Source organism: Hordeum vulgare, chromosome 4H (assembly GCF_904849725.1).
Source record: "Hordeum vulgare subsp. vulgare chromosome 4H, MorexV3_pseudomolecules_assembly, whole genome shotgun sequence".
Lineage (NCBI taxonomy): Eukaryota > Viridiplantae > Streptophyta > Magnoliopsida > Poales > Poaceae > Hordeum > Hordeum vulgare.
In genome coordinates this window covers 25,743,593-25,815,681 of record NC_058521.1, presented here as the reverse complement: position 1 = coordinate 25,815,681, position 72,089 = coordinate 25,743,593, and the positions used below count along the sequence as shown (strand labels likewise).

Genomic DNA, 72,089 nt, shown 5'->3' with positions numbered 1-72,089 from the left:
GGTGAAGTGTTATGTAGTCGACGTTCACATAACACCACTAGAGGAAAAACAACATACATCATATCAAAATACCGAACGAACATCAAACTCACATGACTATTATCAGCATGACTTATCCCATGTCCTCAGGAACAAAAGTAACTACTCACAAAGCATAATCATAATCATGATCAGAGGTGTAATGAATAGCATCAAGGATCTGAACATAAACTCTTCCACCAAGTAATCCAACTAGCATCAACTACAAAGAGTAATCAACACTACTAGTAACCTTACAAGTACCAATCGGAGTCGTGAGACGAAGATTGGTTACAAGAGATGAACTAGGGATTGGAGAGGAGATGGTGCTGATGAAGATGCCTCCCCAACGACGAGAGGAGTGTTGGTGATGACGATGGCGACAATTTCCCCCTCCAGGAGGGAAGTTTCCCGGGCAGGATCGTCCTGCCGGAGCTCTAGATTGGATCTGCTCAATTTCCGCCTCGTGGCGGCGGCGAAACCACGAAAAACCTCCCTATTGATTTTTTCTGGAACGAAACCATTCATATAGCAAAAGAGGGGGGCTAGTGGGCCGTCAGGGAGCCCACAAGCTTGCCCTCCGCCACCAGGGGGTGGCGGTGGCAGGGCTTGTGGCGCCCTGGTAGCCCCCCTTCGGTACTTCTTTCGCCCAGTATTTTTTATATAATCCCAAAAAATTCCACGTAACTTTTCAGGGCATTTGGAGATGTGCAGAATAGTGGACTAAGATTTGCTCCTTTTCCAGTCCAGAATTCCAGCTGCCTGAATTCTCCCTCTTCAAATAAACCTTGCGAAATAAGAGAGAAAAGGCATAAATATGGTACCACAAGGTAATATAACAGCCCATAAAGCAATAAATATCAACATGAAAGCTTGATGCAAAATGGACGTATCAACTCCCCAAGCTTAGACCTCGCTTGTCCTCAAGCGAAAACCAAGTTCCATAAACATGTGGAAGGTGTCGATAAAACATAATACGGACATGAAGGCATCATGATCACACATAGAACAACAATACATCATAAAGATCCTTATGGGAAAGTAACAATTCCTTCACAAAGCAAAGCATGAAGCAAAAACCTTACCGAGAAGTAACCAACAACAGTCCAAAGTCATTGAAGCAATTGCAATTTATCACAACATCAGAAAGAGTCAAATAAGAGCTTGTAAGGCAAACCCACATACTCAATCATCTCTTTTGTTTTCCACAATTGTTACAACTCACGTGGTACTCATGGTGTCAAAGTTTCAGCTCGACACAGAGGAAGATAGGGGCTTATAGTTTTGCCTCCCGACGATTTACCTCAAGGGTAAAGTCAACAATAATAAAGCAGAAGTACTCAACTCCAAGTTGATATATGAATATAGATCTTTCCCAAGCATGTGACGGTAGCCAAGACAAAGGCAAAATAGGGGATTGGTAAAGATCACCATGACTCTTACAAGGGCAAAAAGTAAAGGTACAAGATAGGCCCTTCGCAGAGGGAAGCAGAGGTTGTCATGCGCTTTTGAGGTTTGAATGCGTGTCCTCTTAGTGCGGAGGAACGTCACTTTATATTGCCTCCTGTGATAAAGAACTTTATTATGTAGTCTATCGCTTTTTTGTCTTCCGCATCACAAGTTCGTACAAAGCTTATTTTCCACACACTAATAGATCATACATATTAGAGAGCAATTTTTATTGCTTGCACTGATGACAACTTACTTGAAGGATCTTATTCAATCCATAGGCAGGTATGGTGGACTCTCATGGCAAAACTGGGTTGAAGGTTTATGGATGCACAAGTAGTATCTCTACTTGGTGCGGGAGTTTTGGCTAACATGAGGTGGAAGCAATCGTCACATGCTAAGGGATCTCTAATCATATAACATTGTTTGGAACCAAGCAAATACAATTCATTATGTTGTATTCCTTGTCCAACATCTACTCCTAAGCATGTAATAGTTTGGTGAGTGCTCACAATTGTAAAAAGTGTAAAATATGATATATTTATATGTGAACCTCTCTTTCCTTATTACTTCTTATTAATTGCAACAATGACTGAGGTCTATGTTGATTTATTCTCAACAAGTTTCAATCATCATACGTGTCATATGTGAAGTTATCACTTTCCATAAGATCGTCTCATGATCCTTCATGCTATTTTTATTTTCATACTTTTGATCATGGCACAAAACAAAACCCTTGACTAAAATACTCTTTATTATATAGCTCTCAAGCTCGAATACATCAGGGGAGAGACAAAGCAAAAGACTCAAACTAAACACTAAAGACTTATTCCTCTAAGAAAAGAAATAAAAACTGAAAATGAAAGAACTAAAACAAAGGTAAAAGCAAAAGATATAAAGGTGATACGATACCAGGGCAACTCCCCCAAGCTTGGCAGAAGCCAAGGGGATTGCCCATACCAATGCTTAGTTGTCTTCCTTTGGTGGTGATGGTGGTGGAGTTGTTGCCTTTGATTCCAAGAGAGCTATCAGTCTTTGATTTATACCTTTGAGGTCTGTGACATGGTTTTCCAACAAAACAACTTCACAAGAAAGGGAAATATTGCGAGCACGAGTTGTTTTGCAAAACCTCAAGAGTTCAATCAAGGATGGAGACTCCACGTGGAGGAAGGGTTGGAGAAAATCTACTCCTTCTACGTCTTCAATGTTGAACATAGGTTGAACTTCCTCCCTAGCTTGGTTTTTCTCCTTAGCTTGGTCCCTGGCTTCCGTGACTTCTACTCTTTTCAGATCAGCATCTACTTCCTCATGAACTTGGTGAAGATCATTCTCCCCAATAGATTCCTGAGACATCTTTGCTCTAAATCTGCGGCAGACAACAAGCTCGAAACGAAAACAGAGGAAAATTGCGCGATACAGAGATCAAAACCTTCGGGCGAATATATATATATTGATTTTTCCTGGACCAGAAGGAGTGCTCCGCAAGAAAACGGAGTCCGGGAGGCACACGAGGTGCCCACAAGCCCCCCCTCCGCCACCACGGGGTAGGTGGCGGTATCCAAGCTTGTGGCCGCCTCGTGCGCTCTCCGGACTGCTTTTTATTTTTCCAATTTTCCAAAAATTCCAAAACGGAGGAAATTTCCTATTGGAAAAGCATCGGAGTCCAATTTCATACCGAAGCAGATACCTCTTCGTTTTTAGGGTCTAAACAGTCTGATAAACATCCCTTATGTACTCCTGTGGAGTTATGACATTGATGATATTGGTCTCAACATTTATGGGAGTACCAGAGATGTAATGCTTGATTCTTTGCCCATTTACCACTCTAGGAAAATTTCCTTCCGTGTTATTGATTTTGATGGCACCGAAACGATATACTTCCTCGATAACATAAGGACCTTCCCATTTAGAGAGAAGCTTGCCTGCGAAGAATCTCAAACGAGAATTGTATAACAGGACATAATCACCTACATTGAACTCTCGTTTCTGTATTCGTTTATCGTGCCATCTCTTAACCTTTTCCTTGAACAACTTGGCATTCTCATATGTCTGGGCCCTCCATTCATCTAATGAGCTGATATCAAACAACCGCTTCTCACCGGGAAGTTTGAAATCGAAGTTGAGCTCTTTGATTGCCCAATAAGCTTTGTGTTCCAGCTCAAGAGGTAAATGACAAGCCTTACCGTAAACAATTTTATACGGTGACATGCCCATGGGATTATTATAAGCAGTCCTATAAGCCCATACTGCATCGTCAAGTTTGCTAGACCAATTCTTTCGAGATCTATTGACGGTCTTTTGTAGGATCAATTTGATCTCCCTATTACTCAACTCCACTTGACCACTAAACCGAGGATGATAAGGAGATGCAAATCTATGGTTGACATCATACTTAGCGAGCATCTTGCGGAAAACACCATGAATGAAGTGTGAACCGCCATCAGTCATCAAATATCTAAGGACTCCAAATCTTGGGAAAATGACTTCTTTAAGCATCTTAATGGAGGTGTGGTGATCACATTTTTAGTGGGGATAACTTCTACCCACTTAGTGACGTAATCCACAGCAACTAAGATGTGAGTGTATGATACATCTCAAATGTATCTATAATTTTTGATGTTTTCATGCTGTTATATTGTCATCTTTGGATGTTTTATGTACCTTTTATATCTTTTTTTGGGACTAACTTATTAATTCAGTGCCAAGTGCCAGTTCCTGTTTTTTCTGTGTTTTTGACTCTTTTCAGATCTGATTTTGGAACGGAGTCCAAACGGAATAAAAACCCCGAAATGATTTTTTCCCGAATGGAAGAATATCAGGGGGCCTCTGGGCCAAGCCAGGTGGGCTCTAGGGAGCCCACAAGCTCCCACTCCGCCACCAGGGTGAGTTGGCGGTGTCAGGGTTTGTGGCCTCTTTAGCCGCCCCCTGACCTAGATCCTTGGCCTATATATTCCCAAAAAATCAGCAAAAAATCAGGGGAGCCTCGAAAATACTTTTCCGCCGCCGCAAGCTTCCGTTTCCGCGGGATCTCATCTGGAGACCCTTCCCGGCACCCTGCCGGAGGGGACTTTGGAGTTGGAGGGCTTCTTCATCATCATCATCGCCCCTCCAATGACTCGTGAGTAGTTCACTTCAGACCTACGGGGCCGTTGTTAGTAGCTAGATGGCTTCTTCTCTCTCTTGGATCTTCAATACAAAGTTCTCCATGATCTTCATGGAGATCTATCCGATGTAATCTTGTTTGGTGGTGTGTTTGTCGAGATCCGATGAATTGTGGATTTGTGATCAGATTATCTATGATATATATTTGAGTCTTTGCTGATTTCTTATATGCATGATTTGATATCCTTGTAAGTCTCTCCGAGTCTTGGGTTTTGTTTGGCCAACTAGATCTATGATTCTTGCAATGGGAGAAGTGCTTGGTTTTGGGTTCTACCATGTGGTGACCTTTCCCAGTGACAGTAGGGGCAGCAAGGCACACATTAAGTAGTTTCCATCAAGGGTAACAAGATGGGCTCTGTCGTTGATATGAGATTGTCCGTCTACATCATGTCATCTTTCTTAAGGCGTTACTCTGTTCTTTTGGACTTAATACACTAGATGCATGCTGGATAGCGGTCGACGTGTGGAGTAATAGTAGTAGATGCAGAAAGTATCGGTCTACTTGTTTTGGACGTGATGCCTATAGATATAATCATTGCCGTAGATATCATCACGACTTTGCGCGGTTCTATCAATTGCTCGACAGTAATTTATTCACCCACCGTCTACTTGCTTTCATGAGAGAAGCCACTAGTAAACACTACGGCCCCCGGGTCTATTCACATCCATCGTTTACACCTCCGCTTTTACTTTGCTTTGTTACTTTGTTGCTTTCAGTTCTCACTTGGCAAACAATCTATAAGGGATTGTCAACCCCTTCATAGCGTTGGGAGCAAGCTTTTGTGTTTGTGCAGGATCTTGTGATACTCCTCCACTGGATTGATACCTTGGTTCTCAAACTGAGGGAAATACTTACCACCGCTGTGCTACATCACCCTTTCCGCTTCGAGGGAACACCAACGCAAGTCTCCAAGGCCACGGGGGAAATCCTTTGCATATTTTCCTAGGAAGTCCCTTAAGGCGTAGCAGTAGCAGAAGGATTCCTGGTGCCGTTGCTGAGGAGTATCAAGCAACACTCCTATTTCTGGCGCCGTTGGAAGGTCTTTTGTTGCAGTAGCAGAAGTATTTCTGACGCCGTTGCTGGGGAGGAGAGATCAAGATCTATCCAAGTAGGTCTCACAAACTCATCTCCTGCATTTACTTTTGTTGCCAGTTGCCTCTCGTTTTTCTCTCCCCCACTTCACATTTGTCGTTTTCTTTTGCCTTTCTCCTTCGCCGTTTTCTTTTGCCTTTGTCGTTTTCCTTTGCTGGTTTTCTTGCTTGCTTGTCTGCTTGTTTGTTTGTTGAAGTCATCATGGCTGAAAACACCAAACTTTGCGACTTCTCGAGCACTAATAATAATGATTTTATTAGTACTCCGATTTTATTAGTGCGGAATCGTATGAAATCAACGCAGCTTTGCTGAATCTTGTTATGAAAGAGCAATTCTCTGGCCTTCCTAGTGAAGATGCCGCATCCCATCTCAATACCTTCATTGAGCTTTGTGATATGCAAAAGAAAAGAGATGTGGATAATGATGTGATTAAGTTGAAACTTTTTCCTTTCTTGTTGCGAGATCGCGCAAAAACTTGGTTTCTTCTTTGCCTAAAAATAGTATCGATTCTTGGGATAAGTGCAAAGATGCTTACATATCCAAGTATTTTCCGCCGGCTAAGATCATCTCCTTACGTAACGATATCATGAATTTCAAGCAACTTGATCATGAACACATTTCACAATCTTGGGAGAGGATGAAGCTTATGATTAGAAATTGTCCCGCTCATGGCTTGAGTTTGTGGATGATTATACAAATCCTTTACGCTGGCTTGAATTTCGCTTCTCACAATATCTTGGACTCCGCCTCGGGTGGAACGTTCATGGAAATCACGTTAGGAGACGCTACAAAACTCCTAGACAATATCATGACCAACTACTCTCAGTGGCACACTGAAAGGTCGCCTGCTAGCAAAAAGGTGCACGCTATAGAAGAGATTAACTCGCTTAGTGCTAAGATGGACGAGTTGATGAATTTGGTTGCTAGTAGAAACGCTACCATAGATACTAATGACATGCCACTATCTTCTTTGATCGAGAGTAGCAACGCTAGTTTGGACGTGAATTTTGTTGGTAGGAACAATTTTGGCAACAACAATGCTTTTAGAGGAAACTATGTTCCTAGGCCTTTTCCTAGTAACTCCTCTAACAATTATGGCAATTCCTACAGCAACACTTCTGGAAATCACAACAAATTACCCTCTGATTTAGAGAGTAATATCAAAGATTTCATCAACTCTCAAAAGATTTTCAATGCGTCCATAGAGGAAAAACTACTCAAAATAGACGATTTGGCTAAGAGCGTTGATAGGATGTCTTGTGATATTGATGCTTTGAAAGTTAGATGCGCTCCTCCCAAGGTCAACTTGGATGAAACTTTGAAAGCTATGCGTGTCTCCATGAATGAGAGCAAAGAATGAACCGCCCAAATTTGCGCTAGGCATGAATGGTTTAAAAGGGTGCGTTCTAGTGATGCAAATCACGAAGATCTTAAAGTGCTTGGTGTGTCTCCTCTTGAATCTTTGTTTTTGCGTGTCAAACCTATTTATGGAGGGGCTGGATATGAATCCACTTTGGTTGAAAAACGCCCCAATGATTCGGAGCCCACCTATCTTGATGATAAAGGTGTGGAGAGTGGAGTAGAAGAAGTCAAAATTTTGGGTAGTAATGAAACTCCCACTTTGGATTTCAAGGAATTCAATTATGATAATTGCTCCTTGTTTGAATGCATTTCTTTGATGCAATCCATTGCAAACTCTCCACATGCTTATAGCCAAAGCAAAGCCTTTACCGCGCATATCGTAGATGCTATGATGAAATCTCTTCAAGAGAAGCTCGAACTAGAAGTCTCTATACCTAGAAAACTTCATGATGAGTGGGAACCTACTATCAAAATCAAGATAAAAAACTATGAGTGCAATGCTTTGTGTGATTTGGGTGCTAGTGTTTCCGTGATTCCGAAGTCCTTATGTGATATTCTTGGTTTTCATGAGATTGGAGAGTGTTCTCTTAATTTGCATCTTGCAGATTCTACTGTCAAGAAACCCATGGGATGGATCGATGATGTTCTTATTGTTGCAAATAAGAACTATGTACCTGTGGATTTTATTGTACTTGACATAGATTGCAATCCTTCATGTCCCATTATTCTTGGTAGACCTTTCCTAAGAACTATTGGTGCTATCATCGATATGAAGGAAGGGAATATTAGATTTCAATTTCCTTTAAAGAAGGGCATGGAGCACTTTCCTAGAAAGAAAATAAGATAGCCTTACGAATCTATGATGAGGGCGACCTATGGTTTGAGCACCAAAGATGACTATACGTGATTTCATCACCTTTCGCCTAGCTAAGGGCATTAAACAAAAGCGCTTGTTGGGAGGCAACCCAACGAATTTATACTTTTTCTTTCTGTTTTGTGTTTTCCACACTTTCACAATTCTTTTATGATTGTGTTTTTTGTGTTTATTTTTGCGTTTGTGCCAAGCAAAACCGTTATGATTAGTCTTGGGGATGATCGTTTGGTCATGCTGGAAAAGATAGAAACTTTCTGCTCACGAAAAGAATTTTCATTTTTTTATGTAAGAGCTTTTGAGTTTATTCTTTTTGATGATGATTTCTACGCAAATTCTACAGACATTCGTAATTGTTCAGAATTTTTGGAGTACAAGAAGTATAAGAAATATACAGATTGCTACAGACTGGTCTGCTGTTAACAGATTCTGTTTTTGTTGCGTTGGTTGCTTATTTTGATGAAACTATGGATAGTATCGGGGGGTATTAGCCATGGAAGATTGAAAATACAGTAACTAAGAATAAGCACAAGTACAATTTAAGTTTTATACAGTACCTAAGGAAGTGGTGGTTTGCTTTCTCATACTAATGTTATCATGAGTTTCTGTTTAAGTTTCGTGTTGTGAAGTTTTCAAGTTTTGGGTGAAGTTCTTGTTGGAATTATGCCCTAGAGGCAATAATAAATATAGTTATTATTATAATTCCTGTATCAAGATAATCGTTTATTATCCATGCTATAATTGTATTGAATGAAGGCTCATTTACATGTGTGGATACATAGACAAAACACCGTCCCTAGCAAGCCTCTAGTTGGCTAGCCAGTTGATCAAAGATAGTCAGTGTCTTCTGATTATGAACAAGGTGTTGTTGCTTGATAACTGGATCACGTCATTAGGAGAATCACGTGATGGACTAGACCCAAACTAATAGACGTAGCATGTTGATCGTGTCATTTTGTTGCTACTGTTTTCTGCGTGTCAAGTATTTATTCCTATGACCATGAGATCATATAACTCACTGACACCGGAGGAATACTTTGTGTGTATCAAACGTCGCAACGTAACTGGGTGACTATAAAGATGCTCTACAGGTGTCTCCGAAGGTGTTAGTTGAGTTAGTATGGATCAAGACTGGGATTTGTCACTCCGTGTGACGGAGAGGTATCTCGGGGCCCACTCGGTAATACAACATCACACACAAGCCTTGCAAGCAATGTGACTTAGTGTAAGTTGCGGGATCTTGTATTACGGAATGAGTAAAGAGACTTTCCGGTAAACGAGATTGAAATAGGTATGCGGATACTGACGATCAAATCACGGACAAGTAACATACCGAAGGACAAAGGGAATGACATACGGGATTATATGAATCCTTGGCACTGAGGTTCAAACGATAAGATCTTCGTAGAATATGTAGGATCCAATATGGGCATCCAGGTCCCGCTATTGGATATTGACCGAGGAGTCTCTCGGGTCATGTCTACATAGTTCTCGAACCCGCAGGGTCTGCACACTTAAGGTTCGACGTTGTTTTATGCGTATTTGAGTTATATGGTTGGTTACCGAATGTTGTTCGGAGTCCCGGATGAGATCACGGACGTCACGAGGGTTTCCGGAATGGTCCGGAAATGAAGATTGATATATAGGATGACCTCATTTGATTACCGGAAGGTTTTCGGAGTTACCGGGAATGTACCGGGAATGACGAATGGGTTCCGGGAGTTCACCGGGGGGGCAACCCACCCCGGGAAGCCCATAGGCCTTGAGGGTGGCGCACCAGCCCTTGGTGGGCTGGTGGGACAGACCAAAAGGGCTCTATGCGCCAAGAAGAGAAAATCAAGAGAAAATAAAAAAAAAGAGGAGGTGGGAAGGAAGGGAAGGACTCCCTCCCACCAAACCAAGTCCAACTCGGTTTGGGGGGGGGGGAGTCTTCCCCCCTTGGCTCGTCCGACCCCCTTGGGGCTCCTTGAGCCCCAAGGCAAGGTCCCCTCCCTCCCACCTATATATACGGAGGTTTTAGGGCTGATTTGAGACGACTTTTCCACGGCAGCCCGACCACATACCTCCACGTTTTTTCCTCTAGATCGCGTTTCTACGGAGCTCGGGCGGAGCCCTGCTGAGACAAGGTCATCACCAACCTCCGGAGCGCCGTCACGCTGCCGGAGAACTCTTCTACCTCTCCGTCTCTCTTGCTGGATCAAGAAGGCCGAGATCATCGTCGAGCTGTACGTGTGCTGAACGTGGAGGTGCAGTCCGTTCGGTACTAGATCGTGGGACTGATCGCGGGATTGTTCGCGGGGCGGATCGAGGGACGTGAGGACGTTCCACTACATCAACCGCGTTCACTAACGCTTCTGCTGTACGATCTACAAGGGTACGTAGATCACTCATCCCCTCTCGTAGATGGACATCACCATGATAGGTCTTCGTGCGCGTAGGAAATTTTTTGTTTCCCATGCGACGTTCCCCAACAGTGGCATCATGAGCTAGGTTCATGCGTAGATGTCTTCTCGAGTAGAACACAAAAGTTTTTGTGGGCGGTGATGTGAGTTTTGCTGCCCTCCTTAGTCTTTTCTTGATTCCGCGGTATTGTTCGATTGAAGCGGCTTGGACCGACATTACTCGTACGCTTACGAGAGACTGGTTTCATCGTTACGAGTAACCCCGTTGCTCAAAGATGACTGGCAAGTGTCGGTTTCTCCAACTTTAGTTGAATCGGATTTGACCGAGGAGGTCCTTGGATGAGGTTAAATAGCAACTCATATATCTCCGTTGTGGTGTTTGCGTAAGTAAGATGCGATCCTACTAGATACCCTTGGTCACCACGTAAAACATGCACCAACAAAATTAGAGGACGTCTAACTTGTTTTTGCAGGGTATGCTTGTGATGTGATATGGCCAACGTTGTGATGTGATATATTGGATGTATGAGATGATCATGTTGTAATAGAAAATATCGACTTGCACGTCGATGGTACGGCAACTGGCACGAGCCATAGGGTTGTCTTTATACTAACGTTTGTGCTTGCAGATGCGTTTACTATTTTGCTAGGATGTAGCTTTAGTAGTAATAGCATGAGTAGCACGACAACCCCGATGGCAACACGTTGATGGATGATCATGGTGTGGCGCCGGTGACAAGAAGATCGTGCCGGTGCTTTGTTGATGGAGATCAAGAAGCACGTGATGATGGCCATATCATGTCACTTATGAATTGCATGTGATGTTAATCCTTTTATGCACCTTATTTTGCTTAGAACGACGGTAGCATTATGAGGTGATCTCTCACTAAAATTTCAAGACGAAATTGTGTTCTCCCTGACTGTGCACCGTTGCTACAGTTCGTCGTTTCGAGACACCACGTGATGATCGGGTGTGATAGAATCAACGTTCACATACAACGGGTGCAAAACAGTTGCGCACGCGGAACACTCGGGTTAAGCTTGACGAGCCTAGCTGTTGGGGAACGTCGCATGGGAAACAAAAAATTTCCTACGCGCACGAAGACCTATCATGGTGATGTCCATCTACGAGAGGGGATGAGTGATCTACGTACCCTTGTAGATCGTACAGCAGAAGCGTTAGAGAACGCGGTTGATGTAGTGGAACGTCCTCACGTCCCTCGATCCGCCCCGCGAACAATCCCGCGATCAGTCCCACGATCTAGTACCGAACGGACGGCACCTCCGCGTTCAGCACACGTACAGCTCGACGATGATCTCGGCCTTCTTGATCCAGCAAGAGAGACGGAGAGGTAGAAGAGTTCTCCGGCAGCGTAACGGCGCTCCGGAGGTTGGTGATGATCTCGTCTCAGCAGGGCTCCGCCCGAGCTCCGCAGAAACGCGATCTAGAGGAAAAACTATGGAGGTATGTGGTCGGGCTGCCGTGGCAAAAGTTGTCTCAAATCAGCCCTAATACCTTAGTATATATAGGAGGGAGGGGGAGGGAAGAGGCAGCCTCAAACCCTCAAGGTTTGGCCGAAATTGGAGGTGGAGGAGTCCTACTCCAATCCTACTTGGAGTAGGATTCCACCTTCCCACTTGGAAACTCTTTCCACCTTGTGTTTTTTCCTTCTCAAACCTTATGGGCCTTAGTGGGAACTTATTCCAGCCCACTAGGGGCTGGTTTATCTCTTCCCATAGCCCATGAGACCCCTTGGGGCGTGACACCCCTCCCGATGGTCCCCGGCACCCCTCCCGGCACTCCCGGTACACTACCGATGAGCCCGAAACTTTTCCGGTAATGCACGAAAACCTTCCGGTAACCAAATGGGGTCATCCTATATATCAATCTTCGTTTCCGGACCATTCCGGAAACCCTCGTGACGTCCGTGATCTCATCCGGAACTCCGAACAACATTCGGTAACCAACCATATAACTCAAATACGCATAAAACAACGTCGAACCTTAAGTGTGCAGACCCTGCGGGTTCGAGAACTATGTAGACATGACCCGAGAGACTCCTCGGTCAATATCCAATAGCGGGACCTGGATGCCCATATTGGATCCTACATATTCTACGAAGATCTTATCGTTTGAACCTCAGTGCCAAGGATTCGTATAATCCCGTATGTCATTCCCTTTGTCCTTCGGTATGTTACTTGCCCGAGATTCGATCGTCAGTATCCGCATACCTATTTCAATCTCGTTTACCGGCAAGTCTCTTTACTCGTTCCGTAATACAAGATCCCGCAACTTACACTAAGTTACATTGCTTGCAAGGCTTGTGTGTGATGTTGTATTACCGAGTGGGCCCCGAGATATCTCTCCGTCACACGGAGTGACAAATCCCAGTCTTGATCCATACTAACTCAACGAACACCTTCGGAGATACCTGTAGAGCATCTTTATAGTCACCCAGTTACGTTGCGACGTTTGATACACACAAAGTATTCCTCCGGTGTTAGTAAGTTATATGATCTCATGGTCATAGGAATAAATACTTGACACGCAGAAAACAGTAGCAACAAAATGACACGATCAACATGCTACGTCTATTAGTTTGGGTCTAGTCCATCACATGATTCTCCTAATGATGTGATCCCGTTATCAAGTGACAACACTTGCCTATGGCCAGGAAACCTTGACCATCTTTGATCAACGAGCTAGTCAACTAGAGGCTTACTAGGGACAGTGTTTTGTCTATGTATCCACACAAGTATTGTGTTTCCAATCAATACAATTATAGCATGGATAATAAACGATTATCATGAACAAAGAAATATAATAATAACTAATTTATTATTGCCTCTAGGGCATATTTCCAACAGTCTCCCACTTGCACTAGAGTCAATAATCTAGTTCACATCACCATGTGATTCCAATGAATCCAACACCCATATAGTTATGGGGTCTGATCACGTCTTGCTCGTGAGAGAGGTTTTAGTCAACGGTTCTGAAACTTTCAGATCCGTGCGTCCTTTACAAATATTTATGTCATCTTATAGATGCTGCTACTACGTGCTATTCGGAAAAGCTCCAAATATCTACTCTACTATACGAATCCGTTTCACTACTCATAGTTATTCGGATTAGTGTCAAAGCTTGCATCGACGTAACCTTTTACGACAAACTCTTTAACCACCTCCATAATCGAGAAAAATCCCTTAGTCCATTAGTTACTAAGGATAAATTTTGACCGCTGCTAGTGATTCAATCATGGATCACTCTCTGTACCTCTCAACATATTTTGAGTCAAGGCACATATCAGGTGCGGTACACAGCATGGCATACTTTAGATTCTACGGCTAAGGCATAGAAGACGACCTTCATCTATTCTCTTTATTCTGCCGTGGTCGGGTTTTGAGTCTTACTCAAATTCACACCTTACAACGCAACCAAGAACTCCTTCTTTGCTGATCTATTTTGAACTCCTTCAAAAACTTGTCAAGGCATGCATCTTGTTGAAACTTCCATTAAGCGCTTTCGATCTATCTCCATAGATCTTTGATGCTCAACGTTCAAGTAGCTCAATCCAGGTATTCCTTTGAAAACTCCTTTCAAACAACCTTGTATGCTTTACAGAAATTCTACATTACTTCTGATCCACAATATGTCAACCACATATACTTATCAGAAATTCTATAGTGCTCCCACTCACTTCTTTGGAAATACAAGTTTCTCATAAACCTTGTACAAACCCAAAATCTTTGATCATCTCATCAAAGTGCTTATTCCAACTCCGAGATGCTTGCACCAGTCCATTGAAGGATCGCTGGAGTTTGCATACTTGTTAGTATCCTTAGGATCGACAAAACCTCATGGTTGTATCTCATACAATGTTTGCTCAAGGAAACCGTCGAGGAAACAATGTTTTGACATCCTACGTGCAATATTTCATAAATAATGCAGCAACTACTAACATAATTCCAACAGACCTTTAGCATCGCTACGAGTGAGAAAGTATCATCATAGTCAACTGTTTGATCTTGTCGAAAACATCTTTGCGACAAGTCGAGCTTTTCTTAATAGTGACTTATCACCATCATTGTCTGTCTTCTTTTAAAGATCCATTTTTACTCAATAGTCCTATGACCATCAAGTAGTTCTACCAAAGTCTACACTTTGTTTTCACACATGGATCCTCTCTCGGATTTCATGGCTTGCAGCCATTTGTCGGAATCTGGGCCCACCATCGCTTTCTCCATAACTCGTAGGTTCACTGTTTCTCAACAACATGACCTCCAAGACAGGGTTACCGTACTACTCTGCAGCAGTACGCGACCTTGTCGACCTACGAGGCTTGTAGTAACTTGATCCGATGCTTGATGATCACCATCATCAGCTTCCACTTCAATTGGTGTAGGTGCCACAGGAACAACTTCCTGCGCCCTGCTACACACTGGTTGAAGTGATGGTTCAATAACCTCATCAAGTTCTACTACCCTCCCACTCAATTCTTTCGAGAGAAACCTTTCCTCGAGAAAGGATCCGTTTCTATAAACAAACACTTTGCTTTCGGATCTGAGATAGGAGATGTACCCAACTGTTTTGGATATCCTATGAAGATGCATTTATCCGCTTTGGGTTCGAGCTTATCAGACTGAAACTTTTTCACATAAGTGTCGAAGCCCCAAACTTTCAAGAAACGACAGTTTAGATTTCTCCAAACCTCAGTCTATACTGTGTCATCTCAACGGAAATACGCGGTGCCCTATTTAAAGTGAGTGCGGTTGTCTCTAATGCATAACCCATAAACGATAGTGGTAATTCGATAAGAGACATCATAGTATGCATCATACCAAATAGTGCGTGGCTATGATGTTCAGACACATCATCACACTATGATGTTCTAGGTGGCATGAACTGCGAAACAACTTCCACATTGTCTTAACTGCGTACCAAAACTCGTAACTCAGATATTCATTTCTATGATCATATCGTAGACAGTTTATCCTCTTGTTACGACGAACTTCACTCTGAAACAGAATTGAACCTTTCAATATTTCAGACTCGTGATTCATTAAGTAAATACTCTAGTATCTACTCAAATCGTCAGTGAAGTAAGAACATAATGATATCCACTGCGTGCCTCAGCACCCATTGGACTGCATACATCAAAATGTATCACTTCCAATAAGTTACTATCTTATTTCATCTCAATGAAAACAAGGCCTTGCTCACGTGGTATGATTTGCATGTCACTAGTGATTCGAAATCAGGTGAGTACAAAGATCCATCAGCATGGAGCCTCTTCATGCAATTTATACTGACATGACTCAAGCGGCAGTTCCACAAGTAAGTGGTACTATCATTATTAACTCGTATCTTTTGGCACCAATGTGTAACACTACAATCGAGATTCAACAAACCATTGAAGGTGATCATTCAAGCAAATAGAGTAACCATTATTCTCTTTGAATGAATAATCGTATTGCAATGAACACGATCCAATCATGTTCACGCTTAACGCAAACACCAAATAACAATTATTTAGGTTCAACACCAATCCCGATGGTAGAGGGAGCGTGCGACGTTTGATTATATCAACCTTGGAAACACTTCCAACACGTATCGTCACCTCGCCTTTAGCTAGTCCCCGTTTATGCCGTAGCTTTCATTTCGCGTTACTAATCACTTAGCAACCGAACCGGTATCCAATACCCTCGTGCTACTAGGAGTACTAGTAAAGTACACATCAACATTATGTATATCAAATATACTTCTCTCGACTTTTGCCAGCCTTCTTATCCACCAAGTATCTAGAGTTGCTCCGCCTCAGTGACTGTTCCCCTTATTACAGAAGCACTTAGTCTCGGGTTTTGGGTTTAATCTTGGGTCTCTTCATTAGTGCAGCAACTGTTTTGCTGTTTCACGAAGTATCCCTTCTAGCCCTTGCCTTTCTTGAAACTTAGTGGTTTTACTAACCATCAACTATTGATGCTCCTTCTTGATTTCTACTTTCGCAGTGTCAAACATCGCGAATCACTCAAAAGATCATAGTATCTATCCTTGATATGTTATAGTTCATCACGAAGCTCTCATAGCTTGGTGGCAGTGACTTTGGAGAACCATCACTATCTCATCTGGAAGATTAACTCCCACTTGATTCAAGCGATTGTCGTACTCAGACAATCTGAGCACATGCTCAACGATTGAGCTTTTCTCCTTTACTTTGTGGACAAAGAATCTTGTTTGGAGGTCTCGTACCTCTTAACAAGGGCACAAGCATGAAATCACAATTTCATCTCTTCGGAACATCACTTATGTTCCGTGACGTTTTACAACGTTTTCGGCGCCTTGCTTCTAAGCCATCAAGTATCTTGCACTGAACTATCGTGTAGTCATCAGTAACGTGTATGTCGGATGTTCATAGCATCCACAGACGACGCTCGAGGTGCAGCACACCGAGTGGTGCATTAAGGACATAAGCCTTCTGCGTAGCAACGAGGACAATCCACGGTTTTACAGACTCAGTCTGCAAAGGTTGCTACTATCAATTTTCAACTAAATTTTCTCTAGGAACATATAAAAACAATAGAGCTATAGCGCAAGCTACATCGTAATTCGCAAAGACCATTAGACTATGTTCATGATAATTAGTTCAATTAATCATATTACTTAAGAACTCCCACTCAAAAAGTACATCTCTCTAGTCATTTGAGTGGTACATGATCCAAATTCGCTATCTCAAGTCCGATCATCACGTGAGTCGAGAATAGTTTCAGTGGTAAGCATCCCTATGCTAATCATATCAACTATACGATTCATGCTCGACCTTTCGGTCTCATGTGTTCCGAGGCCATGTCTGCACATGCTAGGCTCGTCAAGCTTAACCCGAGTGTTCCGCGTGTGCAACTGTTTTGCACCCGTTGTATGTGAACGTTGAGTCTATCACACCCGATCATCACGTGGTGTCTCGAAACGAAGAACTGTCGCAACGGTGCACAGTCGGGGAGAACACAATTTCGTCTTGAAATTTTAGTGAGAGATCACCTCATAATGCTACCGTCGTTCTAAGCAAAATAAGGTGCGTAAAAGGATTAACATCACATGCAATTCATAAGTGACATGATATGGCCATCATCACGTGCTTCTTGATCTCCATCACCAAAGCACCGGCACGATCTTCTTGTCACCGGCGCCACACCATGATCATCCATCAACGTGTTGCCATCGGGGTTGTCGTGCTACTTATGCTATTACTACTAAAGCTACATCCTAGCAAAATAGTAAACGCATCTGCAAGCACATATGTTAGTATAAAGACAACCCTATGGCTCCTGCCGGTTGCCGTACCATCGACGTGCAAGTCGATATTTCTATTACAACATGATCATCTCATACATCCAATATATCACATCACATCATTGGCCATATCACATCACAATCATACCCTGCAAAAACAAGTTAGACGTCCTCTAATTTTGTTGTTGCATGTTTTACGTGGTGACCAAGGGTATCTAGTAGGATCGCATCTTACTTACGCAAACACCACAACGGAGATATATGAATTGCTATTTAACCTCATCCAAGGACCTCCTCGGTCAAATCCGATTCAACTAAAGTTGGAGAAACCGTCACTTGCCAGTCATCTTTGAGCAAAGGGGGTTACTCGTAACGATGAAACCAGTCTCTCGTAAGCGTACGAGTAATGTCGGTCCAAGCCGCTTCAATCCAACAATACCGCGGAATCAAGAAAAGACTAAGGAGGGCAGCAAAACGCACATCACCGCCCACAAAACCTTTTGTGTTCTACTCGAGAAGACATCTACGCATGAACCTAGCTCATGATGCCACTGTTGGGGAACGTCGCATGGGAAACAAAAATTTTCCTACGCGCACGAAGACCTATCATGGTGATGTCCATCTACGAGAGGGGATGAGTGATCTACGTACCCTTGTAGATCGTACAGCAGAAGCGTTAGAGAACGCGGTTGATGTAGTGGAACGTCCTCACGTCCCTCGATCCGCCCCGCGAACAATCCCGCGATCAGTCCCACGATCTAGTACCGAACGGACGGCACCTCCGCGTTCAGCACACGTACAGCTCGACGATGATCTCGGCCTTCTTGATCCAGCAAGAGAGACGGAGAGGTAGAAGAGTTCTCCGGCAGCGTAACGGCGCTCCGGAGGTTGGTGATGATCTCGTCTCAGCAGGGCTCCGCCCGAGCTCCGCAGAAACGCGATCTAGAGGAAAAACTATGGAGGTATGTGGTCGGGCTGCCGTGGCAAAAGTTGTCTCAAATCAGCCCTAATACCTTAGTATATATAGGAGGGAGGGGGAGGGAAGAGGCAGCCTCAAACCCTCAAGGTTTGGCCGAAATTGGAGGTGGAGGAGTCCTACTCCAATCCTACTTGGAGTAGGATTCCACCTTCCCACTTGGAAACTCTTTCCACCTTGTGTTTTTTCCTTCTCAAACCTTATGGGCCTTAGTGGGAACTTATTCCAGCCCACTAGGGGCTGGTTTATCTCTTCCCATAGCCCATGAGACCCCTTGGGGCGTGACACCCCTCCCGATGGTCCCCGGCACCCCTCCCGGCACTCCCGGTACACTACCGATGAGCCCGAAACTTTTCCGGTAATGCACGAAAACCTTCCGGTAACCAAATGGGGTCATCCTATATATCAATCTTCGTTTCCGGACCATTCCGGAAACCCTCGTGACGTCCGTGATCTCATCCGGAACTCCGAACAACATTCGGTAACCAACCATATAACTCAAATACGCATAAAACAACGTCGAACCTTAAGTGTGCAGACCCTGCGGGTTCGAGAACTATGTAGACATGACCCGAGAGACTCCTCGGTCAATATCCAATAGCGGGACCTGGATGCCCATATTGGATCCTACATATTCTACGAAGATCTTATCGTTTGAACCTCAGTGCCAAGGATTCGTATAATCCCGTATGTCATTCCCTTTGTCCTTCGGTATGTTACTTGCCCGAGATTCGATCGTCAGTATCCGCATACCTATTTCAATCTCGTTTACCGGCAAGTCTCTTTACTCGTTCCGTAATACAAGATCCCGCAACTTACACTAAGTTACATTGCTTGCAAGGCTTGTGTGTGATGTTGTATTACCGAGTGGGCCCCGAGATACCTCTCCGTCACACGGAGTGACAAATCCCAGTCTTGATCCATACTAACTCAACGAACACCTTCGGAGATACCTGTAGAGCATCTTTATAGTCACCCAGTTACGTTGCGACGTTTGATACACACAAAGTATTCCTCCGGTGTTAGTAAGTTATATGATCTCATGGTCATAGGAATAAATACTTGACACGCAGAAAACAGTAGCAACAAAATGACACGATCAACATGCTACGTCTATTAGTTTGGGTCTAGTCCATCACATGATTCTCCTAATGATGTGATCCCGTTATCAAGTGACAACACTTGCCTATGGCCAGGAAACCTTGACCATCTTTGATCAACGAGCTAGTCAACTAGAGGCTTACTAGGGACAGTGTTTTGTCTATGTATCCACACAAGTATTGTGTTTCCAATCAATACAATTATAGCATGGATAATAAACGATTATCATGAACAAAGAAATATAATAATAACTAATTTATTATTGCCTCTAGGGCATATTTCCAACACTAGCATGTGCAGACATGGCCTCGGAACACATGAGACCGAAAGGTCGATCATGAATCATATAGATGATATGATTAGCATAGGGATGCTTACCACTGAAACTATACTCAACTCACGTGATGATCGGACTTGAGATAGTGTAGGTGGATCATGAACCACTCAAATGACTAGAGAGATGTACTTTTTGAGTGGGAGTTTAGCAAATAATTTGATTAAGTTGAACTCTAATTATCTTGAACATAGTCTAAGTCCACTTTGAATATATTTGTGTTGTAGATCATGGCTCACACGACAGTCATCCTGAATTTTAATACGTTCCTAGAGAAAGCTGAGTTGAAAGATGATGGAAGCAACTTTGTAGACTGGGCTCGTAATCTTAAGCTAATCTTACAAGCTGGGAAGAAGGACTATGTCCTTAATGCTGCGCTAGGAGATGAACCACCCGCTACGGCTGATCAGGATGTTAAGAACCCTTGGTTAGCACGTAAGGAGGACTACTCAATAGTTCAATGTGCAGTCTTGTATGGCTTAGAACCGGGACTTCAACGTTGCTTTGAGCGTCATGGAGCATTTGAGATGTTCCAGGAGTTGAAGTTTATCTTTCAGAAGAACGCCCGGATCGAGAGGTATGAGACCTCCAATAAATTCTATGCTTGCAAGATGGAGGAAAACTCGTCTGCCAGTGAACATGTGCTCAAAATGTCTGGGTACTCAAACCGTCTAGCTGAGCTGGGGATTGAACTCCCGCAAGAGGCTATCACTGACAGAATCCTTCAATCACTGCTGCCAAGCTATAAAGGCTTTGTGTTGAACTACAACATGCAAGGGATGAACAAGTCACCCGGCGAGTTGTTTGCGATGTTGAAAGTCGCAGAGTCTGAACTCCGTAAAGAGCATCAAGTGTTGATGGTGAATAAGACCACTAGTTTCAAGAGAAACGGCAAAGGCAAGAAGGGTAATTCGAAGAAGAGCGGCAAGCCTGTTGCCAATCCGCCGAAGAAACCCAAAGCTGGACCTAAGCCTGAAACGGAGTGTTACTGTTGCAAGGGTATGGGTCACTGGAAGCGCAATTGCCCCAAGTATCTGGCAGATAAGAAGGCGGCCAAAGAAAAATCAGGTATATTTGATATACATGTTATTGATGTGTACTTAACCGGCTCTCGTAGTAGTGCCTGGGTATTCGATACCGGTTCTGTTGCTCATATTTGCAACTCGAAACAGGAACTGCGGAATATACGAAGGCTGGCGAAAGATGAAGTGACGATGCGCGTAGGAAATGGTTCCAAGGTTGATGCAATCGCCGTCGGCACAGTGTCACTTCAGTTACCGTCAGGATTAGTGATGAACTTAAATCATTGTTATTTAGTGCCTGCGTTGAGCATGAACATTATATCTGGATCTTGTTTATTGCGAGACGGTTACTCTTTTAAGTCAGAGAATAATGGTTGTTCTATTTCTATGAGTAACATCTTTTATGGTCATGCACCGAATGTGAGAGGATTGTTCATATTGAATCTTGATAGCGATACGCATATACATAACATTGAGACCAAAAGAGTTAGAGTTAACAATGATAGCACCATATTTTTGTGGCACTGCCGTTTAGGTCATATTGGTGTAAAGCGCATGAAGAAACTCCATGCTGATGGACTTTTGGAGTCACTTGACTTTGATTCACTTGACACGTGCGAACCATGCCTCATGGGCAAGATGACTAAGACTCCGTTCTCCGGAACAATGGAGCGTGCAAGTGACTTGTTGGAAATCATACATACCGATGTGTGTGGTCCGATGAGCGTGTAGGCACGCGGCGGATATCGTTATTTTCTCACCTTCACTGACGATTTAAGTAGATATGGTTATGTCTACTTGACGAAGCACAAGTCTGAAACATTTGAAAAGTTCAAGCAATTTCAGAGTGAAGTGGAAAATCATCGTAACAAGAAGATCAAGTTCCTACAGTCTGATCGTGGGGGTGAATATCTGAGTTTCGAGTTTGGTACTCACTTAAGACAATGTGGAATTGTTTCACAGTTAACACCGCCTGGAACACCACAGCGTAATGGTGTGTCCGAACGTCGTAATCGTACTCTATTAGAGATGGTGCGATCTATGATGTCTCTTACTGATTTGCCGTTATCATTTTGGGGTTATGCATTAGAAACAGCTGCATTCACTTTAAATAGGGCACCATCAAAATCCGTTGAGACGACACCATACAAACTGTGGTATGGCAAAAGGCCAAAGTTGTCGTTTCTTAAAGTTTGGGGATGTGATGCTTATGTCAAAAAGCTTCAGCCTGAAAAGCTGGAACCCAAAGCGGAAAAGTGCGTCTTCATAGGTTACCCAAAAGAGACAGTTGGGTACACCTTCTATCTCAAATCCGAGGGCAAAGTGTTTGTTGCTAAAAACGGAGCTTTTCTCGAGAAGGAGTTTCTCTCGAGAGAATTGAGTGGGAGGAAGATAGAACTTGATGAGGTTGTCGAACCTCTCATCCCTCTGGATGGTGGCGCAGGGCAAGGGGAAACCTCTGTCGTTGCAACACCGGTTGAGGAGGAAGTTAATGATGATGATCATGAAACTCCAGTTCAAGTTTCTGTCGAACCACGCAGGTCGACGAGATCACGTGCTGCTCCAGAGTGGGACGGTAATCCCGTCTTATCAATCATGTTGTTAGACAACAACGAACCTACAAATTATGAAGAAGCAATGGTGGGCCCAGATTCCAACAAATGGCTAGAAGCCATGAAATCCGAGATAGGATCCATGTATGAGAACAAAGTGTGGACTTTGGAGGTACTACCTGAGGGTCGCAAGGCTATTCAGAACAAATGGATCTTTAAGAGGAAGACGGACGCTGACGGCAATGTGACCGTTTATAAAGCTCGACTTGTGGCAAAGGGTTTTTCACAAGTTCAAGGAATTGACTACGATGAGACATTCTCACCCGTAGCGATGCTTAAGTCCGTCAGAATCATGTTAGCAATAGCTGCATTTTTCGATTATGAAATCTGGCAGATGGATGTCAAAATGGCGTTCCTTAATGGTTTCCTTAAGGAAGAGTTGTATATGATACAACCCGAAGGTTTTGTCGATCCTAAGAATGCTAACAAGGTGTGCAAGCTCCAGCGATCCATTTATGGACTGGTGCAAGCATCTCGGAGTTGGAACAAACGCTTTGATGAGGTGATCAAAGCATTTGGGTTTATACAAGTGGTTGGAGAATCTTGTATTTACAAGAAAGTGAGTGGGAGCTCTGTGGCGTTTCTAATATTATATGTGGATGACATATTACTGATTGGAAACAACGTAGAGTTTTTGGAGAGCATAAAAGGTTACTTGAATAAAAGTTTCTCTATGAAGGACCTAGGAGAAGCTTCTTACATTCTAGGCATTAAGATCTATAGGGATAGATCAAAACGTCTGATAGGACTTTCACAAAGCACATACCTTGATAAAGTTTTGAAGAGGTTCAAAATGGAACAGTCCAAGAAAGGGTTCTTGCCAGTTCTACAAGGTACGAGATTGAGTAAGACTCAGTGCCCAGCAATTGATGAAGATAGAGAGCATATGCGCTCCGTCCCCTATGCTTCAGCCATAGGTTCTATCATGTATGCAATGCTGTGCACTAGACCGGATGTTAGCCTGGCCATAAGTATGGTAGGTAGGTTCCAGAGTAATCCAGGAGTGGATCACTGGACAGCGGTCAAGAATATCCTGAAGTACCTGAAAAGGACTAAGGAGATGTTTCTCGTGTATGGAGGTGACGAAGAGCTCGCCGTAAAAGGTTACGTCGATGCAAGCTTTGACACAGATCCGGACGACTCTAAGTCGCAAACCAGATACATATTTATTCTTAATGGGGGTGCGGTAAGTTGGTGCAGTTCCAAGCAAAGCGTCGTAGCAGATTCTACATGTGAAGCGGAGTACATGGCTGCCTCGGAGGCAGCTAAGTAGGGTGTCTGGATGAAGCAGTTCATGACGGATCTGGAGTGGTGCCAAGCGCACTGAATCCAATAACCTTGTTCTGTGATAACACGGGTGCCATTGCCTTAGCAAAGGAACCACGGTTTCACAAGAAGACCAGACACATCAAACGACGCTTCAACCTCATCCGCGACTACGTCGAGGGAGAGGACGTAAATATATGCAAGGTGCACACGGATCTGAATGTAGCAGACCCGCTGACTAAACCTCTTCCACGGCCATAGCATGATCAACACCAGAACTGTATGGGTGTTAGATTTATTACAATGTAATTCACATGATGATGTGAGGGCTAGATTATTGACTCTAGTGCAAGTGGGAGACTGTTGGAATTATGCCCTAGAGGCAATAATAAATATAGTTATTATTATAATTCATGTATCAATATAATCGTTTATTATCCATGCTATAATTGTATTGAATGAAGACTCATTTACATGTGTGGATACATAGACAAAACACCGTCCCTAGCAAGCCTCTAGTTGGCTAGCCAGTTGATCAAAGATAGTCAGTGTCTTCTGATTATGAACAAGGTGTTGTTGCTTGATAACTGGATCACGTCATTAGGAGAATCACGTGATGGACTAGACCCAAACTAATAGACCTAGCATGTTGATCGTGTCATTTTGTTGCTACTGTTTTCTGCGTGTCAAGTATTTATTCCTATGACCATGAGATCATATAACTCACTGACACCGGAGGAATACTTTGTGTGTATCAAACGTCGCAACGTAACTGGGTGACTATAAAGATGCTCTACAGGTGTCTCCGAAGGTGTTAGTTGAGTTAGTATGGATCAAGACTAGGATTTGTCACTCCGTGTGACGGAGAGGTATCTCGGGGCCCACTCGGTAATACAACATCACACACAAGCCTTGCAACCAATGTGACTTAGTGTAACATACCGAAGGACAAAGGGAATGACATACGGGATTATATGAATCCTTGGCACTGAGGTTCAAACGATAAGATCTTCGTAGAATATGTAGGATCCAATATGGGCATCCAGGTCCCGCTATTGGATATTGACCGAGGAGTCTCTCGGGTCATGTCTACATAGTTCTCGAACCCGCAGGGTCTGCACACTTAAGGTTCGACGTTGTTTTATGCGTATTTGAGTTATATGGTTGGTTACCGAATGTTGTTCGGAGTCCCGGATGAGATCACGGACGTCACGAGGGTTTCCAGAATGGTCCGGAAACGAAGATTGATATATAGGATGACCTCATTTGATTACCGGAAGGTTTTCGGAGTTACCGGGAATGTACCGGGAATGACGAATGGGTTCCGGGAGTTCACCGGGGGGGCAACCCACCCCGGGGAAGCCCATAGGCCTTGAGGGTGGCGCACCAGCCCTTAGTGGGCTGGTGGGACAGCCCAAAAGGGCTCTATGCGCCAAGAAGAGAAAATCAAGAGAAAAGAAAAAAAGGAGGAGGTGGGAAGGAAGGGAAGGACTCCCTCCCACCAAACCAAGTCCAACTCGGTTTGGGGGGGGGAGTCTTCCCCCCTTGGCTCGGCCGACCCCCTTGGGGCTCCTTGAGCGCCAAGGCAAGGTCCCCTCCCTCCCACCTATATATACGGAGGTTTTAGGGCTGATTTGAGACGACTTTTCCACGGCAGCCCGACCACATACCTCCACGGTTTTTCCTCTAGATCGCGTTTCTGCGGACCTCGGGCGGAGCCCTGCTGAGACAAGGTCATCACCAACCTCCGGAGCACCGTCACGCTGCCGGAGAACTCTTCTACCTCTCCATCTCTCTTGCTGGATCAAGAAGGCCGAGATCATCGTCGAGCTGTACGTGTGCTGAACGCGGAGGTGCCGTCCGTTCGGTACTAGATCGTGGGACTGATCGCGGGATTGTTCGCGGGGCGGATCGAGGGACGTGAGGACGTTCCACTACATCAACCACGTTCACTAACGCTTCTGCTGTACGATCTACAAGGGTACGTACATCACTCATCCCCTCTCGTAGATGGACATCACCATGATAGGTCTTCGTGCGCGTAGGAAGATTTTTGTTTCCCATGCGACGTTCCCCAACAGTTCTTATGGACAAAAAGATAAAGAGTGGCAAGAGATCAAGCTTGGGGATTCCCAAGGCACCCCAAGAGATTCAAGGATGTCATAAAAGCCTAAGCTTGGGGATGCCCCGGGAAGGCATCCCCTCTTTCGTCTTCAATCCATCGGTAACATTACTTGGGGCTATATTTTTATTCACCACATGTTATGTGTTTTTGCTTGGAGCGTCTTGTATCGTAGGAGTATTTTATTTTTGTTGTGTCACAATCATCCTTGCTGCACACCTAGAGAGAGATACATGCACTCACCGTGATTTTGTCGAGCTTCACTTATATCTTTTGGTAGACAATTCAGCTCACATGTGCTTCACTTATATCTTTTGAGCTAGATACTTTTGCTCCATGTGCTTCACTTATATCTTTTAGAGCACAGCGGTGCGTGTCTTGGTAGTTGATCTATGCTTTGGAAGTAGTCTCAAAAGGGTAGTTATCCAAAGGGATACAAAAACTTCCACCTTCATGTGCATTGAATGGTTAGAGAAGTTTGATTCATCTCAATTAGTTTTGAGTTGTGGTTATGGTAATATTGAAGTCATGCTAGTAAGGTGTTGTGGATCTCGAAATACTTGTGTTGAAGTTAGTGATTCCCGTAGCATGCACGTATAGTGAACCGCTATGTGATGAAATCTGAGCATGATTAGTATATTGATTGTCATCCTTTGCGTGGCGGTCGGGATCACGCGATGGTTTATACCTACCAACCCTTCCCCTAGGAGTATGCGTTGAATTCTTTGTTTTGATTACTAATAAAACTTTTGCAACAAGTATATGAGTTCTTCATGACTAATGTTGAGTCCATGGTTTATATGCACTTTCACCTTCCACCATCACTATCTTCTTTAGTGTCGTGCAACTTTCGTCGGTGCACAAAACCCACCATTAGCCTCCCTCAAAACAGCCACCATACCTACCTACTATGGCTTTTTCAAAGTCATTCCGAGATATATTGACATGCAACTACCACCATGACATGTGCCACCACGTCTATATTGCCATTGCATGATCGTAAGATAGCTAGCATGATGTTTCCATTGATGTCTATGACATGCTAGATCTTTGCCACGGTGCACTACCGAAGGCATTCCATATAGAGTCATAGTTGCTCTAAGTTTTGAGTTGAAAGTGTGATGATCATCATTAATGGAGCATTGTCCCATGTGAGGAAATAAAGGAGGCCAAAGAATCCCACCAAAAAGAGAGGCCAAAGAGCCCACCAAGTAAAAAAAAATGAGAGAAAAAGAGAGAAGGGACAATGCTACCACCTTTTCCACACTTGTGCATATTAAGCACCATGATCTTCATGGTTGAGAGTCTCTCGTTTTGTCACCACCATATAGCTAGTGGGAAATTTTCATTATATAACTTGGCTTGTATATTCCAATGATAGGCTTCCTCAAAATTGCCTTAGGTCTTCGTGAGCAAGCAAGTTGGATGCACACCCACTAGTTTTCTTTAAGAGCTTTCACATACTCATAGCTCTAATGCATCATTTGTATGGCAATCCCTACTCATTCACATTGATATCTATTGATGAGCATCTCCACAACTCATTGATATGCCTAGTTAATGTGAATATCTTCTCTTTTTTTGTCTTGCAACCTCCACCACACTCCACACCATCTATAGTGCTATAACCATGGCTCACGCTCATGTATTGCGTGAGAGTTGAAAAGGTTTGAGAAAGTAAAGGAGTGAAACAATTACTTGGCCAATACCGGGGTTGTGCATGATTTAAATTCGTTGTGCAATGATGATATAGCATAGCCAGACTATATGATTTTGTAGGGATAACTTTCTTTTGGCCTTGTTATTTAGGAAGTTCATGATTACCTTGCTAGTTTGCTTGAATTATTATTGTTTCCACGTTAATAGCAAACTATTGTTTTGAATCTAATGGATCTGAACATTCACGTCACACAAGAGGAATTACAAAGGACACCTATACTAGGTAGCATGAAAGCATCAAAAATTCATTCTTTATCACTTCCCTACTCGAGGACAAGCAGGAGTTAAGCTTGGGGATGCTTGATACGTCTCAAACGTATCTATAATTTTTTATGGTTTCACGCTGTTATCTTGTCATCTTTGGATGTTTTATGTACCTTTTATATCTTTTTTTGGGACTAACTTATTAATTCATTGCCAAGTGCCAGTTCCTGTTTTTTCTGTGTTTTTGACTCTTTTCAGATCTGATTTTGGAACGGAGTCCAAACGGAATAAGAACCCCGAAATGATTTTTTCCCAAATGGAAGAAGATCAGGGGGCCTCTGGGCCAAGCCAGGTGGGCTCCAAGGAGCCCCCAAGCTCCCACTCCGCCACCAGGGGGAGGCGGCGGTGTCAGGGCTTGTGGCCTCCCTGGCCGCCCCCTGACCTAGATCCTTGGCCTATATATTCCCTAAAATTCAGCAAAAAATCAGGGGAGCCTCGAAAATACTTTTCCGTCACCGCAAGCTTCCGTTTCCGCGAGATCTCATCTGGAGACCCTTCCCGGCACCCTGCTGGAGGGGACTTTGGAGTTGGAGGGCTTCATCATCATCATCATCGCCCCTCCAATGACTCGTGAGTAGTTCACTTCAGACCTATGGGCCCGTAGTTAGTAGCTAGATGGCTTCTTCTCTCTCTTGGATCTTCAATACAAAGTTCTCCATGATCTTCATGGAGATCTATCCGATGTAATCTTCTTTGGCGGTGTGTTTGTCGAGATCCGATGAATTGTGGATTTGTGATCAGATTATCTATGATATATATTTGAGTCTTTGCTGATTTCTTATATGCATGATTTGATATCCTTGTAAGTCTCTCCGAGTCTTGGGTTTTGTTTGGCCAACTAGATCTATGATTCTTGCAATGGGAGAAGTGCTTGGTTTTGGGTTCTACCATGTGGTGACCTTTCCTAGTGACAGTAGGAGCAGCAAGGCACACATTAACTAGTTGCCATCAAGGGTAACAAGATGGGCTCCGTCGTTGATATGAGATTGTCCATCTACATCATGTCATCTTGCTTAAGGCGTTACTCTATTCTTTTGGACTTAATACACTAGATGGATGCTGGATAGTGGTTGACGTGTGGAGTAATAGTAGTAGATGCAGAAAGTATCGGTCTACTTGTTTTGGACGTGATGCCTATAGATATAATCATTGCCATAGATATCGTCACGACTTTGAGCGGTTCTATCAATTGCTTGACAGTAATTTGTTCACCCACCGTCTACTTGCTTTCATGAGAGAAGCCACTAGTAAACACTACAGCCCTCGGGTCTATTCACATCCATCGTTTACACCTCCGCTTTTACTTTGCTTTGTTACTTTGTTGCTTTCAGTTCTCACTTGGCAAACAATCTATAAGGGATTGACAACCCTTTCATAGCGTTGGGAGCAAGCTTTTGTGTTTGTGCAGGATCTTGTGATACTCCTCCACTGGATTGATACCTTGGTTCTCAAACTGAGGGAAATACTTACCACCGCTGTGCTACATCACCCTTTCTGCTTCGAGGGAACACCAACGCAAGGCTCCAAGGCCACGGGGGAAATCCTTTGCATATTTGCCGAGGAAGTCCCTTAAGGCGTAGCCGTAGCAGAAGGATTCCTGGTGCCTTTGCTGAGGAGTATCAAGCAACACTCCTATTTCTGGCGCCGTTGGAAGGTCTTTTGTTGCAGTAGTAGTGTACCCATTGGAACTCGGGAAGGGTCCCATATAATCAAAGCCCCAGACATCGAATGGTTAAATGACCAGTGAATAGTTCATAGGCATTTCCTGATGCTTACTGATGTTCCCTATTCTTTGGCATTCATCACAAGACAAGACAAACTTACGGGCATCCTTGAAGAGAGCGGTCCAATAGAAACCTGATTGGAATACCTTATGGGTAGTTCTATCTCCAGTGTGGTGTCCTCCGTAGGCTTCGGAATGACACTTCTGCAAGATCTGTCCCTGTTCATGTTCAGGCACACAACGTCTAATAACACCATCTACTCCTTCCTTATAAAGGTGAGGATCATCCCAAAAGTAGTGTCTCAAATCAAAGAAGAATTTCTTCTTTTGCTGATAGGTGAAACTGGGTGGTATGTATTTGGCTACGATATAATTTGCATAATCGGGATACCACGGTGCACTATGTGAAGTGCGGATGACATTTAGTTGCTCATCAGGAAAGCTATCATCAATAGGTAGTGGGTCATCAAGGACATTCTCCAGCCTAGACAAGTTATCTGCTATAGGGTTATCAGCACCCTTTCGGTCAACGACGTGCAAATCAAATTCCTGTAACAGGAGAACCCATCTGATCAGCCTAGGCTTAGCGTCCTTCTTCTCCATAAGGTACTTAATAGCAGCATGAACAGAGTGAATAGTGACTTTGGAGTCAACTATATAAGATATGAACTTTTCACATGCAAACACGACTGCTAAAAACTCCTTTTCCGCAGTGGCATAGTTTCTTTGGGCACTGTCTAGAGTTTTACTAGCATAGTGAATAACATTCAACTTCTTGTCAACTCTTTGTCCTAGAACAGCACCAACAGCATAATCACTAGCATCGCACATGATTTCAAAGCGCAAGTTCCAGTCAGGTGGTTGAACAATAGGTGCGGTTATCAAAGCCTTCTTAAGTATTTCGAAAGCTTCCTCACAATCCTCATCAAAAACAAAAGGAACATCCTTCTGCAAGAGGTTGGTAAGAGGCCTAGAAATCTTAGAGAAGTCTTTAGTGAACCTTCTATGGAAACCAACATGACCTAGGAAACTTCGTATACCTCGGATATCTGTGGGGCAAGGCATTTTCTCAATTGCATCAACCTTAGCCTTATCAACTTCAATGCCTTCATTAACCATAAAGTGGCACTTCTCCCAATTCAAGACGAGGTTGGTATCTTCGCATCTCTATAAGACTCGATCAAGGTTGCTGAGGCAATCATCAAAGGAAGACCCGTAAACAGAGAAGTCATCCATGAAAACCTCGACAATCTTTTCACAAAAGTTAGAGAATATAGCCATCATACATCTTTGAAAGGTGACAGGTGCATTGCATAAGCCAAAAGGCATACATCTATAGGCAAAGGTACCGAAGGGGCAGGTGAAAGTGGTTTTCTCCTGATCAGATTGTGCAACAGGTATTTGCGAGAAACCTGAATAACCGTCTAGAAAGCAAAAGTGTGTGTGTTTTGAAAGCCTTTCTAGCATTTGGTCGATAAACATCAAAGGATAATGATCTTTCCTGGTTGCCTTGTTCAGTTTACGGAAGTCTATCACCATCCTATAGCCAGTGATAATCCTTTGCGGGATTAGTTCATCCTTATCATTAGGAACGACGGTGATACCTACCTTCTTAGGTACGCAATGTACTAGACTTACCCAATCACTATGAGCAACATGATAAATGATTCTTGCTTCCAGAAGCTTTAATATTTCTTTTCTAACAACCTCTTTCATCTTAGGATTCAATCTCCTTTGATGATCAGCAACTGGTTTGAAGTCAGGATCAATTTTAATCTTGTGCTGGCATAGAGTAGGACTAATACCCTTAAGATCATCAAGAGTATATCCAATAGCAGCACAGTGCTTCCTCAGAGTATTTAGTAACTTTTTCTCTTGGTGCTCTGAGAGGAGAGCACTAATAATAACATGATATATCTCCTTCTCATCAAGATAGGCATACTTAAGAGTATCAGGCAACTGTTTAAGCTCGAACACAGGATCACCCTTTGGTGGGGGAGGATCCCCAAGCAGTTCAACAAGCAGATTATTCTTGAGAATAGGATATTGTTCTAAGACAATTTTATCTATCTCATCTCTTTCGTCCATATGCATATAATTTTCATGCTCAGGCAGATATTGCTCTAAAGGATCCGTAGGAGGTACGGCAATAGAGGCAAGAGCAATGATTTCATCCCTACCAAACGACTCTCTTTCATGGGGTTGTCTTCCAAACTTGGAGAAGTTAAATTCATGAGACACATCATCGAAACTAATAGTGACAGTCTACTTAGTGCAATCAATGTGAGCATTGACAGTGTTGAGAAAGGGTCTACCAAATATGATGGGACAAAAGCTATCTTGTGTAGTAACAAGGACTAGGAAATCAGTAGGATACTTCGTCTTACCACACGGGACTTCTACGTCTCTCACAATTCCCAGAGGGCAGATAGTGTCTCTATTAGCTAGCGTAATAGTGACATCAATGGGTTCTAACTCAGCAGGTGCAATCTCATCTTTGATTTCATCATATAGAGAACGGGGTATTGCACTAACACTAGCTCCCATATCACATAAACCATGGTAACAGTGATCTCCTATCTTGACAGAAACAACGGGCAGGCCAACTACAGGTCCGTATTTGTCTTTCGCATGAGGTTTAGCAATTCTAGCGGAGTACTCACAGAATTTGATAACATGCCCATCTATGTCTTTGGCTAAGAGATCTTTGATAATAGCAACACTAGGTTCAACTCTAATTTCCTCAGGGGGTGCAATTGGTCTAATGTAACCCCTACGTATCACAGTTGGAGCTTCAGAATAATCCTTTATCCTAGCAGGGTATGGTGGTTTCTCAGTGTAAGCACAAGGAACAACAGGATCACTAAAAGCAATGACTTTCCCCTCAACTAGATCGGTTTTGGCTATGTTGCTTTCTACAGGAGGATGATATTTAAACCACTTCTCTTTGGGAAGATCAACATGAGCAACAAAAGATTCACATAGAGAAGCTACTATCTCAGAGTCAAGTCCATACTTAGCGCTAAAATCTCTAAAAGTGTTTGTTTCAACAAAAGATTTAACGCAATCAAACTAGAAATTCATACCTGACTCCTTACCTTCCTCCAGCTCCCAATCTTCAGAGTTGCATTTGATTCTTTCCAACAAATTCCACTTGTGGTCAATATCCTTCTTCATAAAAGAACTGGTACAAGAAGTGTCAAGCATGGTACGATCTTCATGAGAAAGCCGAGCATAAAAGTTTTGAGTGATGATTTCTCTCGAGAGCTCATGATTGGGGCATGAATATAGCATTGATTTAAGCCTCCCCCAAGCTTGAGCTATGCTTTCCCTGTCACGAGGCCAAAAGTTATAAATAAAGTTCCGATTTCACGAGGCCAAACGTACTAAATGCATAGGATAAAACTTTTGATGAAATTCCAATTTCAACCGATTGTAGTCCCATGATCCAGTATCAACACATAGCCTATACCATGTCAACGCCTTATCCTTCAAAGATAAAGGAAAGACTTTCTTCTTTACCTCATCCTCGGGCAAGCCTGCAAGCTTAAATAAACCACAAACTTCATCTACATAGATTAGGTGAAAGTCTGGATGTGAAGATCCATCTCCTGTAAAAGGATTAGCCAGCAGTTTCTCAAGAATACCCGAAGGAATTTCATAATAGATATTTTCAGTAGGTACCTCAGGTTGAGGAACAAATCCTCGTGCTTCCGTTCGTGGTGAAGATACCCCGAACAAACTCCTCAAAGGAACAGTTTCCATAGTGACAAGTGACAATAAATTTCAGCACAGTATAAAAATGTTTCCTTACCAATTTCCACTTACCAAAGGCGCTTCACTCCCCGGCAACGGCGCCAGAAAAGAGTCTTGATGACCCACAAGTATAGGGGATCAATCGTAGTCCTTTCGATAAGTAAGAGTGTCGAACCCAACGAGGAGCAGAAGGCTCTGATAAACGGTTTTCACCAAGGTAATAACTGCAAGCACTGAAAGTAGCGGTAACAAGTGATGGTGTAGCGAGGTGAAACGTAACAAGTGAAAAGTAAAAAGTAACAAGTAGTAGCAATGGTGCAGCAAGTGGCCCAATCCCTTTTGTAGCAAGGGACAAGCCCGAACAAAGTCTTATAGGAGGAAAAACGCTCCCGAGGACACACGGGAATTTCTGTCATGCTAGTTTCATCATGTTCATATGATTCCCGTTCGTTACTTTGATAGTTTGATATGTGGGTGGACCGGCGCTTGGGTACTGCCCTTACGTGGAAAAGCATCCCACTTATGATTAACCCCTCTCGCAAGCATCCGCAACTACAAAAGAAGAATTAAGACTACGTCTAACCATAGCATTAAACTAGTGGATCCAAATCAGCCCCTTACGAAGCAACGCATAGACTGGGGTTTAAGCTTCTGTCAGTCCAGCAACCCATCATCTACTTACTACTCCCCAATGCCTTCCTGTAGGCCCAAATATGGTGAAGTGTTATGTAGTCGACGTTCACATAACACCACTAGAGGAAAAACAACATACATCATATCAAAATACCGAACGAACATCAAACTCACATGACTATTATCAGCATGACTTATCCCATGTCCTCAGGAACAAAAGTAACTACTCACAAAGCATAATCATAATCATGATCAGAGGTGTAATGAATAGCATCAAGGATCTGAACATAAACTCTTCCACCAAGTAATCCAACTAGCATCAACTACAAAGAGTAATCAACACTACTAGTAACCTTACAAGTACCAATCGGAGTCGTGAGACGAAGATTGGTTACAAGAGATGAACTAGGGATTGGAGAGGAGATGGTGCTGATGAAGATGTTGATGAAGATGCCTCCCCTCCGATGAGAGGAGTGTTGGTGATGACGATGGTGATGATTCCCCCCTCCGGGAGGGAAGTTTCCCCGGCAGGATCGTCCTGCCGGAGCTCTAGATTGGATCTGCTCAAGTTCCGCCTCGTGGCGGCGGCGAAACCACGAAAAAGCTCCCTATTGATTTTTTCTGGAACGAAACCCTTCATATAGCAAAAGAGGGGGGCTAGTGGGCCGTTAGGGAGCCCACAAGCTTGCCCTCCGCCACCAGGGGGGTGGTGGTGCCAAGGCTTGTGGCGCCCTGGTAGCCCCCCTCCGGTACTTCTTTTGCCCAGTATTTTTTATATAATCCCAAAAAATTCCACGTAACTTTTCAGGGCATTTGGAGATGTGCAGAATAGTGGACTAAGATTTGCTCCTTTTCCAGTCCAGAATTCCAGCTGCCTGAATTCTCCCTCTTCAAATAAACCTTGCAAAATAAGAGAGAAAAGGCATAAATATAGTACCACAAGGTAATATAACAGCCCATAAAGCAATAAATATCAACATGAAAGCATGATGCAAAATGGACGTATCATGCACCTATACAATTTACCATTGTATTGGGTGTGTTGGGGACACAAGAGACTCTTTGTTATTTGGTTGCAGGGTTGCTTGAGAGATACTATATTCATCCTACGCCTCCCACTGATTGATAAACCTTAGGTCACCAATTTGAGGGAAAATTGCTACTGTCCTACAAACCTCTGCACTTGGAGGCCCAACAACGTCTAGAAGGAGAAGGTTGCGTAGTAGACATCAAGCTCTTTTCTGGCGCCGTTGTCGGGGAGGTTAGTGCTTGAAGGTATACCTTTAGATCTTGCAATCGAATCTTTTAGTTTCGTGTTTTATCACTAGTTTAGTTTATTAAAAGAAAACTACAAACTAAAAAAATGGAATTAAGGTTGCCTCATATGCTTCATCTTTTTAATGTCTTTCGTGAAAATGATGGAAATGAAAATTGTGCTCACGTGCTAAAAGAAGAATTACATAGAATGCTTGGCATAAAATATGTGAATGATGAGCATGATTGCAATGTTGTTAGTATGAATTCTTTGAATACCCATGATGCTAATGATATGCAAAGCCACAAGCTTGGGGATGATATGTTTGATGAAGATGATCTTTTTAGTTCCCCCACTTTGAATGATCAAAATTATTATGATGAAAGCATGCCCCCTATCTATGATGATTATTGTGATGATACTTATGCTATAAAGAAGAATGATAATAAAACTTGTCACAATTATGAGTACCCTCTTACTGAACATTACTCTTTTAATGTGGAAACAATTCGTAGTGTTCAAGTCTTTTACGATACTCCCACTACTATTGATGAGAATAAATTTCCTTATGTGGAGAGTAGTAAAATTTCTATGCTTGTAGATCATGAAAAGAATGCTTTAGGTTCTGGTTATATTGTTGAATTCATTCATGATGGTACTGAAAATTATTATGAGTGAGGATCATGTGCTTCTACATATTGCAATAATATCAAGCTTCCTCTCCATGTGTTGAAACTTTTGAAGTCATGCTTGTTTTATCTTCCTATGCTAGTTGATTCTTGCTCCAATAAATTGTTTGATCACAAAATCCATATGCATAGGAAGTGGGTTATACTTAAATGTGCTAGTCATATGCTCCATGATGCTTCCATTATGTTTCAGTCCTTATCTTTTATGTGAGCATCATTGAAATCATCATGCCTAGCTTGAAAGGCATTAAAGAAAAGTGCTTGTTGGGAGACAACCCAATACGTATACTTACTATTTTTGTGTGTTCACATGATTAAGCTACTGTATTAATCATGTTTTATTGCTTTTATTTCAATAAAGTGCCAAGTAAAGCCTTTATGATTAGTTTGGTGATAGTTGTTTGATCATGCTGAAAAAGACAGAAACTTTGCGCTCGTGAAATAATTTCTAATTTCTATCCAGAGAGTGATTTTAGGTTGATTATTTTTGCTGCTAATTTATATACAAATTTCCTTCATTTTCATAAATGTTTCAGAATTTTTGGAAGTGCAGAAGTATGGTTATCATTCAGATCATTACAGACTGTTCTGTTTTTGACAGATTCTGTTTTTAATGCATAGTTTGCTTGTTTTGGTGTTTCCATAGATTATATTGAGTAATATAAATTGTGGAAATGATAATATACAGTAGGAATTGTGTGGGAACATTTATTAATCTTGTCTTTACAATACCAAAATGAATGATTTGTCTTCATTATACTAACCCATCTCACGAAGTTCCGTTAAGTTTTGTGTTGTGAAGTTTTCAAGTTTTGGGTAAAGTTCAGATGGACAAAGGAACAAGGAGTGGCAAGAGCCTAAGTTTGGGGATGCCCAAGGCATCCCAAGCCATATTCAAGGATAGGATACAAAAAAGCTTAAGCTTGGGGATGCCCTGGGAAGGCATCCCTTCTTTCGTCTTCAATCCATCGGTAACTTTACTTGGGGCTATATTTTTATTCACCACATGATATGTGTTTTGCTTGGAGCCTCATTTTATTTTATTAGTACTTGATTTATTTTATTTATATTAATTTTTTGCATCATTTAGTTCAATAAAAATGTCAAGGATAGCCTTTACCATGCTTAATTTGCAAGTTTAGGAGTTGCTGTTTCAAAACAGAAAGTTTGCTTGTAGTGCAAAAATTCCCTAGAATTTTCTGTATGCCAGAATAACTTGAAATTTGGACATAGTATTATATTATAAATTCTATACATCATGGAATGTTTTCATATTTTTTGGAGTTAATTAATTATGGATCTTGCTGCATTCTTCACAGACTGTTCTGTTTAGGCAGATTGCTGTTATGTTTGCATTGTTCGCATATGTTTGCTTGTTTAATGATTCCATTTGAGGATGGGAGTTTTAAATATGCAGAGTCATTTAGTATGCAATGTCAAATAATGATTTTAGTGATTTGCTACAGTATAGGATGATAAAGTTTTGCATTGATTTATACTAACCTATCTCATGAGTTCTTGATTGAGTTTTGTGTGGATGAACTTTTTAAGATTTCGGAAACCGTCATATGAGAGGAGTTAAGGAGACACAAAAAGCTCAAGCTTGGGGATGCCCAAGTCATCCCCAATCCATATTTCAATAAGTCTCAAGCGTCTAAGCTTGGGGATGCCCCAGTTGGCATCCCACCTTTCTTCTACAACAATTATCGGTTAGTATCGGTTGAACCTAAGTTTTTGCTTATTCACATGTTTCGTGATATACTTGAAGTTTTATTTTATTTTATTTTGTTTGAATAAGGTACTTAGGATCTTAAATTCTTAGATGTGAGAGTCTTCACATAGCCAAATAATTATTCAACTACTCATTGAGCTTCACTTATATCTTGTGGAGTGGTTTGTCTTTTGCTCTAGTGCTTCACTTATATCTTTGTAGAGCATTGAAATGGTTTTATTTTGTAGAAATAGTTGAACTCTCATGCTTCACTTATATTATTTTGATAGTCTTAAACAACATGGTAATTTTCTTAGGTTATGAATCTAGTCCTAATATGATGGGCATCCAAGAGGGATATAATAAAAACTTTCATATAGAGTGCATCGAATACTACGAGAAGTTTGATTCTTTGCATATAGTTTTGAGATATAAAGATGGTGATATTAGAGTCATGCTAGTGAGTAATTGTGGATTGGTAGAAATACTTGTGTTAGAGTTTGTGATTCCCGTAGCATGCACGTGTAGTGAACCGCTATGTTACGAAGTCGGAGCATGATGTCTTTATTGATTGTCATCCTTTGTGTGGCGGTCAGGATAGCGCGATGGTTAACTCCTACAAACCCTTCCCCTAGGAGCATGCGTCTAGCACTTTGTTTCAATTACTAATAAAACTATTGCAATAAGTATGTGAGTTCTTTATGACTAATGTTGAGTCCATGGATTATACGCACTCTCACCCTTCCACCATTGCTAGCCTCTCTAGTACCGCGCAACTTCCACCGGTGCATACACCCACCATATATCCTTCCTCAAAATAGCCACCATACCTACCCATCATAGCATTTCCATAGCCATTCTGAGATATATTGCCATGCAACTTCCACCGTTCCGTTTATTATGACACGCACCATCATTGTCATATTTCTTTGCATGATCATGTAGTGGACATCGTATTTGTGGCAAAGCCACCGTTCATATCTTTCATACATGTCACTCATGAGTCATTGCACATCCCGGTACACTGTCAGAGGCATTCATATAGAGTCATATCTTTTTTTTTCTAAGAATCGAGTTGTAGGTAAATAAAAGTGTGATGATCATCATTATTAGAGCATTGTCCCATGTGAGGAAAGGAAGGAAGCTATGATTCCCTCACAAGTTGGGATGAGACTCCGGACTTAAAATAAAAATAAAATAAAAGAGGCCAAAAAGACCACACAAAAAAATGAAAAAAATGAAAAAAGAGAGGCCAAAGAGCCCAAACAAAAAAAAGAGAGAAAAAGAGAGAAGGGACAATGCTACTATCCTTTACCACACTTGTGCTTCAAAGTAGCACCATGATCTTCATGACAGAGAGTCTCATATATTGTCACTTTCATATACTAGTGGGAATTTTCATTATAGAACTTGGCTTGTATATTCCAATGATGGGATTCCTCAAAATGCCCTAGGTCTTCGTGAGCAAGCGAGTTGGATGCACACCCACTTAGTTTCTTTTTGAGCTTTCATACACTTATAGCTCTAGTGCATCTGTTGCATGGCAATCCCTACTCGCTCACATTGATATCTATTGATGGGCATCTCCATTGCCCGTTGATACTCCTAGATGATGTGAGACCATCTCCTCCTTTTTGCCTCACAACCTCCACCATATTCTATTCCACTTATAGTGCTATATCCATGGCTCACGCTCATGTATTGCGTGAGAGTTGAAAAGGTTGAGAAAGTAAAAGTGTGAAAACAATTGCTTGACTAAAACCGGGGTTGTGCATGATTTAAATACGTTGTGTGAGGAAGATGGAGCATAGCCAGACTATATGATATTGTAGGGATAACTTTCTTTGGCCATGTTATTTCGAAAGTTCATGATTACTTTGCTAATATGCTTTACGTATTATTGTTTTCATGTCAATATTAAACTCTTTGTCTTGAATCATATGGATCTGAATATTCATGCCACAATATATGTTAGGTAGCATTCCACATCAAAAATTCTGTTTTTATCATTTACCTACTCGAGGACAAGCAGGAATTAAGCTTGGGGATGCTTGATACGTCTCCAACGTATCTATAATTTTTGATCGTTCCATGCTACTATATTATCAACTTTGGATGTTTTATATGCATGAATATGCTATTTTATACTATTTTTGGGACTAACCTATTGACCTAGAGCCGAGTGCCAGTTCCTGTTTTTTTCTTGTTTTTGACCTTTTTCAGATAGGAATATCAAACGGTGTCCAAACGAAATATAACTTTCGCCGTGATGGACTCCATGGCGGCGCCTTCAAGGAGGTAAAAGGACGTCCACAGACACCGCCGCCGCCGACCAGCAAGCTTTCGCCCGGAGCATCGCCCAACACACACCCCCACGTGCCGCACCTCCGCTAGCCCGCACACCTCCCGTGAAGCCGTTGCGCCGACAGCATGCGAGAGCCACCGCCAACCATCGTCGCACCACCACCAACCCATGTCACTAGCAACCGCAGACGAGCCGGAACCGACCAAAAAGCAACCGGATCTGACACCACCTCCACACAACGTCGCAACATCCCCATGAGTCAGCAAGAAGCGGACCCATGCAGAGACGAAGGGTCCAAAGACATGGGAAGGGGCACCACCCCAACCTCACTTGCCGGACAGGAGCCACTGGGGCACAACCCTAGATCCTGCCGGCGACGCCACCGCGACCACCACTCGCCGGAGACGCAGCCTCGGGCCCCTACTCGCCGGAGCCGCAACACCGTGCAAAGAGGGCAGCCTCCCCCACCGCCAGCTCCCGCAAGGTGCTAGATCTGCGCCACCGGAAGCCCCGCGCACGAAAGCCTCGCCCCGCGTCGAAGCCCGACGCACCCGAGCCGCGCCCGCCCCCGTGCGCCCACCCGCGCCACCCCGAACGCAGCCGCCCACACCCATGCGCGCACCCCCGCGAGCGCCACGTCGGGCTCCAGCCAGAGCGGACAGCCCGTGCCGCCCCCGTCCAAGTTGGAGGAGGGAAGGGACCCATTGCCGATGAGCAGCGCGGGCTTTGCCCAGCAACGCGCCGGCGGCGGCGAGGGAAGGAGAGGACAGCCGGGAAGCTCGCTGGCGACGACTAGGGTTGGCTCCCGGGCCGCTCGTGGGAGCGACCAGGAGAGCCTTTTTGTTGACTCCTCAAGCCTGCTATTTCATGTTCCGGTTGAGCTGTAGAATAGGAGGACCCATCACACGCAGATTTGTAAGAGCATCTCTAGCAGACCCCGTATAATCGCTGAAACTGTAAAATTTCGGCGACTATACGGGTTTGGGCTGTTTTTTCTGCCAAATCACACAGTGTAAACGAGGCCCGGCCCGTAAAACTTTTGCGGTGGCCGTAAACGCGAGCGCTCAACCTCTATATCTGCGGGTTCCACCGCTGGATGCGAGTTGAAACCCTATCCCTCCGCTGCCATGAAAAGTCCCCCACCTCACCGCCGGCGCCTCCAATCCGCTGCCGCGCACCTCCATTCCACCGCGTAGCCGCTCCATTCCACCGTCCTCGATGCCCAACTCCGGCGGCCATAGGAACGACGACCCTGAGAGGGCTCGTTGCGTCAGACCCTACACCGTCGTCGCTCCTCCGCGTGAGACAGAGGAGTATGCCCGCCTACGGGGCTGCCTCATCGCCGACAGCTCCTCCGAGGCGTCGAGCTCGCCCTCCTCCCTCCCCCCTGGTGAAGAGGGAGCTCGATGAGCTCCCGCCGGTGAAGATGGAGCTTGAGGAGCCGGAGGCCGAGGCAGTGCCGGAGCGATGTGCCGGGGCCGTCGTCGGACCGGAGGATCCCCCCCCCCCGCAGAGGCGGATAGCCTTCTGCCCGCGCTGCTTGCGTGGAGTGCACGGGAGGAGGAAGAGGACCAACAACGCCGCCGGAGGTAGGAGCAAGGTGTCACATCGGCCCTCGCCTTCAGCCAGAAGGTGGATGAGTGGCGCCGCAAAGCGACTGCGTAGGAGCGCATGTACGTCGAGCTCTCCTCCGACGAGGACGAAGACTGAGCGCGCTGCGCATCTACTATCGCACGAGCTTGACTCCGATGAGCTTAGTTTTGTGTAGTGCAGTAGGATAGCTAGTGGCTCCGGTGAACTCCAATAGGATAGCTTACCTCTATCCCCCCTATAGTATGTATGATCGTCTACTATGTATGAACTCTGAATAAAGTGTGGTCTACGATTTCATCCACGAATGCTTTATTTCAAATTATGCAGTTTGATTATACGGGGTCTGTTCTCCAGCGCAACATTTCTCCCCGCAAAAACCCAGATCGTCGAAATGTAAAACGCGTTTGTAGATCGCAATTATACAGGGTCTGCTAGAGATGCTCTAAGCATTGCAATTCGATACTCTAGAAGAGAGGGAAAGTTTGTATATATGCAAATCATGGGCCTATTTGGTTCAAAGGATTTTTGGAGAACTAGAGTCCTTAGAAATTTCTCTACACAAGTCATTGGATTGAACTGAATCATGTAGATTTTTTTCCTAAACAATAATTTAGGCTAATATCTTCTATATCTAAATAGCTAGCCCACACTAACTATTTTATACGCAATTATGCCACCTCATCACCCAATAAGCCTTAGAAATTAATTGTATGCATGTGTCGATGCATGTGATCGTTGTACCCAATTATCTTTTCTCGCAAACTTTTGCGTTTCTTTTTTCAAACCCCTTACTGCTAACTGAGTGCACATATGACGTGATCAAGCATATGTATATTATATTATCCATTCAAATATTCATGTTTATATAATCTTGTATGATGAAAATGTAATCCAGCCCATTCCAGCGACAACACGCTGTGTGTTAAAATTTGATCATAGATTTAACTGACAAAATATTAATACATGTCATGAGAAATCATACCACTGAATTCGTATTTAAACATGGTTTTCAATGATACTAATTTTTGTGACATGCATTTATATTTTGTTAATTAAATTTATGATTAAAATTTGACGAAAATACTAAGGGAACCAATAAAACAGTACAAAGGTACTAGTCTCATAGGAAATCTAGCATCCGCTCAGTGACACAAATCACTTAAAAAACCCTTTTGTTTTTCTCTTGATTCGATCAAGCAACTCAAATCATGCATAAAATTTAAATGGACATAACACATTCACATTCCAATCATTTTCATATCTCTACGTTTTTAAAATCCCTAGTCAAACCCACGCACACGAGATGACCCATGTTTGTCATGCGGGCGAGGCGGCAAACGACACACGACGCTCTCGTGAGCCGTGACCGCCCGCAGCCGAGGCCGAGCCAACGATCGGCCCGGGCCCACCGGCGCGCCGGAGAGGCGAAATTTAGGCCACCCAAACCCGGGAGGAAACCCATCCATTCCCCGTTCAAACCCAGCTCACCTTCCTCCCCCCCTCCCCTTCCCACCCGCCACCGGCGCCACCGCCGCCCCGATGCTGCTGGTCAGCCAGGCCGCCAACGGCTCCCTCTCCGCGCGGCGGCTGCCCTCCAAGACGCTCGCCAGCCGCCGGGGCGCCAGCCCCTACCCTCTCTTCGCGGGCCCCCGCGTCGCGCGCCGCCGCCTCGCGCTCTCCGGCGCCGCCGACGCGCCCCGCCGCGCCTCTGCCTCGCCTCCCGCCCGCGCGGCCGCGGGCGAGGGCCCCTCCGGCTCCCCCGCCCCCGCCGAGGACCCCGTCCTCCTCGGCGTCAGCGACGACCGCGTGCCCCTCGAGGGCGTCATCCAGGTCGAGAGGCCCGGCCAGGCCGACGCCCAGTCCAAGCTCGTCTCCTACGCGTAACACCCTCATCCCCGACGCGCCATTCCCCGTTTGTATTTAATGCCTGCCTTCGATTCCGCTCGCTGATCCCTTGCGTTCGCAGGAAGATAGGGCTTCTGGCCGGAGGGGATCTGCTTTGCCTCCTGGTCTTCTCCGCGATCGGGAGGCTCAGCCATGGCCTGCCCGTGCTTGACGCCGAGACGTTCAAGACGGCCGACCCGTTCATTGCTGGTCAGAGAAACGTGTCCGCCTCTTCTGATATTTTCCTCTGACGATGATGTTCTTCTGTTGGACGAAGGGGTTGCTAACGGAACCAGGGTCTTCTGCAGGTTGGTTGCTTAGCGCCTACCTCCTCGGCGGGTTTGGTGATGATGCCAATGGAAGCAATGGTGTCGGGAAGGCTGTAACTGTTGCGGCCAAATCATGGGCTGTTGGGATACCGGTAATTTGTCTCCTGTTAGCACTTCCACTCAAAACCCAAACTATACCTGTAGTTGGGACATACATAAATCCACTTATTTCTATTACTAGTTTGCCGAGAATAACATAGATGTTGATTTCGTTATGTGTATTTGTAGGTTGTGAATTTATGAACATTGCACATCATACAACCATTAACTTAACAGACAATTAACTGTTGTCCTGTTGCCTATTTGTGCGCTGTTCCATCAAGCTATCCATGTCCATTCTACTGAACATGTGCTCTATGGGAGAATCTCCATAGTTCATTGTGTGTGATACATTGTAACCTACCTTTATCATACATCCATTTATGCATACGACAATATTTATTAAGGTAATCTGGCGCCTGTTTTGTTCATTCCATCTGCTGAAAGTGATAGTCGAAAACCATCCCTTGACGACAAAGATAGGGTACTGTTTTTGTTCCGTAGCTTTTGAGAACAAGTTAGGGAGACAGTTTAAACATAGTATATGCTTTAATTATATGGGAAAAGTTGAAGAGGACGGATTCATCTTGGAGAAAGGGCACAAGCAAAAAATAGCATGTAATTTTTCTTATAATAACCTAAAGATTTCCCTATCGTCGACCTCATGAAGTACATGTGGTCAAATAAGCTTGCCACACATTTCACTACCTTCTAGGAGCCCAATGAAGATGCTTTGCTTGATAAAAAAATTTATTGGCATTACCGAATAGACAAATACATCGCCTTACTAAGCAAATTAAGAATCATCTCTATGGTTCTATCGACCAAGTAATGTGTCCAAATTTTGTAAATAGATTGTATGCCTTTGCTAGGATATACTGCCACATCCTGCCTGATAGAGTGATAGTGATGTAGAAAAAGAAGCTAGTCAAAAGTCAAAACCTTATGGTCCTGCTATTTATGTTTATTCCAATATGTTTTATCGGATGGTAAATTTCAACCACAATACGAGAAGTCTTGTATTTGTGAGACTATAACTAAATAAACAAGCATCAATAACACCATTGAGGTTCGAGTATCTGTGGTTTTGGACATCCATGCTGTTGTGTTAAGCCTGCTAATAGTAATAGTTTGGATAACTTTATAATATTTTAGATATCTATTCAATTTTTTTGCTCAAAATGTAGGATATGCTAGTAGGGTGTTTGTTCCATGGAGTGTTGAACAAAATCTGTAGTTCTAGGAAATCTCACACAAACATAATTCAACTTGGTCATAGCTTCTGAAGCTGGAGAGCCACGTTAACTTGCATAAGACTGCATTTGCATCTTTGTGTGTTCTGAACTCTCGAAAGCATGTTCATAGTCATGTTTCTCACCATGTGATTGTCCACACTCTTGTTTGTTTGATGCCTCCGGCAGCATAGAAATATCTGATGTTAATGTGTACTGGTGTTTAATGTCTGGTACTGACTTTGATTTACTCTCTCCTTTCAGTTAGGAATTGCCATTCGTTCAGTTAGCTCTGGTCATATTCCACAAGTTCCTTTCATCTTGGTGGCCATGGGAAGTACCGGGGTCTTGTTGACTGCATGGCGTGCTCTGGCTTCCCAAGTTCTTTCCGCTGGACAGAGCAAGAAGGATGATGTCTACAAAAAGGGAAATCCCTTTGAGCTTTTTGAGGTTAGATTTTTTTTTGAAACCCTTATCAGTTTACCACATCATTGTTCATTTCATGCCGATGTTTGCATGGAAGGCCATTTTAACTCAAAAACTTCTCTTAAATGTATCTCAGTACATATGATTAGCCTATTAATAAACATGACCAGGCATATGCTTCATTTTCTGTTCACACTTTTTTTTTTCAATTAATTGCAGCTAGTTTATCCAAAGAATGATAGTATCCTTTCTGAGGTTACGTCTTTATCTCTGATGATTGCAAACAACCAAGTGATACCTATATTATCAGTTACTCTACCATGTAAAATATTGTTGCAGTTCTATCGAAGTATATACATTAGTTGAAAGTTTTGTGTTACCAACATGGCCTTTCATGATTTCATACGGGAAGTTGTGTTGTGACCTTTCAGTATAATTTGGCATGTTTTCCCCCATTTAACTACTTCCCTCAAATTATTCTGACTTAACTTATCATGTATGGAGAAGCTCATCTTTGTAACAAGGTCGTCAAGCTCTCAAAATAAATTCAGTGATGAAAATTGAACTGTATCACTTATGTTTTAGTTGAAACCTCTGCTCTATGCAAAGGCTTTGTGCTTCTTGGTTCCTGTCAAAAGTCATCTTCGTTCCTACTACAAATTGTTTTCTTTCAAACGCTGACAAATTGACAATGTTTGGTTTTAACTTATGCTAACTAACTGCCTTATCATTGCAGTTGCTCACATCGCTGGTGCGGAGGTGGTGAGATCTGAAGCTCAAGAAGGCAAGAATTACCACCAACCAACCTTGTGTAAGTACAATTTTGAAGGCCAAGAGCCCAACATGGAATAGAACATAGTCGGAGCATATGGAGAAACTGTTTGGCAAGATCGCAGAGGCAATGCCACACATTCTAATATTATTAAGATGTAGCTGATAATCACTTGTAATTACTGTGTGCAGCCTGACCCAATCATTCTAATACCAGTGAATAAACTGTGCCTCTTGATCCTGATTTTTTTGTCTCTTCCTACTTCACGCACAAACACTTGTTGCTTCATGTTTCCAGATGCAATTGCCTCACTAAGAAAGAGAGAACAAATGCTGTGGCTTCAGAGTAACGGTACATTTTATCTCCCTATATCATGAACGGAAAACATTTTATCAGAGTGCAAATACTGGTTAGTTGGTGGAGACGCAGAAGGCCTGATGTGATCACTACTACTTCTACGCTACTAGGATCTCACACGAGCAGGTCTAGATGCCGCCCCTGAAGAAGGGCTCGCCGAGGAAGGAGCTGGAGTAGGTGCCGCCGCCGTTGGGGAAGAGCGTGAGGAGGCAGACGACGGCGAGCACGAAGCCCCACGCGTAGCGCTCGCTCCCCAGCGGCGTGATCTCGTCCTGCGCCGGGATCTCCTCGCCGCCGCGGATGAAGGTGGCGAAGAGCCCCCACGCCAGGCACAGCACGCTGCCGCCGACGGCGCCCGCCCCCAGCAGCAGCGACGTGCCGAACGACAGCAGCGCCGCCGTGCGCCGGCCGAAGAGCGCCTGCGCGACCCGGCCGCCCTCCAGCCGCCCGATCGGCAGCAGGTTCAGCGACGTGACCACGATCCCCAGCAGCCCCGCGAACGCCAGCGGGTCCACCGGCACGCCCACGCCCTCCACCGCGTTGGGCAGCACGTTGCCCAGCTCGTCGGTGTACGGCCCGATTACCTGCTGCACGAACGACAGCAGTGGGTTGTTGTAGAAGAACTCCGGCCGGATGAACCTGCCACGAGAACGTCGTCGATCAGAGCTCTGGTTGGGGTTAGCAATGGCGGGATCGATGTGTGTATCAATGTATGTATGGTTGTGCTGGTGCTTACAGGGCGTTCTCGCCGCCGTTGAAGCTGCCGTCGGCGATGAAGGCCGACACGGCCAGCGCCACCGACGTCAGGTACGCGCTGGCCGTGCGGGCGACGGGGATGTCGAACAGCGCCTTCTTGTTCGGCAGCAGCGACTCGTAGTTGTTCATCACGCCCAGGCACCCCGTCCAGTTGGACGGCACCAGGAACGACGGGCTCAGCTTCACGCCGTACCTCGCCGCCGTCAACCTCGTCGCAATCTGCCATGAAATTGCCATTCCCAGGATCATCAGCAAAAAACAACGTTTCATCAGCAGCACGTGCCGGCGAGTGCATAGATGTGGTACCTCGGATACGCCGAGGATGGAGAGGAAGCCTCCGAAGAGGGGGAGGACGTCGGAGACGTAGTCGTCGAAGGAGGCGCCGGGCTTGAGGAAGAAGCCGCTCATGAGAGCTATGGTCCCGAAGGTCGTGACGGCCAGCGCCACGGCGCTCAGGTAGCCCCACGGCGTGCTCAGCTTGGTCATCTCGAGCTGCAGCTCGATCTCTGCTTTCGGCTGCACCATGCAAACCTGCTTGGTGATGTCCTCGTTCCTCTCCTCCATGAACCAGAGCGTGACCTCCGTCCCGGCCGTCTCGGCGATCTTCTTCTCCAGCTTCGACCTCACCTCCTCGATGGGCTTCCTCAGGTTGCCGATGAAGATGCCGCCGTCGCCGAACCGCCGCACGTCCACCGCGAAGAACGTGTCGTACCCGAAACAGCTCTTGAGCTGCACCATTAATTCGAGCGCGCGGATGGGATGTCAATAAAACTTCGTGAATTTCCTAAGACCGAACTGAGAATTCCAACTACTAGCAGAACGAGTGATGATCAGGTTTATAAATGGGATTACCTTGTTGAGGTCGAGCGCCTTGAAGGTCTGCTCGGCCTCCTCCAGCCTCTGCTTCTCCCGTTCCAGCGTGCCCTTGATGAACCCACGGAGCAGGCCGGAGATCGGGCTGGCGTCGGGCTCGCGGTCGAGCTCCCGGAGCTTCCGGTCGGCGCGCTTCTTCTCGAGCTTGATGGCGGCCTCGATGGACGGGTTGCCCATGAACTTCTTGAACTCCTCGTCCGACCTCCAGTCCACCTCTTGCTGCTCATCCCTGCTCTTCTTCTCGCTGTCCTCGCCATCACCTCCTTCCGGATGATCTCCTCCCCCTCCTCCTCCGGCATGATGCGACGACGCCTTCTTCGACTCCTCGACCTTTTGCTCGTCCGGAGCAACGGCAATGGAGGAGACCGGCCGGTTCTCCTTCGCCTGATCTTGCTTCTGCAGCGAGCACCTGACGATGGAGCTGCTCCTGAGAGGCCTGAGAGAAAGCCTGTGATGGTTTCTGCAGAAGCTTCTTGGCAAGGCCGCGCTCCTGCCAGTGCTGCTGCTGCCGCTGCTGCTACAGACGATAGATGCAACGAGAGAAGTGGAAGCCATTACTGCCGGCGACGGCGAGCTGTGGAGCGTGGTTTATGGTGCCTGCTGCCTGTTCGATCTGGTGCTTTGATTTTGGTGTGGAGATCTTTGGAGCTCATGGGGGAGCTTAAAATGGTTCGGAAGGAGGAGGAAGGTGAGCGTTCTAGAAGGTTGGAGAATGCGCCGGGAGGAGTCGTGAAGAATGCGACGGCCGGAGTAGCTGATGAGGTGATCGAGTAGTGGCGGGTGGCGACGAAGGAGGTGAAGCCCGCCGGCTTATCCAGTTTGTCAGGAGAGATGTACACTTGGCGGCGTTACGCGGGACCAGAGCGAAGTCGTCCCCTTTCTTCTCCGGCCAGTGCTCTCCGCCGGCTCAAACTTTCGACCGTAGATCTTCATGCAACATTTTTTCTCCGATGCAACAAAATTTCGGCATGATGCAACAATTTTCGTCAACGGTCGTAAAAAAAAAATTATAGCAAAAAAATATCTATGTGATCGTAGCAAAAATACAAAGTTGATGGTGCGTGATAGCAAAAGTCAAACGCCGGTTGTAGCAAATATCTATGTGAACGTGTATGCAACTTTTTTAGTGAACGGTTGCAGCAAAAAATGATGCCGGTTGTATCAAAAATTAACACGGTTGTAGCAAAAGTCAGAACACCGGTTGTAGCAAAAATCCAACGAACTCGAGTTGCAACCAACCGTGGATGCAGCTTTTTGAATGGACAAAATGTAGCAAAATGACAAACATTTGCATCAAAATTAAACGTGGTTGCTGCAAATCTGAGCGGAAAAATGTTGCATGGCTTGACCAGCGAAGCACGCGCGCACGAAAAATGCTGCATGGCCCGCGCGAGACAGCGAGCGACCGGCGCGTCGGTGACGCCGGCGCGCCGAAGGGAAACGTTTCCCTTCTTCTCCTGTGTTTTTTTTACGAAAAAGGTAACACCCACACTTCTAGGGGTTTTGTAACCCGTTCACACGCATGGATTGTCGTTCATTGGTGTTGCACGAATCTTGACGACTTTTGTCTATTTTTTTTGCCACGTAGGACTCGGTTGGTGTGTGGATGTTTAACCACTTTGCGCGCACGTCTGTTTCTCTCTCGGATTGCTTACATTTGCCAAGCCGGCGTGTGGTGGTTCTACTATTTGCGCCCGCATGCCGCACACTTCTCCTCTTCCACTTCCTCCCCTGATGGTTTCCCCACTCCCGCGTCGTGCATTTCAGACAACATTCATAGCTTCTTTCCCCATCCACATTCATCTGATAGTTTCTAGGCGGAGGCGGAGCAAAGGAGAAGGGGTGACGGCGGCGGACGAGCAACCGGTCTTCGTGGCCGTCGCTGGTGCTCAAGCAACTGGAGCATCGTCCGTGGCGAAGTCACCGTGCATAGGTAGGGCGTTGGCGATCCCCTGGAGCGTATCTGCCTCCTCCCCCGCCCCCGAATCCTCCCTCATATGCTTCTCGACGTTGATCTCGGGGTCGGTTTACTCATCCCCGACGATGAGGGAGTAGCAAGGTGTGCCGTTTGGCGGGCATGACCTAGTTCATTTTACCGATGCGATGGAAACCACGCCGGTGATGCTCGCCGTGTTGGAAATATGCCCTAGAGGCAATAATAAATTAGTTATTATTATATTTCCATGTTCATGATAATCGTTTATTATCCATGCTAGAACTTTATTGATTGGAAACTCAAATACATGTGTGGATACATAGACAACACGCTGTCCCTAGTGAGCCTCTAGTTGACCAGGTCGTTGATCAAATATGGTCAAGGTTTCCTGACCATAGACAAGTGTTGTCACTTGATAACGGGATCACATCATTAGGAAAATGATGTGATGGACAAGACCCAAGTATGAACGTAGCATATCATCGTGTCAGTTTATTGCTACTGTTTTCTGCATGTCAATGTATCTGTTCCTATGACCATGAGATCATGCAACTCCCGGACACCGGAGGAATACCTTGTGTGTATTAAACGTCGCAACGTAACTGGGTGACTATAAAGGTGCTCTACAGGTATCTCCGAAGGTGTCTGTTGGGTTGATGTGAATCAAGACTGGGATTTGTCACTTCGTATGACGGAGAGGTATCTGAGGGCCCATTCGGCAATACAACATCACAATAAGCATTGCAAGCAATGTGACTAAAGAATTAGTCACGGGATCTTGTATTACGGAACGAGTAAAGAGACTTGCCGGTAACGAGATATAACTAGGTATAGAGATATCGACGATCGAATCTCGGGCATGTAACATACTGAAGGACAAAAGGAACATCATACGAGATTAACTGAATCCTTGACATAGAGATTCAACCGATAAAGATCTTCGTAGAATATGTAGGAGCCAATATGGACGTCTAGATCCCTCTATTGGTTATTGACCGGAGAGTGTCTCAGGTCATGTCTACGTAGTTCTCGAACCCACAGGGTCTGCACACTTAAGGTTCGGTGACGTTTCAGTATAGTTGAGTTATAGGTGTTGGTGACCGCAGGTTGTTCAGAGTCCTGGATGAGATCTTGGATGTCACGAGGAGCTCCAGATTGGTCCGGAGGTAAAGATTGATATATAGGAAGTCCTGTTTTGGGCTCCGAAAAGTTTCGGACTCATCGGTAGTGTACCGGGAGTGTCGGGAGGGTACCGAGGGACCACCGGGAGGGGTGTGACGACCCAATGGCTTCATGGATTGTGAGAGGAGGCAGACCAGCCCCTGGTGGGCTGGCGGAAGCCTCCCCTAAGGGCCCATGCGGCTGGAGTGGAGGGATAAGGCAAAAAGCCAAAAGGTAGAAAGAGTTTCCAAGTGGGAAGGAGGAGTCCTAATCCTACTAGAATTGGAGGACGACTCCTGCTATCCTCCTTGCGGCCAAGCAAAGGGGCAGCCCTAGGGCACAGCCTCCTTCCTCCCTACTCCTATATATACTAGAGGTATTGAGAGTTTTTGGACACAGAAATCAGCCACGTGCTCCCTCTTCCTCTAGATCGTAGTTCTTCCTCTAGTCTAGTTCAACGGTGCTTAGGCGAAGCCCTGCTGGATTAGTTCACCACCACCACCACCACCACGCCGTCATGCTGGAGAACTCATCTACCTCTACGCCCCTCTTGCTGGATCAAGAAGTCGGTGATCATCATCGAGCTGTACATGTGCTGAACGCGGAGGTGTCATCCGTTCCGCACTAGATCTGGATGGATCGTGATGGGATCGCAGGACGGTTCGTGATGAGATCACGGGACAGACTGCGATTTGGATCGCGAATATGTTCCACTACATCAACCGCGTTATATATGCTTATGCTTAGCTATCTACAAGGGTATGTGGATCTGATCTCCCCTCTCGTAGATGATCATCACCATGGATAGGTCTTGCGTGTGTGTAGGAATTTTTTGTTTCCCATGCGACGTTCTCCAATAGTGGCATCATGAGCTAGGTTCATGCGTAGATTATATCTCGAGTAGAACACAAAAGAGTGCTTGTTGCCAACATGCTAGAAAATAGTGCTGATTTGGAGATGCTGAAATATTTCTAAGTCTGAAATCTGTTATATTTTGTTGCTGTCTTGCCATGAGTTTTGCTAGTGATCTATAGCTCTTTTGAGGTTCGTGCAATGAAGTTATTTGTAGTCCTTCAGATTCTCTAGCATGTTGTGAATTTTCATGTCATTCGGTGCCCTGTAACATATAGTTTTGCTGCTGCCAATATGCCTTCAGATCGAAAACTGCACTGTCAACAGTGTCATTTTCACTAAGTCTGAAACTGTGTGTGAGATGCCATTTTGTGAGTTCTTTTCCTAGCGACCCATGCTTCCATGCTAGTTGTATTTAGTAGGGTGTTGTTGTGCATCTTGACCACTACTGTCTCATGTCTTGTTTGAGCATTTTAGATTTATGTAGCTTGTCGTTTTGGGGTGTAGAAAATGCCATGTTGCTGTTTTGGGCAGATTGTAGTGATTTTTTGTTTAGCTTGTAGTCGTTGAACCGTTGCTCCGTTTTGATCGTGTCCTATATGAAACTTGCTTAGAATCTCGTGTAGTTTTATATTATGTTTCTGCCTTCTTGGTTTGGAATGTTGTGGCTGTCGTTTGCATACATATTGCATTCATGGCATCATATCTTGCGGTGATAATATCTTTTGAACCGTAGCTCCGTTGGAGATGTTCTCTGTGTGTAGATTGATTGGAACGACGCGTAGAATTACGTGAACCCCTTTATTTTTCTGTTTAAGAAATATTAAAACGTGTTAGTTCATATCTGGACAGAATTATAAATTAACGTATGGGGTCAGTTCGGAGATGCTATGTGTCGTTTCCGACCTCATTGAAAATGCCTAGACAGGTAGCTTAATTACGCTTCATCTCTTGCCATGTTTAACCAACATTTAATATTTCTGTATACCTAATCGGGATAGAACTAAATAATCCGTATGTGGAGTTTCGTCAATATGCAACTCGTTGCATATTGAACTTCACTTAATTTGTAGTGTGTGATTGAAGTGAATTGCGTGTCATACCGTGCATAAATGTGACCGCTCATGCATCATTGGTGTTGTGCATCGCATGGTGAATATCGTGTGTTTATTCTTGTTTCCGGTTTCCTTCGTCTCGATAGAGTTCCGCAAGCGTGTTGGAAAGTGAGGATCCGTTCGACTACATCGGTTCGTCTGCTTCACGGAGTCGTTCTTCTCCCAAGCGGGATCTCACGCAAGATGAACATTTCCCTAGATACCATTACTATCATTGCCATGGTAGTTTTATCGTTTCTATCGTTATGTCTCGCTGCCTACCACCTGTTAAACATCAGCCTCTCAACATTGCCATGAAAACCTTCAGCATGTTCACAACCTAGGAAACCACTGATTGGCTATGTTACCGTTTGCTTAACCATGTGATAGCGTTGCTAGTTGCAGGTGCAGTTGCTTCCATGTGATAACATGGGTCCTTGTTATATCGCCATAAATGCTATTTAATTTAATGAACCTATATACTTGGTAAAAGGTGGAAGGCTCGGCCTTCTAGCCTTATGTTTTGTTCCTCCTTTGCCACCTTAGTTTTGGCTACCGGTGTTATGTTTCATAATGAGCGCTCCTAACATGCTTGAGGTTGTTATGGGGACCCCCTAGATTCTTGTTTTAGGATAAAGCTCGTCTGGCAAGGCCCAACATTAGTACTACATTTTCCCAACATAATAATACTGTTAATATTGAAAAACATAGGGAGTTAGCGCTACCCGAGGAGTAATTCAACATAATACAGGGGGGCCAATGCTGATGGTGTTGGTCCCAAACTAGAGCACTGCGCGGGCTACGTGGGGCAACCCGGGACTTCAGTTACTGTACGCGTCGCTCATCCGTCGTGTCCTGAGAATGAGATACGCGGCTCCTATCGGGATCGTCAACACGCCGGGCGGCCTTGCTGGACTTGTTTTACCTTTATCGAGCGTCTTGTGCGAGGGATTCCGAGGATGCTTTAAGCTAACTCGAGGTTGAGGTTTTCCAATAGGAATCCGAGGAGATCACGGTTTATCCCTGATCGAGGTCATTCCGTCGCAGCGTGTGGTAGTTTGTGGTGGACTAGTTGGAGCACCCCTGTAGGGTTAAATCTTTTGGGAAAGCCATGCCCGCGGTTATGTGGCAACGTGGGAACTTTATTTAATATGCGGTTCTAGAAAACTTGAAGTTAATTTAATTAAAATATGCCAATGGAGTGCGTAGCCATGACTGTCTCTTTCGTGAGTTCCTTCTCCGATCGAGGACACGGTGGGGTTATGTTTGACGTAAGTAGGTGATCAGGATCATTCATTTGATCATTAGTAGTTCACGTCCATGATGCGTAGATCATCCCCCTCTTATTCTTGTACTCGTAAGTTAGCCACCTCATATGTTGCTTAGTCACTTGCTGCAGCCTCACCACTTAACCATACCTCACCCATTAAGCTTTGCTAGTCTTCATACCTTTGGAAATCAGATCGCTGAGTCCCCTGTGGCTCACAAATTACTACAACACCAGCTGCAGGTACAAGTAAAGGATGTTAAGACATGAGCGCGATGATTGTGCTTTGGAGTTTCTTCTTCTTCTTCTTCATCGATCTAGGATGGGTTCCAGGCCGGCAACCTGGGATAGTAAGGATGGACGTCGTTGTTTTCTCGTTTGTTTTCGTTCGTAGTCGAACCCTGCTCTTCTTCATGATATTTATGTATTGTACTGATGTGACTCTGATGTATCTTGTGGCGAGTGTAAACCAATTCCATATACTCTTCTCTTCAGTACATGTACTTGTAACGATATCCATTCTTGCGAAACGACGAGATGCACTTCTATCCCTGTCGAGGCCCTCGTGTACAAGTTGGTATCAAAGTGTACCAACCTAGGAGCTGTGTTGGGGATATTACCTGTCGTGTAACCTGCCCTAGCTGGGCCGAGTCACTAAAGGGGCGACTCATCCTTTGATAAAACAAGCCTTGGCCCGAGGGGCCCAGGAGCCAGATGGCGGTTCAGAAGCTATACAGAGGATAAACCGCCAAGGAGGTTTCCAGTCTTAGAAAGCACGGCGACTTAGAGATAAGGAAGACCACGATCTGTAGCATGGCAAGGATTCTTGTAAATCCTAGGTGAAAGTGCATGCTATGCCCCTAATCGACTTTTGGTGTTAATGACAACACATACATAGGAAACTAATCCTATTTGTTGAGTGTATCTCAGGATGGCAAGTACTTTAGTAGATTGAGAATTATGTGCCAAAGGTGGTCTGAGCAGATCGAGATTTATATTTCAAGAAGGCTCGGGATTGAGAAGAGATGATGTAGACTATCCTTTTGAGTTTACTATTATTGAGTATAGGGATCCCACACTATTAAGAGGGGATCACAGGTTTTGCGATGAACTTGCTCATACCACATCTTCACTATCCTACCCAATACCACATATTCTCTACTCTGTTCCTATCTCAAAACAGGTCTATTGCCTCGGACTTCCGGCTCCCTCCGGACGTCCGAGGGCCGGACGACCGGCAGGCTTCGGAAATCCGGAGCCCTCCACCAGAAGTATTTGAGTCATATAACTCGGAATTTCGGCTCCCTCCGGACATCCGAGGGCCGGACGTCCGACCAGCTTCGGAAATCCGGAGCACTGCACCAGAAGAACATGAGCTCTATACCTAGGATTGCCGGCTCCCTCCGGACGTCCGAGGGCCGGACGTCCGTCCTCTTTCAGAAATCCGGAACCTCCCACCAGAAGAAGTTGAGTCGAATAACTCGGATTTCCGGCCTTCTCCGGACATCCGATCGCTGTTCAGATTCACAGTGTTTCCAGTCATAGCTACAGCCCTCGGACGACTGACCCCTGTCGGACGTCCGACCCCTTGCGGACGCCCGGACTTCCGAGAACTGCCGGACGTCCGGACCCTGTGTGACTTAAAGTGTCTCCAACGGCTGTTTTACACTCCCCACTATATATACCCCTCACCCACTTCGTGAGTGGGTGTTCAACACAGCTAGAATACATCCAAGAACACCTTTCTTCTCACTCACTCTTGTCTACACCAAATCTTAGATCCCAAGAGCATTTGTGAGTCCCTTTGAGTGTTGTTCCAATCAAAAGATAGATCGTCTCCCTCTCCTCCTTCCCACCAAAGTGATTTGTGATTTGAGCAAGTTTTGAGCAATCCCCGTGATCTTGTTACTCTTGGAGGTTGGAGACTCCTAGGCGGTAGGAGTCTTCGGAGAGGAATCAAACCATTGTGATTTCCCCCAGAAAGTTTGTGAAGGTTTGGAAGCCACCTCAAGGCTTACCACTAGTGGTTGAGAAACGCCTTCGTGGAGTTATCTCAAAGGGAGAATAGGGTGAGCCTTCGTGGCGTTGGTGTGCCTTCGTGGTAACATCCGCCCCTCTAACGGTGACGTAGCTTCCCTCCAAGGAAGTGAACATCGGGATACATCCTTATCTCTCTTGGAGTTTCGGTTATTCCTAACCCTAACTCTCTACTTGTGTTAATCCTTATTACGTACTTGTATTTGATTATTGTTTACCGCTTGTCTTACTTCACTCTAAATAGCTTACTCCTTGTCATAGCAATTATTAGGCCTACACTCATATTCTGCACTTTTGCCTAAAATTGCTAAGTAATTATTAAAATTTGGAATTGTACCTATTCACCCCCCTCTAGGTCCATCTCGATCCTTTTCAATTGGTATCAGAGCCTCGTGCTCTATTCTTGTGGCTTAACCGCCCTAGAGCGAGATGGACGGGGTTCCAGCTACGGTAGCTCGAGTGCAGAGGGACGGGACTTCCACGGAAGTCAAGTCTTTCACCTCTGAGGACCTGGAACGGGCCCTTGCCAAGCAAAAGGAGGAGCATGATGCTTCTCTTGAGGCCATGGTCCAAATGAGACTGGCATCACTAACCACGGGGACAACCACGTCCCCGAGGGCTTCTGGGCCACATGTGCACGGTACTTCATTTGGCCAACAACCTCCAGAAAGGAACCAAACCAGTGTTCCGTGGCTTTATGCTAGATCTCAAATTGAGAAACCTAAGTACAATCCTGGAGGAAAAACCTCCCTTGCTTGATGACAATTCCGATTTTGCTTTGTGGAGAGTTGGTATGCAGGATCATCTTAGGTACGCCAATGATGAGATGTTGGACATCCTCGAGCATGGGTAAAATCCTGTAGATCCAAGGTGCCTCACTCCCAGAGAAACTTATGACAAGCATCTCAATGACACTGCGATCATGTGCATAAGAAAAGGAATGAATGACAAGCAACGGAAACCTTACATTCACATCACAAGTGCCAAGGAACTGTGGGATAGCATTATAAGGACCAAGACCGGTACCTCCACTTTTCGGCTTGCTCAATATGAAATTGCCAAGGGGCAATTACAGAATTTCTGTATGGAAAAGGGTGAATCTCCCAAGCAACTACTAGAACGGCTCATGACTCTCGCGGCAGACATTGAGTCATGTGACTGTGACAAGACGCAAGATGGTTTCAATCTGACCAAGAGATTTCTCGTGGACAAGTTACCTCATGCTCTTGCTCCATATCACCATCAAATGGTATGGGACATGAGGCAGCACCATGGGTTCAAAGAAATGACTCCAGATGACATCATATCCACTTTCCAATTATTTGAAGAGTCAAAGGTGAATGCAACAAAGCACCTTGCCATGCATGGCACTTCAACATCAAAGATCAATCTTGCTTTGAAAGCCAAGCATGAATGTGACGAAGAAGAAAGTGAAGAAGAAGAGGGTGATGATGACTGCGAAGATGGTGATAATGTTGACTCTAATGAAAGCCCATCTTATGAGGACATTGCTCTCTTTGTAAAGAAGTTCAGTGCAGGAAAATTCAAGGGAAGATTCCCAAAGAAGAAGGTAAGGAAATGCTACAACTGTGAGGAAACCAACCACTTCTCCAATGACTGCCCTTATGAGAAGAGAGAAGACAAACCAAGGTTTCCAAAGACCTTTGTAAAGAAGAAGTTGCCAAACCCTATGAACTCCAAGCTCAAGAGGACAGATGGAAGAGCAATGGTTGCACATGAAGAATCAGATCCAGAAGATGTTGGTGGGGTTGCCGGAGTAGCTCAGGATACACAAAACACCTTGAGGCTAGTCAACAAAAGTGGTGATGTTGTTCACTACAACTATATGAAGGACTACAAGGGCAACGCTCACAAGTGTTTGATGGCAAAGACTGCCATGGGAGATGAGGAAGACCAAAGCTCCCATGATAAGGTTAAGGTAACTCCACGGTTAAACTCTTTCAGTCTAGCTTCTACCCCATCTGATGAGTATCTTGATGCGGAAGATCACTATGAGGATAATGACTTAGATCATCCCATGTTTGCTAAAATAAACAAATTTATGTGCTCTCTTAAAGGAAAGAAGCTCACTATGTTTCGCATACTTATGGAAATGGTGAGTAAGCACACCAATACCATCAAGGAACTCGAAACCCTCGTCACTGAGGAGAAGGAAAGAAATGAGATCCTTGAGCAGAAAGTCCTGTATGAGGAAGCACAAAATGATGCATTATGCTCAAAAGTAGGTGAAAACCTTGATAAACATGCTAATGATCTTGCCTCCTTGAAAAAGGCTGAATCTGTGTGCAAAGAGTTACTAAATGATAAAAACCGACTAGTGAACTCTCATGCTTCCCTTTCTAATGACCGTGAGCGTCTATCCTTGTCTCTCAAAGACAAGGAAGAGAAACTCACTGTTCTTATAAAGAGCTTTGAGGCACTCAAGGTTACTTATCTTGACATTTTAGCTAAGGCCTACTCCTCACCTATTATTAATGTTGATACCTGCACTACTAACTCTAGTAGTGAACTGGCATCTATCCTTGAGGAAAACTGTTCGCTAAAGGCACAGCTAGACAGAGGTCTCATGACATGTGCACAAGGACAAAAGACTCTCAATGAGATCTTAAGTCGACACAATGGAGGTCTTGCCAAGGAAGGGCTTGGGTTCAACCCAAGCACCGCCAAGAAAAGTGCATCTCCTCTCAAGTGTACCACTCCGCTTAAAGAAATATTTGTACGAGAGGGACACAAGGAGAAAGGTAAGGTTGTGAGTGGGTCGGCCACTAGGGGCTCGCCTACTCACAACAAGACAACCGAATTCATGCCTCCATCCTATGTACTACGCAAATCAAAGAAAGGAGAGGTTTATGCTAAATTCGTTGGTCCCCGTAATGCATTCCGATTCTATGCTATTTGGGTCCCTAAGACTCTTGTAACTAATGTGAAAGGCCCCATGACGAAATGGGTACCTCAAACCAAGTCTTAATTCGTTACAGGCTGTTTTCTCCGGAGGAGCCAAATGGGTGATCGACAGTGGATGCACCAATCATATGACCGGAGATAGTAACTTGCTCTATGACTTTATGCAAGCCATTCGGCCATACATGAGCATTGTATTTGGTGGAGGGTCGAAAGGGCAGGTAATTGGGTTGGGCAAGGTGGCAATCACTAATGACATGTCTATTGCAAATGTCATGCTTGTCTAATCTCTTCAATATCATTTACTTTCAGTTCACCAATTGGCTTCCGTCGGTTATGACACATTATTTGGACTAACGGATGTGAAAGTCTTTAAGAGAGACACTCTCGAAGTGGCCTTTGTTGGAGAGTTGGATGGCAACCTTTACACGGTTGATTTCTTGAAAGAGAGCACCTTCCATACAACTTGTCTAATGGCCAAGGCCGACATGGGATGGCTGTGGCATTGCCGGCTCGCCCATGTTGGCATGAAAAATCTTCAAAATCTCTTAAACGGCAATCACATCCTTGGACTAACAAATGTATCTTTTAAGAAAGATCGCGTGTGCAGTGCATGCATAGCTGGAAAACAACATCAATCAAAACATCCACCCAAGAACATTGTATCCACTTCGAGGCCGTTAGAGCTCCTTCATGTGGATCTGTTTGGGCCTCCTTCATGGGCAAGTCTTGGAGGGAAAAAGTATGGCCTAGTCATTGTTGATGATTACTCAATATATACATGGGTGTTCTTTCTCAAGTCCAAGGACGAGACGAAGATCACCTTCATTGATTTTGCCAAACAAGCCCAGCGGAAGTTTGACAAGGACATCAAGGCAGTAAGAAGTGATAATGGCTCTGAGTTCAAGAACTACACCCTAGAATAATTTCTTAGTGATGAGGGAATTGAACATCAGTACTCCGCACCTTACACCCCTCAGCAAAATGGTGTGGCAGAGAGGAAGAACCGGACACTTGTGGAAATGGCAAGGTCCATGTTAGACGAATACAAGTCACCACATAGTTTTTGGGCTGAGGCCGTCAACACAGCATGTCATGCATCAAACCGGCTCTTCCTTCGATCAATATTGGAGAAGACTCCATATGAGCTCCTAACTGGGAACAAGCCCAATGTTAAGTACTTTCGTGTGTTTGGATGCAAGTGTTTCATCCTCAACAAACGGGAACGGTTAGGAAAATTTCAATCCAAAACAACTGAAGGGATTTTTGTTGGCTATGGGTCAAACTCTCACGCCTACAGAGTCTACAACAAATCCACTGGATGTGTTATAGAAACCTTTGACGTGACGTTTGATGAATTTAACCGCTCCCATGGGGAGCAAGTTGATCTAAATGATGCAGGTGAAGAAGACTCCCCACAAGATATCTTAAACATGGGTGTAGGTGCACTTCTTCCCATGGAACAAAGACCCCATGATGATGATGAAGATGATGAGAGTATTTCTCATCCTCAAGACAGTTCACTGCCCGTACCTCCACAAGATACTAGCACACACATCATGCCAGTTGTTGAGGATCAAGTGGGAGAACATGTCTCTCACCCTGACCACACTCAAGAACAAGTTGATCTTCAAGAGCTAGACCAAAGTATGGGTATGTTTGATGATGAACCTCAACAGGTGCAACACGAAGAGGAATATCTTCCTCTGCACATAAATGATCCATATGTTGAGGACGTTGATGATGGAAACGAAGTCGAACCTCGTGAAACCCTGACCTCCATCATGCCACGTGTGGCCGGTCGTGTTGATATTGATCAAATCCTCACCGGCGTGTCGGAAGGTAGAGTGACTCGTAAACAATTAACAAACTTCTGTGCTCACTTTTTGTTTGTCTCTAGTACCGCGCCACACAGGGTTCAAGATGCATTGTGTGACAATGACTGGCTCCTTGCTATGCAAGAGGAGTTAAACAGTTTTACACGCAACGAAGTATGGTCATTGGTAGAACGACCAACTGAGGAACATAATGTCGTTGGAACTAAATGGATTTTCAAGAACAAGGAAGATGAGAATGGGACTGTCCTACGCAACAAGGCAAGGTTAGTAGCACAGGGGTACTCCCAAGTTGAAGGTTTGGACTTTGGTGAAACTTTCGCCCCTGTTGCTCGTCTTGAGTCCATTCGCATTTTATTGGCCTATGCTGCTTTCAATGGTTTTACTTTGCATCAAATGGATGTGAAAAGTGCTTTTCTTAACAGTTCTCGACAAGAAGAGGTATATGTATCACAACCACCTGGGTTTGTTGACCCTCACCACAAAGACCATGTATACAAACTTCACAAGGCTCTGTATGGCCTCAAACAAGCACCCTGTGCTTGGTACGATCATCTTAAGAAGTTCCTACTCGATGATGGCTTTGTGGTGGGGGTGATCGATCCCACCCTTTTTACTAAGAGGGAAAATGGTGATTTGATCTTATGCCAAATCTATGTAGATGACATCATTTTTGGTTCTCCTAACATCCATTTATGCAAGAAGTTTGCGGCCTCCATGACCAAGACCTTTGAGATGTCACTCAACACGGACTTGAAGTTCTTTCTTGGGTTTCAAATACAACAATTTCAAGAAGGGATTTTCTTGTCTCAAACTAAGTATCTCAAGGACATTCTTGAAAATTTGATATGACAAATGCTAAACCTATGAAGACACCCATGGCCACAGAAGCAGTTCTAAATGAAGACACCAACGGTATTCCTTTTGACCGATCTACTTACCGCTCCATGATTGGTTCGCTACTTTATCTTTGCGCATCTAGACCGGACATCATGTTAAGTGTAGGCATATGTGCTAGATTTCAAGCTTCCCCTAGGGAAAGCCATCATACGGCGGTTAAGCATATTCTTAGATACCTTGTTCACACCCCAAAGTTAGGCTTATGGTACCCTAAGGATGCAAAGTTCGATCTTATTGGGTACTCCGATGCGGATTGGGCCGGTGACAAAGTGGGACGGAAATCCACTTCCGATGCATGTCAGTTTCTTGGACGCTCCTTGGTAAGTTGGTCCTCGGAAAAGCAGAACTATGTTTCTCTCTCCACGGCCGAGGCCGAATATATTGGAGCCGCAAGCTGTGCAACCCAACTGCTATGGATGAGGCAAACACTAAAGGATTATGGTATCACGTATCGACACGTTCCTCTTCTCTGTGATAATGAAAGTGCCATAAAGATCTCCGAGAACCCCATTGATCACCCTCGCACTAAACATATTGATATTAGGTATCATTTCTTGAGAGACCATGTGCAAAAGGGTGACATTGATATTACCCATGTGGGTACCGACATGCAGCTAGCCGACATTTTCACCAAGCCACTTAGCGTAGCTAGGTTCTGTCAACTTAGGCGTGAACTTGGTATCTTGGAGCTTGACAACATAATTTGAAACCTTGCACACATACACACACTCACATTATGTTTGTGTCTTGATGTGGGCATGCATTTAGGGGGAGTGAGTCTTAATTTTCTATTTTTGAGCTTACAAAGTACGCATAAATCAATTTCTGTCCACAAGTAGTATATGTAATGCTCGTAGGCAACTATGTTCGTACTTTTTGTGAGAAACCATGAAAAATCATCATCTCATCAGCAAAAATTTCAGAACCAGCCTCTGCCTCCTCCTCTCTCTCGGTCGTCCGACGTGTCTCGGACGTCCGACGGCAAATCTCATTCCGGTCGTCCGACCAGTGTCGGTCGTCCGATGGCACAATCCTCTCCGGACGTCCGACGCCTGTCGGACGTCCGATGCTTCGGGGCATATAAATAGCTGGGCGCGGGGCTGGGCTTTGCCCTAGCCCTCACGCGCCCCCTTTTTCCCCTACCGCCGCCGCCACCAGCTCCAGGAGCACTCGCCAGCGCCGCCCTTCCCGAGATCTGCCCGATCTCCTCTGCGGATCCTTCTCTCCTTCCTCTTCTTCCTCTGCGGGATCCGTCTATAGGTATCTCCTCCGTTTCCCCTCGCGTTTGGTTCCCTCTCTCCCAAGTCTCCATGTTCGTTCCTATGGTTTGACCATGTTCATTCCTCATTTGGGGTTTCATCCGTATAGGTTATTGTGCACCATGCCCAAGACCAAGCACGCCGCACGGAAGAACGTTGCTGGGTCATCCTCTCGCGCCCCTACTAGCACGGGGTCGGACTCCGACGGGCCACGTCGTCCCTTCAAACGGACTGCCCGGGACCTTGCTGACCAGCCCGCCGATCGGAGGTCCAAGCCAAACCCGGGACTCGCAGGGCGTCCTACATGCCACCACCTCCTCCTGCTCAGCCCGCAGGTGAAGCTCGTCGCATCTCACTAGAACCCCCTGCTACCTTAGGTCGTGCAATCACGAACTTCACCACACTTGCCAAGTCGTCATACCTCACTTTCAGCCGCGACATTGATCAATACGCTGTCGTACGTGACTCTACGGACTCACGTTTCCGCACACACGTCCAGGCGGACATTTTTACTACAGTCATAGTTCCTAAGGGTTTATCTGTTCATCTCTATATAGATCTTGAGCATATTCGCATGCACCCGACGAAATACCCGGGTGCCATTGAGCTTATTGAGGCATCGGGGCTTGCCACCCCGTTTGCCTTTCATCGCAACTTTAATGCTGCTGCCATTCACCAATTCTATGCCACATGCTTCTTTGCTCCAAACCACACTGTTAGCTGGATCACCTCTGATGTTCGCTTCACAGCTTCTTATGATACTTCTGTTGCCGCACTTGGTTTCCCCAACTCCGGTTTCAAAATACATAGGGATGATCCTAACCATGCGCCTAAGTCCATTGAGGCGTGTGGGTATCTTCTCAAACCACTAAGTGAGCTTGATGCGGATGAACGCATGAAGGACCTTAACCAGGTATCCATCTAGCGCTCACCTTACTTCATCATTTTTCAGTGTCTCATCCGCACCATCTATCCCAAGATGGGTGATAAGGGCTCTTGCAGTGGCTATTGTATTGACATCATGTCTCACTTGTACGAGCACCCCAAGAGCAAAACTAATGCGCCTCATTTTCGATGGAATGAGATTCGGCTTGCTAGCTTTCAGTACAAGCGAGCCTTTCCTCATGCCCCCTTCATCCAGGCTCTTATTAATCATGTTGCTGATTTCTCTGTGGCTGTCACTCACACACATCGCAAGTGGGTCATTCCCGCTCACATGGCGGATAACTATGCTCCCAAGAAAGCCCCATCCTCCACATCCACTCGCCGCACTGCTGCCCGGTCAGCCACCCCCTCATCTAGCTCCGCTCCTCTCGGTCGCATTGCCAAATGCCTTGGCAAGGCACATTCTGCTATGATGAAGGCCGTCTCTTTCCAGTGTGGTCAAACCCATGATGTGGTTTCTCGCTTAGTCTCCTCCAAGAATGCCCTCAAGGCTCATCTGAGAGCCTCGGGCGCTCTTGATGTGAGTGATGATGAGGCCCCTCTTGCTGCTCCTCCTACTGACTTTGGCTTCCCATCTGGTCCTGAGTGGGATGATTTCCTTGACGAGGCTGGTGCCAGTGGCTTGCCTGATGATGGTGATGATGCTGTTGATGATGCTGATGAGCTCTGAGCGTGGTTGGTGCTGTTGGTGCCTCCCTTTTTGGTACTTGGTGCCAAAGGGGGAGTAATGTATCGTAGTTTTTAGTCTTTGGAGATTTAATGTAATGGATAAACTCATGTATGGCTACTTATGAATGATTGTGATTGCTATGGATTGCTATGATATCATCATAGACTATTATGTTTTGCTCCACTACTTCTATGATGATCTATTGTCTTTCTGTGATGATCTATTATCTTTACATGTTGATCCATTATATGTTCGATAAACACATTAAAGGGGATCTCCGATATTTTATCATGCACATACTAAGGGGGAGCTCCGTACTAAATATCTCCTAGGCTATAATGTATGTTAAATATTTTTGAGACCTATGTATATGTTGTCATCAACTACCAAAAAGGGGGAGATTGAAAGTGCATGCTATGCCCCTAATCGACTTTTGGTGTTAATGACAACACATACATAGGAAACTAATCCTATTTGTTGAGTGTATCTCAGGATGGCAAGTACTTTAGTAGATTGAGAATTATGTGCCAAAGGTGGTCTGAGAAGATCGGGATTTATATTTCAAGAAGGCTCGGGATTGAGAAAAGATGATGTAGACTATCCTTTTGAGTTTACTATTATTGAGTATAGGGATCCCGCACTATTAAGAGGGGATCACAGGTTTTGCGATGAACTTGCTCATACCACATCTTCACTATCCTACCCAATACCACATATTCTCTACTCTGTTCCTATCTCAAAACAGGTCTATTGCCTCGGACTTCCGGCTCCCTCCGGACGTCCAAGGGCCGGACGACCGACAGGCTTTGGAAATCCGGAGCCCTCCACCAGAAGTATTTGAGTCATATAACTCGGAATTCCGGCTCCCTCCGGACATCCGAGGGCCGGACGTCCGACCAACTTCGGAAATCCGGAGCACTGCACCAGAAGAACATGAGCTCTATACCTCGGATTGCTGGCTCCCTCCGGACGTCCGAGGGCCGGACGTTCGTCCTCTTTCAGAAATCCGGAACCTCCCACCAGAAGAAGTTGAGTCGAATAACTCGGATTTCCGGCCTTCTCCGGACGTCCGGTCGCTGTTCAGATTCACAGTGTTTCCAGTCATAGCTACAGCCCTCGGACGACCGACCCCTGTCGGACGTCCGACCCCTTGCGGACGCCCGGACTTCCGAGAACTGCCGGACGTCCGAACCCTGTGTGACTTAAAGTGTCTCCAACGGCTGTTTTACACTCCCCACTATATATACACCCCTCACCCACTTCGTGAGTGGGTGTTCAACACAGCTAGAATACATCCAAGAACACCTTTCTTCTCACTCACTCTTGTCTACACCAAATCTTAGATCCCAAGAGCATTTGTGAGTCCCTTTGAGTGTTGTTCCAATCAAAAGATAGATCGTCTCCCTCTCCTCCTTCCCACCAAAGTGATTTGTGATTTGAGCAAGTTTTGAGCAATCCCCGTGATCTTGTTACTCTTGGAGGTTGGAGACTCCTAGGCGGTAGGAGTCTTCGGAGAGGAATCAAACCGTTGTGATTTCCCCCGAAAAGTTTGTGAAGGTTTGGAAGCCACCTCAAGGCTTACCACTAGTGGTTGAGAAACGCCTTTGTGGAGTTATCTCAAAGGGAGAATAGGGTGAGCCTTCGTGGCGTTGGTGTGCCTTCGTGGTAACATCCGCCCCTCTAACAGTGACGTAGCTTCCCTCCAAGGAAGTGAACATCGGGAAACATCCTTGTCTCTCTTGGAGTTTCGGTTATTCCTAACCCTAACTCTCTACTTGTGTTAATCCTTATTACGTACTTGTATTTGATTATTGTTTACCGCTTGTCTTACTTCACTCTAAATAACTTACTCCTTGTCATAGCAATTATTAGGCCTACACTCATATTCGGCACTTTTTCCTAAAATTGCGAAGTAATTATTAAAATTTGGAATTGTACCTATTCACCCCCCCTCTAGGTCCATCTCGATCCTTTTCAATAGGGTCTCGACCTGTATATAAAGGCGAGTCCGTGTGGAAGATAGGGCAGGTTTGAAATCATCGAGAGCTAGGTCTGGCGAGTTACGCCCTCCTTGTAATCGAAACCATCATAAATCTACACAAAGCAGGACGAAGGCTTTTACCTCCACACGAGGGGCCGAACCTGGGTAAATCTGAGTCTTGCTTTCGCTCACCCCCTTTGAGTCGCCACCAAGGTGCGATGGCTCCTTTATTAAGTCCTTTCACGAGGACATCTACTGTGACAAAACCACGACAGTTGGCGCCCATCGTGGGGCCTGCGCATGGTGGAGTTGAGTTCTCAAAGGGAGCCCTGCCAGGGTCAGGAAGCTATGCGGTCGGCATCGTAACGAAGAGCCGCCGCGGAAAGTACTACATCGACAACTCGCTGTGGGGGCCTGAAGCCGACTCAGTCGAATCTGGTTACAGGGTCCGCTTCGGCAAGATCAACATCTTCATCGGCATGATTGGAGCACCCGTGCCTGAGCCGGACACCTCCATTGACATCGTCGAGCCGGCCAGGTACGCCTTCCCCTTCACACGTCAAGAAAGGAAACGTCGTGTTTTCGTTGGTTTTACGTAGGGAGCCAGCGTACAAGATGAACCGACAGTCCAGGAGATCACCCCCGTCAACTCTGATGATGAGTCATCCATGGGCGACACAGATTCAATCCATCCCATTCATGAAGGACAACTCGGAGGGTTGTCACTGGCGATGGACCCCGAGATCCTCGAAAGATCCCGTCGACAAATCGCCATGTACATGGAGGGGGCGACACAACCTCAGCTAAACTCGGCCGACAATAATGAGATTGGCGAGACGTCGAAAACTCTGGCTCAAGCCGTGGCGGACTTGGCGGCGGAAATCTCCAGACTCATGACAACCGTCGTGACGACGGAGAATCAGGAAGGAATCAACGCCGAGCTGACGAAGCTGCGGGAAAAGATGGCCAAATCCCAGCGGGACGTGGAAGCGGAAGCCGCTAGGATGACGACACAGCAGGCCTGGATCACCGCGGATACGGAACGACTTAACATCGAAGGCTGGCGACTCGAGAGACAACATCGCGCGTCCAATGCTATTTATCAGAGGAGTTATCACGGGCACCTCCCGGCCAATCTACATCCGACTCTCCTCTTTGACACCCCACACACTCCTGGGGTAGGACCCGATCAACCCTTGCAGGCTGCTCCAGAGGGAGGTCCGGTTCAATCGCCTAACCCGCCACCTCCTCAACCAACGGATGCCCATGCACCTCGCTTCCAGACACCACGAGGCCACTTCCCAAATCCCGTGGATAACGTGCTGGCGGAAACCCGCCACTTGGAGTCCGTCCCGATCTACGAAAACTCCCTGGCCGAGGTGGAGGCAAGAAACGCCATCGAGTTGCTGAAGACAACAGTGGTCCAACACGCGCAATACTCACACAACCTTGACCGATTACACTCCACACCCCAGGCGAGTCACACCAGGAGTCGCCACGAGGACCAACCCACGGTGACCAGTGGGCAACGACGTTTGCCTCAGACCAACCCGCTAGGGGTGCCTGATACATGAGCCCAAGACATTGTGGATGCAGCGCGAGCCGCGCGTCAGATGGAGACGGCAGCCGCGGCGGGTCAGTGCTATCCGGCTTACACCCAGACACCTCCCGCACCGCTCGATGCCGGAGGCAGGCACATCGGGGTGTCGTGTCTCATGCCCCCTCTACACAATGAGCGGATGCCAAAGGATTTCAAAGGACCAAGGAAGGTACCCAATTACACACCAGATCTCGAACGAGGGTCATGGATCGAGAGTTACGAGCTTGCGATGGACATGCTCGACGTGAACGAGGCGGTTTGCGCCAAGTATTTCACTATGATGCTTGAAGGAACGGCGCGTGCGTGGTTGAAAAACCTGCCACCTAACTCCATCAACACTTGGGCAAAGTTAAAAGAGCGGTTCATAAAAAATTTCCGAGGGACTTGCAAACGTCCGATGACCATCGTCGACTTACAACACTGCGTTCAATGACCGGACGAGTCGGCCCATCATTGGACATGGCGAGTTGCAGAGGTCATTCATTCGTCGGACGGCATCTCAGCGGCTCAGGCAGTGCTGATTCTGGAGAAAAAATGCCATTACGAGCCTCTGGTGCTGAAGCTGGGGCGACTTAAGCGTAAGGTGTAGGATATGGACGAGCTGATGGACACCCTCACCAGATATGCCGAGTTAGATGATACCAAGGATCCTGGGGAGGACGATGACAAGGTTAGCACCGCCAGGAGAGGCGAGTCATCCAAAGGTCACTCCCAGTTTCAAGGATGGGGTAACCACAACCATGGCGGACAAGGTAAAAGAAGACAACAGGAAGGTCCCACGGACTTCGTCGCCAATACCAATGCCGACAACGGAAACCAACGCCAGAAGAAGCAGGGTTTCAGTGGGACGAAGCCACGCAACTATCATGAGATGCTCAAGGGCCCCTGCCCATAGCATGATACGACTGAGGGGCCGGCGACACACTCCTGGGAGGATTGCTATGTGATGCAGGAGTTCCGAGCTGGGGCGCTCAAGAAAGGTCAAGGGGGTGATCAGGGCCAGCGACAGGAGCATTTCGGCATGCCCGGGTCACGCCAAAGCCCGTTCGGCAGTTTCCCTAACCCGGGTCCACAGGGCGGGTCTCAGCCTAATAACGGACAGTACCAAGTTCACAACCAACAACAGTATAACCAGCCGGGAGTGTTTCAGCAACCACCCCCGCAAGGAGATCTCCAGCGACAGGATGATCATAGCGGTTTTCAGAATAACCTGAAGCAGCTCAACAACGATCAGTATCATGTGTTTACCACCAGCACCTGCAAAACGGGACCAGAAGGTGAAACATAGAACTGTCAGCGTGGCTGAGCCGGTGCTCCCCAGGTACCTTCATTGCTCGGAACAACCCATAACCTGGAGTAGGGAGGATCCCCTGTCCCAAGTTGATAACCGTGGCGACTTGGCTTTGGTCGTGGCTCCCCAAGTCGGAGGACACACCCTTTCCAAAGTCCTTATGGATGGAGGCAACAACATTAACATCCTATACTTTGATACCTTTCGAAGGATGAATCTCTTGGAGAAAGACTTGATGCCGTCGTCCACGGTTTACCACGACATTGTTCCGGGTAAGTCGGCGTATCCAATTGGGCAGATTAAACTTAACGTGGCTTTTGGCACAGAGTCCAATTACAGGAGTGAGTCACTCATGTTTGAGCTGGTCAAAATCAAGAGCCCCTACCACGCATTGTTTGGAAGGCCGGCTTACGCCCGATTCATGGCTCGCCCATGTTATGTTTATCTCAAGCTCAAGATGCCTGGTCCTAAGGGGCCCATTACGATTAGCGGAGACAGGAAGATAGCCCAAGAGTGCGAACAAGGAGACGCAGCTTATGCCAAGACGGCTTGCGCGCCCGAAGAGCTCAAGTTTCACCAAGCCAATGTTGACCCGGCGGATACGACACGGCTCAAGAGGCCAACGATCGACTCTGAGCCGCCCCTCAAGTTTAAACCAACGGATGATACCAAGGTTATAGACTTCACGCCTGTCGACTCAACCAAGCAGTTCACTATTGGGATGGATCTGGATCCCAAATAGGAAAGCACGCTCATCGAATTCATCCATGAGAATCGGGACATCTTCACGTGGAAACCTTCTGACATGCGAGGTGTACCGAGAGAATTCGCTGAGCACCATCTTAATACTGACCCCAAAGTAAAGCTAGTTCACCAGTACCTTCGCAGGTTTAATGAGGAACGATGTAAGGCAATTGGAGAAGAAGTCGCCCGGCTTTTGGCCGCCTGGTTCATCATCGAGGTTTCCATCCTGAATGGTTGGCTAACCCGGTCCCGGTGCTAAAAAAGAACGACACTTTCCCCATGTGCATCGACTACACCGACCTCAACAGAGCCTGTCCGAAGGATTCCTTCGCCCTTCCCCGCATTGATCAAATCATTGACTCAACGACGGGTTGCGATCGTTTGTGTTTCTTGGATGCTTATTCAGGATACCACCAGATCAAGATGGCCGTGGCAGACCAGGAGAAAACGTCCTTCATAACCCCCTTCGAAGCCTTCTGTTACGTGTCTATACCGTTTGGGCTCAAGAGTGCGGGGGCGACTCATCAGTGCTGCATCCAAGATTGTTTGCATAACCAGATCGGACATAATGTCCACGCTTATGTTGACGATATCGTAGTTAGATCTCAGAAGAAAGAGTCGCTCTTGGAGGATCTCAAGGAGACTTTTGACAATTTGCACGTATACCAGATGAGGCTTAACCCCACCAAGTGTGTGTTTAGTGTTCGTGCAGGAAAGTTACTCGGTTTTTTGGTGTCGGAACGCGGCATTGAAGCTAACCCGGACAAAATTGAAGCGATCACTTTGCTAGGAAAGCCGGCCAATATCAACCAAGTCCAACGCATGGCAGGTCGTATCGCGGCTCTAAGTCGCTTTATAAGTCGCCTGGGGAGAAAGCCATTCCTCTTTATCAGTTACTGAAGAAAATCAATCGTTTCGTGTGGACAGACGGAGCCAACGAAGCCTTTGAAGCCTTGAAGCGACAACTGGCTAAGCCGCTAGTGCTGGCGGCTCCAACGGACAAGGAGCCTATGCTCTTGTACATCGCGGCCAATTCTAAGGCAGTGAGTGTGGCAATGGTCGTCGAGCGGAAAGTAGAAGGGAAGGAATATCCAGTTCAGCGACCGGTATATTTTATCAGCGAAGTCCTGACCCTCTCCAAACAACGCTACCTGCAATGGCAGAAGCTGGTCTTTGGGGTGTTCATGGCGAGTCGGAAGCTGA

The 72,089-nt window shown here is 45.4% G+C and overlaps 2 protein-coding genes across 3 annotated transcripts; one reads left to right on the top strand and one right to left on the bottom strand.

The window, feature by feature from the left end:
* The first annotated feature begins 43,189 nt into the window (after positions 1 to 43,189).
* On the top strand, positions 43,190 to 46,649 carry LOC123447651. Its single transcript, XM_045124270.1, has 5 exons — positions 43,190 to 43,604; positions 43,691 to 43,818; positions 43,917 to 44,029; positions 45,473 to 45,658; positions 46,371 to 46,649. The coding sequence occupies exons 1-5, from the start codon at positions 43,264 to 43,266 to the stop codon at positions 46,398 to 46,400; spliced, it is 798 nt and encodes a 265-aa protein (XP_044980205.1). The 5' UTR covers positions 43,190 to 43,263; the 3' UTR covers positions 46,401 to 46,649.
* Positions 46,650 to 46,668: 19 nt separating this feature from the next.
* Positions 46,669 to 49,389, bottom strand: LOC123447650 (probable zinc metalloprotease EGY3, chloroplastic). Of its 2 annotated transcripts, XM_045124269.1 has the most exons (4): positions 48,372 to 49,389; positions 47,826 to 48,248; positions 47,500 to 47,738; positions 46,669 to 47,402 (listed from the first exon to the last, which is right to left on the bottom strand). In XM_045124269.1, exons 1-4 carry the CDS (start codon positions 48,945 to 48,947, stop codon positions 46,892 to 46,894), a joined length of 1,749 nt encoding a protein of 582 aa, XP_044980204.1. In that variant the 5' UTR covers positions 48,948 to 49,389; the 3' UTR covers positions 46,669 to 46,891. The 2 variants fall into 2 exon arrangements, with proteins under 2 accessions (XP_044980204.1, XP_044980203.1); XM_045124268.1 differs by having other exon boundaries at positions 47,500 to 48,248.
* Between the last annotated feature and the right edge of the window lie 22,700 nt (positions 49,390 to 72,089).

Excerpts from the sequence above, each read along its gene's own strand:
- LOC123447651 (XM_045124270.1), top strand. The coding sequence starts at position 43,264 with ATGCTGCTGGTCAGCCAGGCCGCCAACGGCTCCCTCTCCGCGCGGCGG. Across the intron at positions 43,819-43,916 it reads GGCCGACCCGTTCATTGCTG|GTTGGTTGCTTAGCGCCTAC; the intron begins GTCAGAGAAACG and ends GGTCTTCTGCAG. Across the intron at positions 44,030-45,472 it reads CATGGGCTGTTGGGATACCG|TTAGGAATTGCCATTCGTTC; the intron begins GTAATTTGTCTC and ends CTCTCCTTTCAG.
- LOC123447650 (XM_045124268.1), bottom strand. The coding sequence starts at position 48,947 with ATGGCTTCCACTTCTCTCGTTGCATCTATCGTCTGTAGCAGCAGCGGC. Across the intron at positions 48,249-48,371 it reads AGGCGCTCGACCTCAACAAG|CTCAAGAGCTGTTTCGGGTA; the intron begins GTAATCCCATTT and ends TTAATGGTGCAG. Across the intron at positions 47,403-47,499 it reads AACGGCGGCGAGAACGCCCT|GTTCATCCGGCCGGAGTTCT; the intron begins GTAAGCACCAGC and ends TTCTCGTGGCAG.